This window comes from Mesoplodon bidens (genome assembly GCF_964165515.1).
Source record: "Mesoplodon bidens genome assembly, contig: HAP1_SCAFFOLD_520, whole genome shotgun sequence".
NCBI classification, from domain to species: domain Eukaryota; kingdom Metazoa; phylum Chordata; class Mammalia; order Artiodactyla; family Ziphiidae; genus Mesoplodon; species Mesoplodon bidens.
In genome coordinates this window covers 80,478-152,566 of record NW_027671514.1, presented here as the reverse complement: position 1 = coordinate 152,566, position 72,089 = coordinate 80,478, and positions in this window count along the sequence as shown.

Genomic DNA, 72,089 nt, shown 5'->3' with positions numbered 1-72,089 from the left:
AGGCCTCTGAGGCTCTGCCAATGCCCTTCCCCCTACCCAAATATCCTTTCCCTCCTCTCTCCGGACCTCAATCCTGCCCAGCTCTAAATGAACACACCAAGGCCTATTTCCCTAAGAATGCCTCTCTCAAAACCAAAATTACTTCCTCGAGAATGATCTGCCTCTTATTCATCCATCATTATCTTGGATTAAATACATCATGTAAGACGCCTTATCTGACCAACACAACTAGTTTAGAAATAAGAGTCATGTTTTAGACCATCTATGACATGACATGGCAACCATTCAGCTCACTAAAACCATTCCATAAACACTCTAATTGAATTTCCCAAAGAGTTGACCTAAAATAACCTAAATGCCAAGCATTCCAAGAACCGTCCTGAACCAAATTCACTTCTCATTCGAATGCCAATGTCATACACAGGGACGTTGTATTGTCTTGAAATGTACTTGCCTTTATCCAAAACTAGAATCTCTGATGAATCTATGGGACACACATGTAAAATATTCTGCAAAGTCAAAAAGCTTTATTTATCGTACTGTGCTTAATATTCAGCCAGACCTGCAGTTTTCTCTAAAACTTATACAATTACTGAGTATGCAAGAAGCATTAGAAGAGAGACTAAGTCTATTGAGAAGAAAACTGGAAGCGAAGGTCATCAGTCATTTTCTACTTTGAATCATCTCTTTCATAAAGAGGTAAATGCTCCTAAATTCCAGAATGAATGGAATTCAATACAGCAGAGTAAAATGCTTTCATTACATAAAATAAATATCTTGATGGACCTTCCACCATCTGTTTTAGTAACTTCAATTATAAAAAAACCCCTAAATTTAAGAAAAGTTATATCAACAGCTAAAATTGAGATTTCTTTTCCATCTATTACTTTGATTTTCCTGACCCATGTTTGAGAATTGTCAGCATTCTACATCAAGAATTCCAAATTATTTCTTGAAGAGAGTGAGATTCCTCCCAAGTCATTTAACATGCTTACTAATCAATAAAGATATGAAAAAACAAAGAAAAACCATATTTATGAAGCAAGCAAATTATATTAAAAGACTGACTTTGAGAAAAGGTTGCTGCTTGCCAAGAAAATTTTATTATTATAAAACATTTTCTGTCATTTGTATTTCTTCATTTTCCCTTCCAGATGATCTGTGTAGCCTTGTAAACACATCATAATCCAAAGCAGTTGAGCTTTATCAATAAAATGTAAATCAATGCAAGAGAGCCAACTGCATAAATAAAACAAAAGTGTACCGTGCTTCCCTGGTGGCGCAGTGGTTGAGAGCCTGCCTGCCGATGCAGGGGACACGGCTTCGTGCCCCGGTCCGGGAAGATCCCACATGCCGCGGAGCGGCTAGGCCCCTGAGCCATGGCCGCTGAGCCTGCGTGTCCGGAGCCTGTGCTCCACAACGGGAGAGGCCACAAGAGTGAGAGGCCCGTGTACCGAAAAAAAAAAAAAAGCATACCACCATCATCCCAAGCAGACTACAAAATAGCAAGCAGATTATAAAATAATAGTCTACAAGCCTGCTTTTTTAAATATATACCTAAATGCATTGAATATCTTATATAAAAAGCCAAGAGATAGAGATGAAACAAAATATTAAAAGTAAACATCTCCTTCCCCAAAACCCTAACTCCCTTCCAGTCACGAGGAGAACATCACACAAACCCAAGCTGAGGGACAGTCTATGAAATACGTGAACCAGGACTCTTCAAAATTGTCATTCAGAAAAGGAATGTCTGGGACTTTCCTGGTGGTGCAGTGGTTAAGAATCCGTCTGCCAATGCAGGGGACACGGGTTCCAGCCCTGGTCTGGGAAGATCCCACATGCCGCAGAGCAACTAAGCCCGTACCTCACAACTACTGAGCCTGCGCTCTAGAGCCCGCGAGCCACAACTGCTGAGGCCACACGCCGCAACTACTGAAGCCCACGCACTCTAGGGCCTGTGTGCCGCAACTACTGAGCCCAGCTGCTGCAATTACTGAAGCCCGCACACTTAGAGCCCGTGCTCCGCAACAAGAGAAACCACAACAATCAGCAGTCCACGCACCACAACAAAGAGTAGCCCCCACTTGCCACAACCAGAGAAAGCCCGCGCGCAGCAACAAAGACCCAACACAGCCAAATATAAACAATAATAAAAATAAATAAATAAAGGCATCATCACATAAAAACAAAAGAGGAAATAATTTTTTCAAAAAACAATAACTGGTGGGGCAGTGGTTAAGAGTCCGTCTGCCAGTGCAGGAGACACGGGTTTGAGCCCTGGTCCGGGAAGATCCCACATGCTGCAGAGCAACTAAGCCCGTGAGCCACAAGTACTCAGCCTGCGCGTCTGGAGCCTGTGTTCCGCAACAAGAGGGGCCCCGGCAGTGACAGGCCCACGCACCACGATGAGGAGTGGCCCCTGCTCGCCGCAACTAGAGAAGGCCCTCGCACAGAAACGAAGACCCAACACAGCCAAAAATAAATAAAAAATAAATAAAAATAAGTACATTTAAAAGGAAAACCTATACATTTCCCTTTCTGCAAATGTAGGTTTTCCGGCAAGAGTAGAGCCTCAGAAAGAATGTCTGCAAACAGGACAATCGCTAGTTCACTAAGTACAAGATGTAGGATACTTCTGAAGAATCCCATCACAGCTAGGTTATTGGTCCCGAACCTAAAGTAAATACTGGAAGAAAAATGAAATCAACAGTGTACCACAGAGGTGGTAGGCAGACTGGCCTGGACTAAGACATCTTCAGTAATAGATAATAAGGGTGCTGATTTGTAAGCATCATTCTCGTCCCACTGTGGACTTCCTTCTGCGACCGTATAAGGATACCACCAGATCATCTGGAAATCAAGTCATGAAATGTACTTTTATATTTTTAAAAATCAATTCTTGTCCTTAAATTAACTTTTCTTGTCAGTTTAGTCAGGGTCCTCTATTACTTCTAAAACATTAAATCTTATTTGATTAGAGACAGGCTTCAAAAAATAAAAATAAACTGTGATCAAATAGCAGGAACAAACAGTAGTAACTAAAATTGCTTCAATCTAAACTGAAGATGATTTCTGTATCTCTGTCTTTTACATTTGTCTCCATTGGGGAAAAAATTATGTACCTCATAATTAACTTGGCTGGAATGAATCAGACTGCATTTGTAAAATTTCATAAGACCAATGAGCTGTGCTAAACAGTACCACTATCCACCTGAGCAGAAATTACTATCCATAAGTTTCTTTACATAACTAACAAAACAAAAATTGAAACAAAAGAAGAACTACTAGAAAAATATTAGAGACTCATTTTTTAAGTCAGGAATTTGCCTTTAGTCAGTAATTTGCCTCATACATTATGATTTTCCCTGTGGAAACCCAATTATTATCCTGGAAACAAGACCACTTTAGAAAGCAAATGCATCGTGACAAAAGAAAGAAAAGGCAGGTTGATACATTATTAAAATAACTCACACGCCATACCCTGAGGAGTAAGGAAGCCATGGCAGAGCAGGCCCCCTTCTCCTCAATGGACAGCACAGCTGTGGGGAAGACACTGCAGCTAGCAGAAGCGTGTCACACTTCCTCAGGGAGGAAGCAAGTTACAGACCACTCTAGAGAGGGCGCCCATCAACTGATGGCCACGCTCATTACCCAACGTCCAGGCTACCCACAGGCTGACTGCAACCCAACTTTCCCACCATTCCCACAAAGGCCCCAGGAACCCTCAGGCCTCTGAGGCTCTGCCAATGCCCTTCCCCCTACCCAAATATCCTTTCCCTCCTCTCTCCGGACCTCAATCCTGCCCAGCTCTAAATGAACACACCAAGGCCTATTTCCCTAAGAATGCCTCTCTCAAAACCAAAATTACTTCCTCGAGAATGATCTGCCTCTTATTCATCCATCATTATCTTGGATTAAATACATCATGTAAGACGCCTTATCTGACCAACACAACTAGTTTAGAAATAAGAGTCATGTTTTAGACCATCTATGACATGACATGGCAACCATTCAGCTCACTAAAACCATTCCATAAACACTCTAATTGAATTTCCCAAAGAGTTGACCTAAAATAACCTAAATGCCAAGCATTCCAAGAACCGTCCTGAACCAAATTCACTTCTCATTCGAATGCCAATGTCATACACAGGGACGTTGTATTGTCTTGAAATGTACTTGCCTTTATCCAAAACTAGAATCTCTGATGAATCTATGGGACACACATGTAAAATATTCTGCAAAGTCAAAAAGCTTTATTTATCGTACTGTGCTTAATATTCAGCCAGACCTGCAGTTTTCTCTAAAACTTATACAATTACTGAGTATGCAAGAAGCATTAGAAGAGAGACTAAGTCTATTGAGAAGAAAACTGGAAGCGAAGGTCATCAGTCATTTTCTACTTTGAATCATCTCTTTCATAAAGAGGTAAATGCTCCTAAATTCCAGAATGAATGGAATTCAATACAGCAGAGTAAAATGCTTTCATTACATAAAATAAATATCTTGATGGACCTTCCACCATCTGTTTTAGTAACTTCAATTATAAAAAAACCCCTAAATTTAAGAAAAGTTATATCAACAGCTAAAATTGAGATTTCTTTTCCATCTATTACTTTGATTTTCCTGACCCATGTTTGAGAATTGTCAGCATTCTACATCAAGAATTCCAGATTATTTCTTGAAGAGAGTGAGATTCCTCCCAAGTCATTTAACATGCTTACTAATCAATAAAGATATGAAAAAACAAAGAAAAACCATATTTATGAAGCAAGCAAATTATATTAAAAGACTGACTTTGAGAAAAGGTTGCTGCTTGCCAAGAAAATTTTATTATTATAAAACATTTTCTGTCATTTGTATTTCTTCATTTTCCCTTCCAGATGATCTGTGTAGCCTTGTAAACACATCATAATCCAAAGCAGTTGAGCTTTATCAATAAAATGTAAATCAATGCAAGAGAGCCAACTGCATAAATAAAACAAAAGTGTACCGTGCTTCCCTGGTGGCGCAGTGGTTGAGAGCCTGCCTGCCGATGCAGGGGACACGGCTTCGTGCCCCGGTCCGGGAAGATCCCACATGCCGCGGAGCGGCTAGGCCCCTGAGCCATGGCCGCTGAGCCTGCGTGTCCGGAGCCTGTGCTCCACAACGGGAGAGGCCACAAGAGTGAGAGGACCGTGTACCGAAAAAAAAAAAAAGCATACCACCATCATCCCAAGCAGACTACAAAATAGCAAGCAGATTATAAAATAATAGTCTACAAGCCTGCTTTTTTAAATATATATCTAAATGCATTGAATATCTTATATAAAAAGCCAAGAGATAGAGATGAAACAAAATATTAAAAGTAAACATCTCCTTCCCCAAAACCCTAACTCCCTTCCAGTCACGAGGAGAACATCACACAAACCCAAGCTGAGGGACAGTCTATGAAATACGTGAACCAGGACTCTTCAAAATTGTCATTCAGAAAAGGAAAGTCTGGGACTTTCCTGGTGGTGCAGTGGTTAAGAATCCGTCTGCCAATGCAGGGGACACGGGTTCCAGCCCTGGTCTGGGAAGATCCCACATGCCGCAGAGCAACTAAGCCCGTACCTCACAACTACTGAGCCTGCGCTCTAGAGCCCGCGAGCCACAACTGCTGAGGCCACACGCCGCAACTACTGAAGCCCACGCACTCTAGGGCCTGTGTGCCGCAACTACTGAGCCCAGCTGCTGCAATTACTGAAGCCCGCACACTTAGAGCCCGTGCTCCGCAACAAGAGAAACCACAACAATCAGCAGTCCACGCACCACAACAAAGAGTAGCCCCCACTTGCCACAACCAGAGAAAGCCCGCGCGCAGCAACAAAGACCCAACACAGCCAAATATAAACAATAATAAAAATAAATAAATAAAGGCATCATCACATAAAAACAAAAGAGGAAATAATTTTTTCAAAAAACAATAACTGGTGGGGCAGTGGTTAAGAGTCCGTCTGCCAGTGCAGGAGACACGGGTTTGAGCCCTGGTCCGGGAAGATCCCACATGCTGCAGAGCAACTAAGCCCGTGAGCCACAACTACTCAGCCTGCGCGTCTGGAGCCTGTGCTCCGCAACAAGAGGGGCCCCGGCAGTGACAGGCCCACGCACCACGATGAGGAGTGGCCCCTGCTCGCCGCAACTAGAAAAGGCCCTCGCACAGAAACGAAGACCCAACACAGCCAAAAATAAATAAAAAATAAATAAAAATAAGTACATTTAAAAGGAAAACCTATACATTTCCCTTTCTGCAAATGTAGGTTTTCCCGGCAAGAGTAGAGCCTCAGAAAGAATGTCTGCAAACAGGACAATCGCTAGTTCACTAAGTACAAGATGTAGGATACTTCTGAAGAATCCCATCACAGCTAGGTTATTGGTCCCGAACCAAAAGTAAATACTGGAAGAAAAATGAAATCAACAGTGTACCACAGAGGTGGTAGGCAGACTGGCCTGGACTAAGACATCTTCAGTAATAGATAATAAGGGTGCTGATTTGTAAGCATCATTCTCGTCCCACTGTGGACTTCCTTCTGCGACCGTATAAGGATACCACCAGATCATCTGGAAATCAAGTCATGAAATGTACTTTTATATTTTTAAAAATCAATTCTTGTCCTTAAATTAACTTTTCTTGTCAGTTTAGTCAGGGTCCTCTATTACTTCTAAAACATTAAATCTTATTTGATTAGAGACAGGCTTCAAAAAATAAAAATAAACTGTGATCAAATAGCAGGAACAAACAGTAGTAACTAAAATTGCTTCAATCTAAACTGAAGATGATTTCTGTATCTCTGTCTTTTACATTTGTCTCCATTGGGGAAAAAATTATGTACCTCATAATTAACTTGGCTGGAATGAATCAGACTGCATTTGTAAAATTTCATAAGACCAATGAGCTGTGCTAAACAGTACCACTATCCACCTGAGCAGAAATTACTATCCATAAGTTTCTTTACATAACTAACAAAACAAAAATTGAAACAAAAGAAGAACTACTAGAAAAATATTAGAGATTCATTTTTTAAGTCAGGAATTTGCCTTTAGTCAGTAATTTGCCTCATACATTATGATTTTCCCTGTGGAAACCCAATTATTATCCTGAAAACAAGACCACTTTAGAAAGCAAATGCATCGTGACAAAAGAAAGAAAAGGCAGCTTGATACATTATTAAAATAACTCACACGCCATACCCTGAGGAGTAAGGAAGCCATGGCAGAGCAGGCCATGTTATTCTTTGTTGAATAATAAAAATGTATTGAATGCCAGCAACACAGAAGCCCAAAGTAATAGCACTACCTTTCTGTTATTACCAACAACTAAAATCTGCATAACACTTCAGGCTCACAATTCACAGAGCGTTTTCTACACCTTATCTCAGGTGATTCTGTGACGCTGCCATTATTACCTCCGTCTCACAGACAAACGAAGGCTCAGAAGACGTAAGTGATTTGCCCAGGAATACTGGCAATTAATGCTACTTCTGTTCACTCTAGACCCCCACCCAGAAAGCTCAGAACATACCCTACTGAACTGTTCAGTTCTCCTTAACTACAGATACACCGAGTTCAAGTTCACCAAAATGCTTTATCTGATTTGCTTCAATAGAATTGATGGAGAGGGAGAAAACAGATGAAACAACATTACTAACTATTAAAGTTGACAACGGGTACAGTGGGATTGATTATACCCTTTCCACTTCTATACATCTGAAATTTTCCATAATACAAAAATGTAATTAAAAAATAATCTCTTTGCTCCCAACATAAGCTCTGCCACTTCCAACTTCCTATTGAGCACACCTGGGTGTGAGGAAAACACCACAGCAGAGAAGTTTCTCAGTCTGAGGCACTGAATAGAGTGCTGCACTGGGAATCAGGAAGCTTCAGTCTTCACTCTGCTTTATCTAACTGTGAGACCTCACTGGTCCCTCAAGCACCTCTGGGCCCCGAACTTCCACATCTGTTCCTTCCAGGGTTACGATTCTGATTTCACCTTTCTACTAGTTCCTTCAACTCAACACACAAAACCAAAATCGTCTTTTCTCTATTCTAAACCCCTAAGACCTGATCTTCCTCCTGACTTCTGTATTCCTGCTGTCCCATTCTGCCAGCCATCCAACCACAAATACCTCAGCATCATCTCTGACTTAAGACACAGAACTGACTGTTCCTTCCCCTCCTACCTAATCAGTCACCACATCTCTCTGTTCAACCTCCAAAGTATCTCTTGACTCCACCACCTCCTTTCATTCCCAAGCACACCAACTCAGGCACTCATCATCCCTCACCTGGAGTAGTACCATGAACCCGACTGAAAACCCTGTCTCTAGTTTCTCCTCACTCACAATCCATCATATGCATTCTCCAAAACCCAGTCATGACCTCCCAAGAGCCTCACTGTCCACTATGTTCCTTCATGTAACCCAGGGTCCGGGTAATTTGGATACTCAGTTTCCGGACATCCACCTAATTTCCAACACCACCCCTGAGTCTTTGCTCAAGCTACCGTTCCCTCCAGAATGCCCTCTTCTTGCCCTTGCGCCTCAATTTCACAGTGGTGCAATTTAAATGCCACCTCCTCAGGTGAAGTGTTCTCTTACATCCCCAAGGGGGCAGTATCACTCCCTCCACTGAACCCCTAAGCACCTTGTCTGAACCCCTCTTACAGCACCCTTCAAATTCCTATTAGTCCTTTCTCGTTTTGGTGCCCCTACTCTACTAGATGATTCGCTCCCTGTCAGAGGAAATGATGCTTTATTCATCTTTGTATCCTTCAGAACAGAGCTTCTCAAAGACTGTGCCGTGGAACTGTGGTATGCCATGAATGAGCTAAAGAGGTTCTAGTCAGTCATCCCCTCAGCCCTCCACAAAGAGACTTCAGCAGCCGAAGTGCCACAACTCAAGCCTCAAGCAGCCTCAAGCAGCCTCCTCCTTCAGCCAAGTATACGCCACGATGACTTGAGAAGCACTAAGAGGACGCAACACGTGGTACACAATGGATGCGCACTAAACATGTGCTGAGCTGAACCTTGGAATAACTCACCCGTTCCCCTTCAACCACTATGTTCTCAAGAAAACTTACCATCCAGACTAGACTCTCTGAACATTCTCCCCGAACATGTTCTGATCATCTTTTCAATAATCACCTGTTTATTAGCTGGTTATACTTGCCTTACCACCCAAAGCCCACATCGATAGTTTACTGATTAAAACAGCAAAGGATATGAACAAACAATTCACCATTAAGAGACTCAAAGAGAAAAATTCAACATTATAGAACAAAGAAGTACAAATGCCTCTTTACACTATTAAATAAGCAAAAACTTTTAAGGGAAAAATGTATTTATATCCAGTTATGGTGAAACAGGTACATCTGTATATCTGTTCGTAGTACAAACTGGTATAACATTCTTGAAAAACAGTATGGCGATATATATCAAAAGCCATAAAAACATTCATACCATTTAACACAATAATGCATTCAAAAATTTAGCCTAGAGATATAATTAGCCAGAAAAAAAATACAATAATATCTACAATAACGTAGATTAAAGTATTAACTGAAAACCAGCCAGCAACATAAATATCTAACATCAAAAGATTTAAGTAAATTATTGACGGCATGACTTGATGACGTATTTTGCAGCCTCTCAAAGTGTAATCATGTCAATTAAAATTGTGACAACTATAACATGGAAATCTTTCATAATCTAATAAGTAGAAAAAATTCAAATTATATGCATTATAATTAAAAATGAGTACAATAATATATGTGTGTGCGCTGCTTAACTCATCTCCTCCAAATTAAAAAAAAATTGAAAAGGGATGACTTATTTTACATAGTAAGGAATTATAGCTAACATCCAGGAGTAATATTTAGGTTTCCTTCAAATTGATATTCAATACAGTCTTTTTAATCATCTGAGCAGTTTATACTGATCGTGGGCTCATTAATTGCTAACTTACATAGTTTTTTTTTAAATAAGAATGTTTATTTGAATACAATTATCTTATCCCTTAAAGAAGCTGGAAAGAAGATTAAATAACCCAGAAGACACAGTTGGAAACTGTAAAGAAGTATAAGAAAGAGAGTCACTGGCAGAAGAGAAGAGCAGATCTCTTGCAAAGCTGCATTCCACGTACCCTGCCTGGGTCAGACATAGTTCATCTTGAGCCGAAGATCCAGTAGAGACCCATCTGCCCAAAATGCCTTTCTCCAACTGAGAAAGAAATGCTAAGACGTATAAGAACGTTCGCTATTGTCTACAGCTAATTGAATCAGAAATCTTTAATACCATTTCTAGTCCTGAAATTCTATTATTCTACATAAAACACCTTTAAAAACAAGTATATATTATCATTTCACACCCATTAGGATGGCTACTATCAAAAAAAATAGAAAATAACTGTTTGAGAGGGTGTGGAGAAATTGGAACCCTTTTACATTTCTGGTGGACATAAAACGGTGCTACTGCTATGGAATACAATATGGGGATTCCTCAAAAAATTAAACACAGAATTACCATATGATCTAACAATTCTTCTGGGTATTTCCCGAAAGAACTGAAAGTAGGGACTTGAACAGATATGTATACACCCAAGTTCACAGCAACATTATTCACAACAGCCAAAAGGTGGAAGCAACCTGAGTGTCTATCAAAAACTGGATGGATTTTTAAAAATGTGGTATTTACATACAATGGCATAGTATTTAGCCTTAAAAAGGAAGAAAATGCTGCCACATGCTACAATATGGATGAACCTTGAAGACATGCTAAGTGAAATTAGCCAGTCACAAAATGACAAATATTGTATCAGTGCACTTATATGAGGTACCTATGGTATGAATGGACCCTATTCAAATTCTTAGAAACAGAAAGTAGAATGATGTTTGCCAGGTGCTTGAGGGAGAGGGGGATGGAGGGTTAGTGTTTAATGAGTACAGACTTCAATTTGGGAAGATGATGAAGTTCTGGAGATGGATGTTGGTGATGGTTGTACAACAATGTGAATGCACTTAATGACACTGAACATTGTATGCTAAAATGATTAAAATGGTAAATTTTATGTTATGTATATTTTAACAATAGTCAAAAAAAAAACCCACAGGTATGCAAGCCATAATACCCTCCTAACCCTCCTTAAAAGGAATGAGGCCCATGTCCTAATCCTGATGCAAACTTAAGGAATGCTCACTGCCCATTTCCCCATCTTCCCTGCCCAGGAAGGAGAACCACGAGCTGGCCGGGCAGAGCCAGAGCCAGAGGTGGGAAGTTGGTCCTGACGTTAGTCCCACTGAAGAAACTCAGAAGAGCCACAACAGAGGGTAAGGCCCAAGAAGACGGACAGAGGCAGGCTAGGGAAGAGAAGGCAAAGGCAGAAGGAAGGAAATCCCTGAGAACATGGGCAGCTGATGACACTGGGAAGGGACACCACATCTGTGAGGGAAAGGAGGATCAGACAACAGGGGAAATCAGAGAAGGGAACTGCCCCAAGGTAAGGAAAGAGAGTAGTAGGAGAAGAAAGAAGAATTGTAAGCAAGAAGGAGATTCATTCAAGAAGAGACTCTTCTCAAGTACCAGCAGGAAAATGACTTCGTGCCACTGAGGTGGCCATTTGTATCTAAAGAAACCGAGAAAGTTGGTGAAGCCTATAAAAAGGTAGGAAGAAAAATTCTTTTCTGTGTAAGAATACTAATATACCCCCATGCACAGAGAACTGTGTACTGCCATTGTTTTCCTTTGTTTTTGTCTTTTTTTCTCCCACAAGAAGAGAACACTTAGTTGTTTAGGAATAATTTCAATCAGGGCCTACCTTTTTTATTTGTACCAAACACTAGTACGCCATGAATGAGCTAAAGCATTTTAATGGCACAGGTGTAAGAGTATAGGCTTGAAGCCAGCTCTGCCTGAATCTGATTCCCGGCATTGTGACCTGAGGCAATCTGCTTAAAAATCTGCTTTAATTTCCAAATCTGCAAAATGGGAATAATAACAGTGCTACACTTCAAGGCATTACTGCAAGAATTAAATAGGGCAAAATATGAAAGCACTCAGAACAGTGTCTGGCCCACACTAATCACTATTAACGTATTAGCTTCCTATTATACTTCAGACCTAGAACATGAGTTCCAGGAGAGCTGAGATTTTGTCTGTTTTGTTCCCTGTTGAAGCCTCAGGTACCTCGCATAATTCTTTGTTGAATAATAAAAATGTGTTCAATGCCAGCAACACAGAAGCCCAAAGGAATAGCACTACCTTTCTGTTATTACCAACAACTAAAATCTGCATAACACTTCAGGCTCACAGTTCACAGAGCGTTTTCTACACCTTATCTCAGGTGATTCTGTGACACTGCCATTATTACCTCCGTCTCACAGACAAACGAAGGCTCAGAAGACGTAAATGATTTGCCCAGGAATCCTGGCAATTAATGCTACTTCTGTTCACTCTAGACCCCCACACAGAAAGCTCAGAACATACCCTACTGAACTGTTCAGTTCTCCTTAACTACAGATACCCAGAGTTCAAGTTCACCAAAACACTTTATCTGATTTGCTTCAATAGAATTCATGGAGAGGGAGGAAACAGATGAAACAACATTACTAACTATTAAAGTTGAACAACGGGTACAGTGGGATTGATTATACCTTTTCCAATCCCATACATCTGAAATTGTCCATAATAAAAAATGTAATTGAAAAATAAGCTCTTCACTCCCAACATAAGCTCTGCCACCTCCAACATCCTATTGAGCACACCTGGGTGCGAGGAAAACACCACAGCAGAGAAGTTTCTCAGTCTGAGGCACTGAAGAGAGTGCTGCACTGGGAATCAGGAAGCTTAAGTCTTCACTCTGCTTTATCTAACTGTGAGACCTCACTGGTCCCTCAAGCTCCTCTGGGCCCCGAACTTCCTCATCTGTTCCTTCCAGGGTTAAGATTCTGATTTCACCTTTCTACTAGTTCCTTCAACTCAACACACAAAACCAAAATCGTCTTTTCTCTATTCTAAACCCCTAAGACCTGATCTTCCTCCTGACTTCTGTATTCCTGCTGTCCCATTCTGCCAGCCATCCAACCACAAATACCTCAGCATCATCTCTGACTTAAGACACAGAACTGAATGTTCCTTCCCCTCCTACCTAATCAGTCACCACATCTCTCTGTTCAACCTCCAAAGTATCTCTTGACTCCACCACCTCCTTTCATTCCCAAGCACACCAACTCAGGCACTCATCATCCCTCACCTGGAGTAGTACCATGAACCCGACTGAAAACCCTGTCTCTAGTTTCTCCTCACTCACAATCCATCATATGCATTCTCCAAAACCCAGTCATGACCTCTCAACAGCCTCAGTGTCCACTATGTTCTTTCATGTAACCCAGGGTCCGGGTGATTTGGATACTCAGTTTCCGGACATCCACCTCATTTCCAACGCCACCCCTCAGCCTTTGCTCAAGCTACCCTTCCCTCCAGAATGCGCTCTTCTTGCCCTGGCACCTCAATTTCACAGTGGTGCAATTTAAATGCCACCTCCTCAGTTGAAGTGTTCCCTTACATCCCCAAGGGGGCAGTATCGCTCCCTCCACTGAACCCCTAAGCACCTTGTCTGAACCCCTCTTACAGCACCCTTCAAATTCCTATTAGTCCTTTCTTGTTTTGGTGCCCCTACTCTCTCTACTAGATGATTCGCTCCTTGTCAGAGGAAATGATGCTTTATTCATCTTTGTATCCTTCAGAACAGAGCTTCTCAAAGACTGTGACGTGGAACTGTGGTATGCCATGAATGAGCTAAAGAGGTTCTAGTCAGTCATCCCCTCAGCCCTCCACAAAGAGACTTCAGCAGCCAAAGTCCCACAACTCAAGCCTCTAGCAGCCTCAAGCAGCCTCCTCCTTCAGCCAAGTATACGCCACGATGACTTGAGAAGCACGAAGAGGATGCAATACGTGGTACACAATGGATGCACACTAAACATGTGCTGAGCTGAACCTTGGAATAACTCACCCGTTCCCCTTCAACCACTATGTTCTCAAGAAAACTTACCATCCAGACTAGACTCTCTGAACATTCTCCCCAAACATGTTCTGATCATCTTTTTAATAATCACCTGTTTATTAGCTGGTTATACTTGCCTTACCATCCAAAGCCCACATCGATAGTTTACTGATTAAACTAGCAAAGGATATGAACAAACAATTCACCATGAAGAGACTCAAAGAGAAAAATTCAACATTATAGAACAAAGAAGTACAAATGCCTCTTTACACTATTAAATAAGCAAAATCTTTTAAGGGAAAAATGTATTTATATCCAGTTATGGTGAAACAGGTACATCTGTATATCTGTTCGTAGTACAAACTGGTATAACATTCTTGAAAAACAGTATAGCGATATATATCAAAAGCCATAAAAACATTCATACCATTTAACACAATAATGCATTCAAAAATTTATCCTAGAGATATAATTAGCCAGAAAAAAATACAATAATATCTACAATAACGTAGATTAAAGTATTAACTGAAAACCAGCCAGCAACATAAATATCTAACATCAAAAGATTTAAGTAAATTATTGACGGCATGACTTGATGACGTATTTTGCAGCCTCTCAAAGTGTAATCATGTCAATTAAAATTGTGACAACTATAACATGGAAATGTTTCATAATCTAATAAGTAGAAAAAATTCATATTATATGCATTATAATTAAAAATGAGTACAAAAATATGTGTGTGTGTGTGTATATATAGATATATATAGATATACATCTAAATATATATATTTTTTAACAGAATGCCAAAAAGAAAATCAACTGTTTTAGGGGTAGTAACCCAAATATTTAACAATTTACTTAATAACAATGCTTAAATTATTATATAATTTAAGAGAGAAAGTTCTACCATACTGAGGAAACTTAGGGGTCCCAGGATGCAAACTCGATATAGTCTCAGGAAGAGGTCCACACCTCTCTTTTACTGCTCACTTTGGCCTTAACTGAGAATGCTCATGTACTTCTTATCACAATGACCTATGACAACCCAGACCCCAGCTTTCCAAGGACCAAGAAACCAGCTCAACTAGCCTTCTGATCATCCCCAAGAACCTGTGGGGGATGAATCCTGCAAACTTCCCTAACTCAAGAAACAAAGAACCCCTACAACAATGTTTTACTTTAGCAATCAATAAGTAGCCAAGCCTAAGTTTAATTATAAACCCTAAAAGTATATAGCATTGTCTCATTATAGTGTCTGGGACTAGCATTAAAAATATATCAAAAAATAATTTTAGCACTGATGTCCCACAAGGACAATATTAAAACTGTCTTCTAATTGTTTTCTCTGCACTACTACCATTTTCTTAGTTTAATACTGAATGGCCAAGATACTATAATGGACCAAGAAGATTAATTACTGTGAAACAATAAATACTCAAGACTAAAATGTCATTCTTAGGGCATTTCAGCAGTAAACAAATAATCTAAAGGACTAATACAACCATTAGGAAAAACGTTTAACCTTCTGTTTCCATTGATATGTTCCTGGTATCCAGATCCTCAAAAATACGGATATATAGTCATTCATGACAACACACACATAGTACATAACAGGAAAACAAACAATTTAATACTTAACCCGTTCATCAGAGCACTGGGTGAACAACACTCAAGAATGTTGACACAAAAACTGAAGGATCTCTGAAGATCCAATCATATGCAGATAGGTTAAATCCCTGTGCAGTTACTCATTCAAAACAGAAGTGGAAGATTAACCTACCCTCACTTCTCTTCAAACAAACTGACAAAGCATCAGGCAGTCTGTTTGGAGTAGCTTCACCATCATCCAGTCGGCTCCAGAAGTAACCAATTCAGCCAGGTCACCACTGCTGCACCAGGGCCCTACTTCCTCCACCTTGTCCCACCTCATCTTGCTGACCAGACACCCTCCTCTAGATTAAGTCCATTTTGTCTTTTCCTCAGGCATTACCAAGTCCTTGCTTTGTAAATAAGGCTCTCCCAGACTTTACTCACCTGCAGTTCACTGCACTGGGTATCACACAAAGAGCCCATCAGAGCTCTTTATAATTTCTGAAACAGAGAGAAGGAACCTTTTAATACATACTAGAAAACACCACTGCTGATGTATCAGTTCTGAAGCATTGTATCCAGTGGTCACAGCGTATGGTCCTTTGGTCCACAGTACTGCAGTAAAATGTAGCATAACCAGCCAGGACCAAGAGTCCTAAGATAAGGGTCCAGAGATAAGAGTTTGCTTTAATGTTGCTACTGATCAGCTGTGTGACCTTGGGAAAGTCACTTGACTTCTCCAGGCCTCAATTTCTTCATCTGAAAAATAAGACAGACTAGATAGAAGCTATAGTAAGTATACTGTGCATCTCATCATAAAATTCCACAGATGATAATTACCAACATTACTCCCAGCCCTAAGGTTACGGGAATTCAATTTCCAAATATTTATTTCCTTACAAGATCAACAAATCAAAACTTTACCAACCTGACAATGCAATTAACTGTTTGAGTGTTTCACGAACAATTCAATTACAGTTATCTTAAACTAATGGAAGTTTAAGATTATCAATATTAATTAACATCACAGGCAATAAGGGTGGAATACCTGCCTAACATCTAAGCGGGTTCAGTGGCCATGCCTTCCATGACTTCTCCCTCTGCTTTCACTACTCCCCTCGCACCTAGGCAAGAGAGGTCTTCCAAACACCAAGTAACACCAACTGCTTTCTACGGTCAGATTAGGGGGACATGGCTAACGATGGAGGAAGGAGAGCAGAGGCTTTTTATCTTTTTTCCTATATACACTTAGCACTGCTTGGATTTGTTTTCCATAGCATGCATCAGTTTTACATAAAAATAAATAATTTTTTAAACTATATTAGTTACACATATTGCCTACTGAAAGGAAGCTCGCCTCACAGGAATATTTTCACCACTAGGAGAATATCGACAGAAGAAAGCAAAAAGGCAAATTCAGATGTTCTGAGAACACCTAAAATATGGCACAGAAATAACAAAAATCACAAACATTCACACGTCACAATGGTTTACTCAAAAAAATGTGCCTGCATTCTTTGAAGAACCTAATGATGAATCAGGGTTTCTGGGGGTCAAAACAAGTTGAACACACAAATTCTGGCTTTACCAGACAACCTCCTGCCCTTGGAGAAACTGACCCCGTACAATTTACACCGGTAAACAAGTTGGTATGACTCTCTAGTAGTATGCTGAAAAACGTTCAATTTGCTTTAGACAATTGGTAGCTTTTAAAATAAAGATAGATGCGTATATAAATATATATGCACACACACATATATAGACATATAAATTAAAAATCTTCATGTTATGTCTACTATTTATTCTTGAAAGAGGAATATTAACCTTATTGAATTCAGGAAGGCTCAGAAGCATAATCCCAGCCACCGGTGAAGTGACGGACCACTACGTTTTACGCGGCTCCGAGCCAGGGCTACCGACGTCACCCTGACTCCAGCCAGCAATCTGAATGGACTACAAGCTGCTGCGGCCACACCCTCCACACATATCATACTTCTCTCCTAGAAAACAACTCAAACTATTATTTAGAAATCAAATTATATTGGCACGTATACTTATCTAAGTTGATGGAAATAAACAGCCACAACACTTCGTTTATAATTTTTAAGTAGCTCCTCCCCATCTCTTGTTTATCGACAAGTTGATAAACTTGGCCCCAAATCTACTATGCATTTAAAACTGTTAAGCATTTAAAACAACAGGCAAAGGACCTTACTTCTTGTGCTGGGCCTGTATTTAGAATCTTAAATAGAGTCTGACAGATAATTATAGACTAATTTGCATTTAATATCAATACCATGCCTACTTCTTAAACAGAGGACAAAAGTGCATGTGTAAGATCTGGTCTACTTAGTTGTAGGTCCCTCTGCACTATTCTTAGCCTTTCATGACTATGCTCTATATTTTTAAACTACACAAGGTCCTTTGCAAGTAGAAATGATTTCCCCTGTTATTTTGGCATCACTCCCTGCTCCAGTAAAACACTGGACTGTCCATAAATGTATACAGACTTTAAAACAATGTCGATTGAATACTTATGGTATTAGAAATGAAACTTCTTGCTAACAACTGCAAAAATCAAGCACACCAGCTGATAGAGAGGCACTTACTGACTCCCCAAAACTCCCGCCTTACCTAAAAATAGTGTCCCAGCTTCCCAGCCAAAAGGACAGACTAAAAAAGCTATGTCTTCATTCAACTCAAAGACACAGACCCTCGCTTCACCACAAACTTCAGTACTATGGCATTTCCCATTTTAGAATGCTTCGTGTGACAACCTGTTCAGTGGCCAACCACCAACGTCACTTTGAAGTCAATACTAACACTTCACATGGTCTACACGTGTGAAAATTGTGGAAAATGTCTTGACACAGCTCAGGCCAAACAACACTAGCCACACAAGATGACCTATTTTAAATATTCCCTTTTGCATTATAAACAAACATCTCCATAGGCCCTAAAGTAGATCATTGGTTCTTTCCACAAAGTAATATGTATTTAAAAAAAGATAAAAGGTACAGATTGGGAGGTCTAAGGCATGAATATGCCTCCATCTGTTAGCTGAAAATAAATAAATTTTAAAATCCGTATTTGCTCTGCTAAGAATAAAAATAAAAATATATGTAATACACACAAGCACTTCTGAGTTTCAAACACAAGCAAATGTGGTGTGTGCACTTACAAAAAGATCTTGGTTTATGTCCACCTTCCTCTCCCAAGTTTTTTTTTTAAGGCAAAAATGTCAATTGTATGCCTCAACCTGGAATAAAATAAAGCACAGCTTACTCTTCTTAAACAGATGTGTGATAGAGATGAAAACTTTGTGAGTGAATTTCAAAATTCAAAGGCTACTCAGATGTGTTAAAGGAAAAACAAAACCCTGCAGTAACCAATCTACAATAACAACTTACATTTTCTCAATAAACCATAGTAAAATATTTTACAGACACACACACTCAACTCGCACTATAGTATAGTACATCTACAATGACTAAAATAAAAAAATAAAAAGATATATTTTTAAAGTTGAGAAAATTACTTGTGAAGAACGTAAAATTAGCAACACTGTCCTTCTCACCAGTACAGAATACTGACTGTTCGTTGACCCTGTATTCATAATGTTCTATAAATCCAAAGCCTTATGAGTTAGATTAAATAAAGCAACACTCTGAATTCACACACTACATGTGACCAGAAGATAATGACAAGCCAGTCTTATCCCTAATAACCTAACCAAAATGCAACACTATCATTTTTATTTCCAAATAATTATGAAGAGAGCCAAGCACTGTTCCATTTTTCAGAAAATAAAAGCAGGATTTGCCTGAAATCATTCTTTCCAATGCAAAGGGTGTACTTTACACGAGTCCCACAAACTGTAGACACACAAAATCCGCATACACAATCACTAACACTCAATGCAGACTAAGTGATGGACACCAAAGCACAGATAAAATTAAGACATTCAATTAAAGTTACACAAGGAAATTTAAATAGGCAAACTATAATTACCCCTGGTGAAGATACTAATCAAGGATGGCTGCAAATAACATTTGGCTCTGGATAAGCTCCAGTAGCTGAAAAGTTTGGTATACTTGACACAGATGTCCTTTCCAAATCTAGCCCTGCCTCTACTCCCATTTGACTGAGTGAGTGATTTGGAAATAAAGATGGCCCCATCAAGTTACTTAGTTGCAGTCTCACCCTCATGACTTGATTAAAATAAAGAAGGAAAAAAGGTAAATCATTTTTAACTGCAGTCTCACCTTACACATCTCACCAGCACTGTAGTTCTTTAGTCATCAATGATTTCATCCAATTCCTGAGATAAACAGAAAAGTAAAATATGTCTAGACAACACCAGTAAAGAGACATGTAGAAAACATTCTATCAGCCTGAAGTGAAAGGGCATATAAATTTCAAATGGAAAAAGTTACCAAAATGGTACAGTACGCAGCTTTGTAAATGAGTCTGTTTGCTTTACTTTAAAACAAAAACATTTCCTCTCTGTGTGAGAAAAGAATAATTATAAAGTGTTCTTAAAATCCAAACATAAAAATGTCATATCTCACTGAGCTTACTTTCAACAAATCAAATGAAAAAGAAGGAGAAAAAAGAAGAGATGATGGAGAAGAAATCCATTCATACGAGTTTAAGAGAGAGCAAAATTAAGAACAAACTAGCCAGGACGACGCCTTCCTCCCGCCTCCCCCCGCCCAACTCTAGGAATACCACTGTCTCTGGAGTTACACATCTATAAACGATTTGCCTGAAAAGTGTAAGTGGTGAGGGTGAAGGAACAACAATTTTGAGTGCCAAACACAACCTGAGGGTCTCAATCCAAGAAGAATCCTAAGACCCTGATTTCCAACCCTGGCTGGACAATCCTCAGCAAAGGGGAGGGTGCAGAAGGCTCAAATAATTTGGGGGGAGAGCAATCAAAGTTCCTTAGATAAAGCTGCGGTCCCTTAGCTCAAGAAAAGGGAAGTCTTGAAGGAATCTCCAGGAAAGGATCCTCTGTTTTTGTTTTTGTTGATGTGCTTGTGGCCCAATGAGAATTTCCGAGGAGGGGGCGGAGAAAGGGGGTAAAGAAAGTGAAGCTCAGGCAACAGCCCTAGGCGGGGGAGGGAGGGGTGCACCCCTGACCCACATTTCCCCGCGCTCACACTCCGGCCCCCGCCCCACACCGCGTGGAAGTCCGAGCCCAGAGGGGGCAATCGAGCGGGGCATGGGAGGCCTGCACGCTCCCCACCCCCAGCCGCGACACGGAGGAGGGGAGCGTGCAAGGCGGCTCGACTCCCCCTCCCGGCGTGCCGTGGGCTGGACAAACCTCCCGCAGGCTCGTGGCCGGGGTCTGCGAGGCCCCCTCCACGGCCTGGGCCGAGGGCTCCGCGGCCCCCACCGGAGGGGAAGGGGGCCAGGTAGGCAAAGAAGCTGTAAGCAGCCCCAGCGTCCGGGCCTCGCCTCGTAGAGCCCCGCTTCCCAGGCCCCGCCGCGGGCCGTCTGGGCCCCAGGCCCGCCCCGGGGCCGACCCTCCCGGGACTTGGAGGACCGGAGGGGAGTCCGGTTCTCTCTCTGGAGGGCTCCGGCAGCTCGCGGAGCAATCCCAGCAGCAAAGAAGGGGGAATTCAGGACTTACCTCTCATTACTTTCTACGCCATCTTGGATCCAATATGGCAACGCCCCCACAAAGCATTATGGGTAAGAAAGAACCTTTAAAGTGACCGCTCCCCTCCCTCGGCCTCGGACTCCCGCCTCCCGCCGCCGGCACCGCCCCTCGGGCCGCACCTCCCACCTGGAAAGTTGCCCCGGGCGGCTTGGAGTCCCAGAGGCCCGCAGCCCTGTCCCCACCTCCCCCGTACTGTTTTCCTTTAAAACCGCCCCCCATGTTTAAAAACGTGGCTTTGGGTCTTTCCCGTCGCTCCTGCCCCGGCCTCCCTTCCCCCCACCCTTCACCTCCACGCCGGTTCCCTGTACCCCGCCGCCCTCCTGTCCTGGCAGACACCCCGCGTCTGCATTTAATCAGCCCGAGGTTTCTCTGCTGCTGGCAGCAAAGAGCCGCTCATTGATTGATTTATCCGTCTGTTATTGCTCTAGATCTTCGTTGCCCGGAGGCGGGCTTCGTTGCCCGGAGACGGGCTTCGTTGCCCAGAGAGGGGTCGCCATCGGGGCCCTGCAGCTCGGCAGCCCTGCAGACCAACCGGCCCTCTGACTGCAGCATCCGCATATGGAAAGATGCTTGTGTCCTGCCAAACCGTTCCGGGGCCGTCGGGCTCTGGAACCTGGGCGGACACTGTGTCCCCGAGCCTACCGGCATTGGAGGGCGTTAGGGAGGGGGAGGGGGAGTACTAAGCGAAAAGCAACTTTTACCCCTGTTGACTCTCCCTTCCGCTGTCTCCTCCCCTCGGCCAGTAAGGCGATCTGCGACCCTCTAGATGGGGACCCCATCCCTCCCCTAGAAATGTGGTTTGGGGCTCTGCCGAATCCACCCTTTTACAGTCCGGGCTGCTTGCGCACTGGGACTTCCCGAGGCAGGTAACTCGGGGGCACAGATAGCGAGCTCTGGCCGGCGAGCAGAAGCGCGCAAGGGCTCGAGGGAGGAGCCGGGGCCGGAAGGAGGGTGCGCACGCTGCAGTCCACCTGCCGCGTCCCAGCCGGTTGGCGAGCGCCGGCGCCCGGGCGAGCGGAGGACTGCGGGCACAACTCTGGCCCAAGGCTGGTTGGGGGCCGCTTAGGTAGCCTGGCTGTGATGGGGCGCGCTGGAAGTAGGGGCGCCTAGATGCCAGCCGGGGAACCAGGCGAGCGACCCCGCAGTCCACGCCTGCCGCCTGGGCCTCTGCTCCTGCCCGAGGGCTCGCTGCAGGGGAGCTGAGCGCTCTCGCGATACTCGCCGCCCGCTTTCGGTTGCGCGGGCGAGCAGAGCTCCGTCCCGTGCCCTCGCGCGGTGGTCCCCTTGCCTCGGGGCCCGTTGGTCAGTCCGCTGCACTCTCGCCTCCCATTGCCACTGGTCTCTGCTTTGCAGACTTTGGGGGCCTACTCTAGTTGCTTTTTTGTTTCGCCCAAGCAAATTTTGACCAAGAGGTGTCCAAGGGAAAATTCCTCCAGGACACCAAGACTCGCGAAATTGTATTCGGTATAAAATGCTGTTGAAAGGCTCTGAAATTAGAAGAATGCACAGGCATTAAAACCCTCCTTCGGTGCACGGGGAGGGCCTGGGGCCTTCGGGTCCACCCAAGGGTTTTACGATCCACCAGACCCTAGGAGAAGCCTCTCTCGAGGAACCTGGACGGTTGCTGACAGAAGCCCTGCCCCCGGGGAGCTAAAAACTCCACCAGGCAATTGTCCCGGCCAAGTGAGAAGAGTGGGGTGTAGACTCCTTAAGGGATTGGCCCGGGGTCAGCGGTGAGGGAGGGAGCGAAGTGGTGAGTCACTGCAGGCCGGCTGAGAACGCGGCGTGCCAGGAGGGCCCTCACCTGAGTCACCGCTTCTCTGAGCTCCGAGTGAGTTGGGAAACTGGAGCCCGGAGCCAGGTTCTTGGACAATCCAGGCCCCGCCGCCACGCGGGGCCGTGGGCTGGGGGTGGGGAGGCAGCGCTGCTCGCGACCCTCTGCCACTGCCCGCTGCAAAATGAGGCGCCCTGCCCGTCTGGAAAAGGCTCCAAAATCTCCCCTTTACGCGGTAGCCAGTTCCAGTTTCCAGTCCCTCTTCTGCACCTAGTCAACCCCTCCTATGCACTGACTTATTGGTTGCTTTCTGTTTACCCGGCACCTTAATATGTGTGGTCTGAGTTTCCTGTAATTCAGCATTCAGTAAGCTGAGGGCAAGGACTGTACCTCGCCCATGTTTCTTTAGGAGGTGCTTTTCTTGGCCTTGCATGGGCCTGGACCCAGAGAAGAGCTTGATATATATATGACTGCCTGACCCACCCGTTCGTCCAAGACAACGTGCATCCTGGCCCATCCTAGTGCAAGATGCCACCTGTGGCCTCAGCTAGAAAACCCTCCTAACTCCTTTCGCTGCCTCCACTCTGCCCCCTACTGTCTGCTCTCCATCTGACCAACCCAGTGAGGTCTGTGAAATGTTGTCACGTGAGTCCTCTGCTTAAACCCACGGGAGGTGTCCTCGTCACACTTAGAATAAAACCAAATTCCTAACCATAGCCTACAAGGTCCCATGTGAGGGGGCTCCTCACCATGATCAGGCCTTCAACATTCCCCTGCAGCACTGCAAGCCTCCCTCCAGCCAGATCCTTGACCCCCAGATCTGATGACCATCATCCTTTTAGCGCTCAGGTCTCAGCTCGGATGTCCCCTCCTGGAAGAGAATTTTCATGATCCCCTTCACCAAAGCAGGGCATTCTCTATTCTTTTACCCTGGATTAGGAATGTTCTTGTTTGTCTATTTGTTGATTGTTTATTATCTGCCCCAGCCCCCTTATGGACTATAAGCTCCAGAAGGGCACAGGCCTTGTCTAGCTTGTTCACTCAGGGCCTGGCACATATATAGGCATTCAGTAAAGATTTGTTGAATGAATGACCAAACCTTTATGAGAGCGAGGGGTGGTGGTGAAAGAGTGCAGAAGCATGGAATGAGCAGCTGACGGCCCTGCCCATCATCAGACCACTGGGATTGTACACAGCTAGATGCAGGCAGGTAGGAGTGGAGTTGGGGGGAAACAGACCCCTTGGTCACCATTAATGGTGCTCCATTCTGATTCTGATCGGATGAACCACAGCCCCAAATAATTCCCCACTCACTCCCGCTTCCTTCCCTCACTTTTTTTCTCCCCATCCCCAGCAATGGCCACATCTTATTCTGTCCAGACCTAAGGATCAGCCTTTGGGTCTCTCTTGTTCAACTACACTGCCTGCCCTTCTCTTTTGGTCTCAAGGCTTTGAGTAGCGCCTTTACCCTGAGAAAGGACTCTAAACCTGTAGCTCAAGCCCAGGGCTTTCTCCTGAGCTTCAGACCCTAGTCCAGCAGCTTTTTAGCGTCTCCACATGAAACTCGCATGGACGTCGCAAGCTCAACATGTCCAGAGGTGAGTTCTTGAGTTCCCCCGACAAACGTGCTCCACCATGGTCTTCCCTAGCTCCATCTCTTAATTGCTCAGGCCACAGCCACTCCTGTCTTTCTCTCAAACTCCATCTTCAATCCATCTACAAATCCTGCTTTGCCTTCAAATTGTATCTAGCAACCGACATCTCTTATCACCTGCATTGTTGCCACTCTGGTCCCATGCACTTTTATCTCCTTCCTTTGCCCCCATTCAGTGTATTCCCAACGTAGCCACCACACTGGTCTCGATAAAGTGCAGATCGAATCCTAGCTCTCCTCCGCTCACACCCATCTGATTTCTTCTCATCTCATTCAGAGGATAAATCTAGAGTCCCACACGATTTGCCTCTGACTTGTTTGACCTCATCTCCTGCCTCTCTCCGCTGGCTCTGTTTCAGCCATAATGGGCTCCTTTTTGAGTGTTCCCTCTTCCAGTCACACCGTCTCCCCTATATTCACATGGCTCATGCCTCTGCTTCCTTCAAGCTTTGCTCAGCCCCGTGAGTCCATCTCTCGCCAGTCTATTTAAATTTTCAATACTCCCCCCTCCCAGACACTCTATTTCTTTCCTGTATTTTTCCCATAGCATTTATCACCTCCTAAGGTAATAAATAATTTGTTATTCAGTTTCTTGTCTGTATCTTTCCACGTGAAGAATCAGTTTGCTGGTCACCAAAGACTTGTGTTTGTTACTGGGAACTACATTTCCCAGCCATGCCCTTGCCTTTGGGGCCATGTGACTAGTTCTTGCCAATAGACGTGAAGCAGAAGTGTGACTCTGAATGAGGAGGGCAGATCTGCATGACCAAAAATACATGCAAGGACTCTCAGCTGAGCAGACAACAGACCTTAATTATGTTAACCTGCTGAGAAGTTGTGATCTGTTTGTTACAGCATTTAGCACCTCAATCACTGTACCTTGGGTACAGTGGCCCACTAGAACAGAAGCTCAGTGAGGGCAAGGGCTTGTGTAGGTTTTGTTCATTTGTTTCTCCTCAGTGCCCAGGACAGAGCTTGGCATATAGTGGGTACCTAATAAATATTTGTTGAGTGAATGAATTAGTTTCCTTTTTCCACGACCAGTCATGAAAATAAGTGAATGGTTGGCAAGGAAAGGACAATGTGAAAGGAATTTTTTGTTTGTTTGCTTGTTAAACAAGTAGTAACTCTGGATTTCTACAGAAGCACTGGCTACAGGTCTTGGTCAAACTAAATGGAGCTTCCTTTAATTCTGTCCTCCCTGCTTCATCTTTCTCTTTTCTTCTTCCCACTTTTCTGCCTTCTCCATCTCTATCCCTCTAGGTCCTCCTTCTCTCTCCCCTTCTTCTTCCACTCCTTTTTCGTCCATGGATTTTCTTCTGTTTTTATTCCCACTTAATCTAAAAAAAAACTCACTGCCTGTTAATGTGAGCTACTGTGAGTACTCAGCCAGGATATCTACTCCAGGTTACTTAAAATAGAGATGTGGGAAATAACGTGGTTTAAAAAATAAAGAAATATTAAATCCATGGACTCCTACTCTCCTTCTACCTTTAAGGCCCACTTCATTTCTTTTTGAAATCCAGAAAAGAAGTGATGGTGGTCCAGATAATTCAGACTAACCCTCCCACTAAGGACTACTAAAACAAAATAGACAATGTATTCCTCAAAACATCTGCTTGGAAACATCTGGTGTGTTAATAAGAGTGAAAACTATCAGGGGTAGACAGAACAGGGAGGTGATTCTAAGGTTTGGGGTCCTTGTGCACTAAGGTCCTTTGCTTTTTTTTTTTTTTTTTTTTTTTTTTTTTTGCAGTACGCGGGCCTCTCACTGCTGTGGCCTCTCCCGTTGCGGAGCACAGGCTCCGGACGCGCAGGCTCAGCGACCATGGCTCACGGGCCCAGCTGCTCCGCGGCATGTGGGATCTTCCCGGACCGGGGCATGAACCCGCATCCCCTGCATCGGCAAGTGGACTCTCAACCGCTCTGCCACCAGGGAAGCCCTGGCAGGTGGATTCTTAACCATTGTGCCACCAGGGAAGTCCGTATAATTTTTTTAAATAGGTAAAAAACATGAATAACAAAAACAGCACTGTAGCATTAGAATTGACTTGAACAGTTAGAGGTGCTTAAATACAATTTTGTTACTTTCCTTTTATTTTTGTGACCTTAAGCTTAAAGTATGTTATTGAAATGCCATGTAGATGAAGATTTTTCAAATGTATGAAAACGTAATAGGATTTCCATAGCCAGTTTTTCCATATTTTAATTTTTCTTTTTATTTATTTTTAAACTTGTTTCCCATATTTTAATTTTGTATGAAGTTATTTTTAACTACAATTCCATTTTCTACAATAATCAAGGACATAACTCCATTGGTCCAAAGTAAATAGGTGAAGATTAGTATTTTTCACTTATAGGCAGGATATCTAATTTATTTTACTGTGACCTCAATTTTTAAAAAAATACCAAAAGAAGGGCAGATTGATTAGAGATCTTGCAATAACAACTCCCAATTATGGCTTCCCTGGTGGCGCAGTGGTTGAGAGTCCGCCTGCCGATGCAGGGGACACGGGTTCGTGCCCCAGTCCGGGAAGATCCCACATGCCGTGGAGTGGCTAGGCCCGTGAGCCATGGCCACTGAGCCTGCGTGTCCGGAGCCTGTGCTCCACAACAGGGGAGGCCACAACAGTGAGAGGCCCTCGTACCGGAAAAAAAACAAAAAACCATCTTGGGAATTTCCCGGTGCTCCAGTGGTTAGGACTCCATGCTCTCACTGCTGCAGGCCTGGGTTCAATCCCTGGTCAGGGAACTAAGATCCCACAAGCCACACGGTGCAGCCAAAAAATTAAAAATTATAAAAAATGAAGGTTAAAAAAATATCCATCTTGCTGGAATATTTTCAGAATTCAAATAATGACAACTATTGTGATTTGATTTCCATTTTAGAAAGTTAGCTCTTTAAATCAACTCACAGGGTAGAGTGAATCAGAAAGGGAGGAGATTAAGGAGACAAGTTAAGAGGTCGTAGTTTTAGTTAAGAATGAAAACTACCTCAAATACGATAGCAGCATTAAAAAATAAGGATGGTGCAGATTCAAAAGTTGTGGGCAGCGTGAGTTGAGGGAAGGGGAGAAGTTAGGGCAGAGGACACAGAGAAGCAGCCCCTGGGGGCAGCTACCACTTAAATGGGATCCTCTGCACGGGTTTTGTCTGCAGGTTGGTTTGTGCCCAGGCCCCAGTGTAACCAGACCGGTTGGTCACAAGTACCCCAGTATCTACTGCCTTGGAGCCTGTATTCATCTGCCCAGGCTGCCGTAACAAAATACCACAGGCTGGGTGGCTTAAACAACACACACTCACTTCTCACAGTTCTGGAGGCTGAGAACTCCAAGATCAAGGTGCCGGCAGACTGGGTTGCTGGTGAAGGCCCTCTTCCTGGCTTGCAATGACTGCCTTCTTACTGTGTCATCACATGACAGAAAGAGACTGGGAGTTCCCTGGTGGCCTAGTGGTTAGGATTCCCGGCTTTCACTACCGTGGCCCGGGTTCAGTCCCTGGTTGGGGAACTGAGATCCTGCAAGCCTCATGGTGTGGCCAAAAAGAAAAAAAAATGAGAGAGACTGATATCTCTATTTCTGTTCTTATAAAGCCACTAATCCCATCTGGAGGGGCCCACCCTTATGACCTTATCTAACCCTAATTATCTCTCAAAAGCCCCATCTCCAAATATAGTCACATTGGAAGTTGGGCTTCAAAGTATGAATGGGGGAGGGGGACATGTGTCCATAGCACAATGTAAAGTCCATGGAAGGAGTGGGCCTCTTTTCTGAGTGAGTGTGTGTCTGTGTGTATTAGATTGGATTTTTTGCCTTTTGTCTGCTATCTTCTTTCCTTCTTCCTTCCTTTATAATTATACTACACCTGATTTTGTTTTGGGCATTCAGTTTGGCAATATTTAGTAAATTTTCAACTGTGGCCCAGCTATTTCACTTCTCTGAGTGTCCATGTAAAGGAAAAACATACTCCTGTGTGTTTCCTCTGCTCTCAGTATTCTACTAAAATGCTGATTCACTTTTTAAAAATTAATTAATTAATTAATTATTTTTTTAAATTTTATTTTTGGCTGCATTGGGTCATCATTAGCTATGTGCCGGCTTTCTCTAGTTGTGGCAAGCATGGGCTACTCTTCATTGTGGTGCACAGACTTCTCCTTGCAGTGGCTTCTCTTGTTGTGGAGAATAGGCTCTAGGTGCACAGGCTTCAGTAATTGTGGCATGCGGGCTCCGTCGTTGTGGTGCACGGGCTTAGTTGCTCCATGGCATGTGGGATCTTCCCAGACCAGGGCTCAAACTCGTGTCCCCTACATTGGCAGGCAGTTTTTTATTTATTTTTTATTTATTTATTTATTTTTTGCGGTACGCAGGCCTCTCACTGTTGTGGCCTCTCCCGTCGTGGAGCACAGGCTCTGGACACGCAGGCTCAGCGGCCATGGCTCACGGGCACAGCCACTCGGTGGCATGTGGGATCTTCCCGTCCTGGGGCAGGAAACCGTGTCCCCTGCATTGGCAGGTGGACTCCCAACCACTGCGACACCAGCAAAGCCCTGGCAGGCGGTTTTTAACCACTGTGCCACCAGGGAAGTCCCTGATTCACTTCTTTTTCCCAATTCACTTTTAATTTATTTATTTATTTATTTATTTATTTTTGGCTGCATTGGGTCTTTGTTGCTGCATGCCGCTTTCTCTAGTTGTGGTGAGCAGGGGCTACTCTTCATTGCAGTGCGCAGGCTTCTCACTGTGGTGGCTTCTCTAGTTGCAGAGCACGGGCTCCAGACACGCGGGCTTCAGTAGTAGTGGCACACGGGCTTGCTAGTTGCGGCCTACGGGCTCTAGATCACAGGCTCAGTACTTGTGTCATACAGGCTTAGTTGCTCCACGGCAAGTGGGATCTTCCCAGACCAGGTTTCAAACTCATGTCCCCTGCATTGGCACGCAGATTCTTAACCACTGGGCCACCAGGGAAGTCCCTCCTGATTCACTTTTGACACTAGATGTGTGTGGGTTTTCCACACATCAGGCAGGAATTGTTAAATAAATTATAGTGTATCTATACTATAAACTGGTATTCAGCCAAAAATAAAGTAGAGCTGTATCCACTGAGGTGCAAATATATCTATGACCACATCGTTTACCAAAAAAAGCAAGTTCCTATATAAAATGTAGAGTCTGGTTTTATTTTACTTTTTTAATATTTCTTTATTTATTTGGTTGCACTGGGTCTTAGTTTCTGCCAGCAGGCTCCTTAGTTATGGCTCACTGGCTCCTTAGTTGTGGCATGTGAACTATTAATTGGGGCTGTAGAAAGAGAATCAGTAGGCCTTTGCATCTGCCCTGGGGTGCACCGAGGTTGCGAGCCCAGGTGACTGATGGGGGTGCCGGGCGTGGGCTGGGGGACAGGTGGTGTTTGTATTAGATCCATCAAGCTGGAACTAACCCTCCATCCAAGAGGAGAAGCCCAGCAGGTACTGGGGCCTCCGCTGGTTTTGTGTTCTCTCCCTTCAGAAGAAGAGCTGTTCGTCTGCGTACCACACAAAAAAAGGAGAGATGTGTGTAATCCTGGGGAAACCTGGGGTGTTCCCGTGTCACAGCTGCTGGGTGACCTGTGTCACCTGAGCTGCGGTCTTTGTGTGGCTCCAGCAGCTGCTGGGCCTCGGGCAGGATGTGCTGGCACCACCCCCCGGGAGACAGCCAGTCCGGGTCAGGGGTGCACAGGAGTGATGAGAGGAGAGACCAGCCCTCCCTCTGCATGTCGCCTCCTGCCGCCCTTCCCAGATCCCCTTTCCTCCTCCTCGCCCCGGGCCCCTGCCCTAACCCCTCCCCTCTAACATGTTTGACTGGTGCTTACTTTTTTCCCACCCAAGAATGTGGCATCACCCCAGAAAGTGAGAACCTGACCTTGTCATCGTCAGGAGCTGTTTACCAGTTGTCCTGCACAGGGACGCCTCTCTCCTCCACAATTTCCTCCCCAGAAGGTACATGATGGTGGATGGGAACAACTGCAGGTCCTTCCCCATCAGCTGAGTCTGTAGTGCTTCAAATATTTCCTCGCAGATGGACTGGGGAGCAGCAAATTAATACCTAAGCGGCAGACAAAATAGGACCCGGCTTGAGAGGAAGTGAGACTCACTCCCTTGCAAAGAGAGGGCGGTCTAGCGGCTGAGCTGGGGGAGAAGTAGGTATCTCACTCCCAGTCCTGCTGTCGTAAGGTTTTCTTTAACAATATGACAGGGAAAAGCAAATCCCTCATCCCTGAGGTTGAGTTTGGAGCTCTAAAACATAAAGGAGCCAAACCTCGGAAAACCTTCCATCTAAACCCTATTTGGTGAGGGCAAGGCCAGGCCGCTGGTGTCCTCACTGCCCGGGTGCAGCGAGAGAGCTCTGTTCCCAGTGCACTCACAGCAGCCGGGCCTGACCTCCGTGGCCTTCCTCCAACTCCTGTCTCCAAAGACCCTGCCAGCAGCAGTCTGGCCCAGTCGGTCATGTCCATGGTGTCCTCCCAGATCAACACCGACAACGCCTACTCCATGTCCAGCTCCTACATCGCCCCTGGCATGGAAGGGGACGGGGAGGCTCTCCCCTGCTCCCGGGCCACCAGCAGGACCCCCTCAGAAGAAGCAGAGGTAAGAGAGGAGCATGGGATCGCCCTCGCCACTCTGCTCTGCTGTGTACTCGAGTCCCAAGGAGCTCAGTCCAGGGCCTGCCAGGGAGATCGGCAAAGCCCCCCAGTGCTCGGGAGGGGAGCCCTGGAAAACAGGGTACCATATCCTTGAATCAAATACTCCCTCAGATGTGAGCTTCCGTGTGGCACCACTTCTGTCCTGATGACTTGGTTTGTGTTTGCTGCCAGGTGAGCTGGGTAAGAGAGCCGGTGGCAACTGCACCTTGACTTTTGTTGCTCCTTTGTAGGTGACGCCAGCGGCGTCTCCAGACTGCAACTTTGCGGGCCTCGCCACCGCCGCCAAAGAGCAGGATGCAGAGGTAGGAGCAAGGTGGACGCTGGTGCCCCTCCCCGGTCAGAGGGACTGCCAGCGCTGGCAGAGGATGCAAATAGGATGGGGGCTGTTCTGGAAGAAGCCTTCCAAGGTGGTGCACTTGGATCTGTTAGAGGCAGGGTGCAGGCAGAGGGACTGTCCGATTAGCAGAGGGCGCTGCTCTCAGCGTAATAGGCGTGGGGTGAGTTCCAGAGGGAAGTCTTCCAGGGCAGACCCTTGAGAGGGTGTTTGTCCTCCAATTCACTTAGTATTTACCTGGCACAGGCATCTCACATCTTCCTGGCACTGGGGGACACAAAGACCGAGTGACATGGCTTCTGCCTGCCCACGCCCCCAATCCACCCTTCCCACCCATCCCGGAGCTCCATCTGATGGAGGAATCAGAGTTATAACTCAGCGAGAGAAGTGCTCTGATGTAGGTGAGGCCGAAGTATATGGAATGCCCAGCTCCCAGTGGGGACTCTACAACTTTCTCTTGAGCCAGATGTTCTCAAAGGAGTATCTGGATGGGATTGGGGATCGTAAAGTGTTTCTGAAAGTTTTATGATCTCACGGTTTGCTTTTTCATTTGACAACTTTTATTTCCACCTGAGAGAAACAGTGTGAGCTAAACTATTACCAAGGCTATTCCTGACAGTCCCAGGGTCCCTCTGTAAGGTGCCTCAGACATGGTCCCTCTGGAACGTGCCTCAGACCTGGTCCCTATGGGCTGATCCTGCCTCGCCAAGCAAAATCTGCCTCTGCTTGGCCTCCCAGCCGTCTCACACGGACAGGAAATGTATGGCTGCCATGAGGGTGATTAGTTCTGTCTTCTGACAATCAGTAGACTCATTTCACTGCTTTATGGACTCACAGTGTCTTCCTTCTGTCCTAGGGAAATGATGTTCTAGAAGAAGAGGACGGACCACCCACACAAGACGATGGTAAAAGACCTGGTTTTTTGCTCCCTTTTATTATATTTCTTTCACGGGTATTCTCTAAAGGGTAGAGAAAGGGGCACTGGTGTGACTTGGTGGCACTGCTCAAGGGTGTGGCTTTGGGGAAAGGTTGTCTTCTTGATGGAATATCAAAGCAAGCAGGGTATCTGAGGACCTGAGCAGCCTTCCTGGCTCTTTCTGGGCCTCTGAGCCAAGGCTGCAGAAGATACATGGAGTTCTCCATCTACGTTGAGTAGATCCTGAAGCTTCTTGGGCAACTGCCATCACCTTCCTTCCTGCTTCAGCTTCTCAGCTGAGTCTCACAGAACTGCTCTAGCAGCCCCAAAGTTCATCTGCAGCAGGAGAACAGCTTCCTCCCCTTGGGGGAACCGACTGTTAGGCAGTAGGTTTTCCTGCTTTAGTGAAGAAAACGGCTGATGTTACAGTAGCAGAAGGATCACAGCCCTGGCGGCACAGCAAAGGTGAGGTGAAGAGACGTTAGCAGCTCAGCGTGCACTAGTGTTTGTAGGCTATTGGAACGAGTCTCTTTACCATCGTTCAGGCCTCAAGTAGATATTTTTTTTCAATTGGAAGAGTTGGTTTACAATGTTGTGTTAGTTTCTGCTGTACAGCAACGTGAATCAATTATACATATACATATATCCACTCTTTTTTAGATTCTTTTCCCATATAGGCCATTACAGGGTACTGAGTAGAGTCCCCTGTGCTCTACAGCAGGTCCTTATTAGTTATCTATTTTATATATAGTAGTGTGTATATGTCACTCCCAATCTCCAGTATATCCCTCCCCTCCCTTGCCCCCCGCCATAACCATAAGTTTGTTTTCTACACCTGTGACTCTATTTCTGTTTTGTAAATAAGGTCAATTATATCTTCAGTCGGAAGAATTTTGTTTCTAGTAAGCCGAGAAGCAAAGGAACGACCTACATATAGATCAAGGAAGTGGCGGGGGATGGTTAGGCGAGCTGGTAATCCCACCTGGGAGTGTAGGACCAGGCGACCCAGGAACCGGTGTCTCTTCTCTCTGCTCCTCTGAGGTGCCTCCACAGAAGGGCAACCTCCAGAGCAAACCTGGATCCCAGCCTGGATGCAGATGTTATGCTAGTCGCTTCTGCTTTGGCCATGGCAGTTGCTTGGGGGGCGGTGTGGTGTGCAGGGGGTGCGCATGTGTACTTGACCACTCTCTCATGGGCAAGTAGTGCCGGAGGTGGGGTGGTCGCCCAGGCTGTGCCTCTGCCGCACACACACGCCAACCAAGCAGGGGATGGGCGCTACCTCCCCTCGGTTGATGTCTTCAGGGCGCAAGGCTCCGAGTTCTCCATTGTGATTGTCGTCCGCAGTAGAATATTTGCTTCTAAAAGGCACAGGGCCATACGTGGTTTCCGCCTGACATTCCATATGTGGTTTCCACCTGACATGCTGTACACAGTAGATGTATGTTTCTTCCTCTCCCTTTCACCAAGGAAAAAACAACCGGGTGGGGGGCTTGAAAAAATAACATCTAAAACTGTCCCCTTCCCATCTTACACGACTGTAGGTTTCTGGTCAGCCCCTTAAAACAACCTCAGAATAGCAAATTAAGTCTCAAAGAAAATAAATCATAATTTTGCAAGCGATGCGATTCTTTGATTTGAGGCTCAAAATTACGGGACTAAAGAGCTTTAATTGCCATTTTATGTATTAGTCATTTCGCAGAGCCTTGTGGTCATAAACACACCCCACGTGCACCGACAGACACAGGCTGGAGCCCAAGGTCAGTTCCCCCGTGGCTCTCCTAGCTCTTCCAGCCTGGCTTAGCTCTGCTCTGGGCCCGGGTCTGCGTGTCCGAATCCCACAGACCTCCCCAGGGTCTGATTTTCCAGGAATGAAGGCTGGAAAGGGGCCAGTTAAGGAAACAGAGCAGAACAGAGCGAGAACACAAACATACCCACACAATTTCCTTTATTGTCCGCTCTACACACTTAATTGTTGTCTTTTTTTTAACATATGATTTGATGTTTTCTGTCTCCATCCTTAAGATTTTTATTTTAAGGACAGCAAAGCAGAGAAAAACACAGCCAGGTCCTCTCTAACTGCCTTAACTCCGTTACAGGCCAGAGGACATTCGCATTTCTAGGTATGGAGTGTGACAATAACAATGACTTTGACAACGCCAGCATGAAAGCACTGGACAATAAGCTGTGCTCTGCGGTCTGCTTAACCGGTGAGTGGCAGTCTGCTGAACGTGAACTTGGTGGGAGACGCTCCCCTGCTCGCACCCCTGCTCTCACCCTGGGACACCCATCTCCTGCCCTGCAGTTCCTGCAAGAAGACATGGGCTTTGCTAAGGTGCTGGGAGCCAGTTGCTGAAAGGAAGTGAGGCGGCCTCGGGAGAGTCCTTGGGCAAAGAGCGACTCTGCTCTAAGCAAATCTATTTGGGCATGGAGAAAGGAACAAAAATACCTACAAAGCCTTCCGATTTGGCCTGACCGTGCCCCCTCCATCATGATCTTGCAGATCCCATGGCTGTGGGCCTGGTCTTGTTTCCATCAACCGGCAGTTTAAGGCAGACACGGCCTCTGTGATAAGGTCTTGGAAAGAGAGCCTGAGCCCTTGAAAAGGGAACCTGTAGCCCCTCAGAGGAGAGTGGTTAGTTAGGATCAGAGAGGAATTTCAAAGCCAGCATTTTATAGACTAGCTCTGTGACCCAGTGAGCCCTGGGCTACCGCCAGTTGCCTTGTGCTCCCTAGATTTGGATCCCAAAGGAATGATCAGGTGTCCAGGGTGACTCTTCTCCCTGGAGCCCTAACTCTATAAATTCAATCAGGGCCATCAACATGCCCCTTATTCCTTCTCATGACACTAAACTGAATCCGGGATGAGTTCTCAGGAGGAGCCCACCTGTCAGTCACACTCTGGGCTCTGATGTCTCTCTGCTCCGTGCTCACCAAGGGCTTCACCAACCATGGCTCTAAAGCCACGTCTTGCCGGGTGGACAAGGTCGAAATTGCCCCTCCTGGGTTCACAGCAGAGACTGCCTTCATGTTGCATGGCTTGTTATCTCTTAAACATGCCCTGGACATGCTTAAGCTTCAGGACAGCCACGTCCTGTCATGGGTCCAGTGCTTTACTCTCTTGGTGACGTGGTTACAGGTGCTGGAGGGACACAAACTCCTGTGGTTGCCACTCTCCATCAGCTCGCAAAAGACCCAGGTCCTCACCCCTCTGGCCCCATGCAGGCTTGTGGTGGAGGAAGCCGTAATCCCCAGAGTCGCCTCCCACGGCCTTCCCAGGGGCTCTCCGGTCCCTTCCCACTTAGCGTTGACCCAGCCAGGCTTGGGCCAGAGTGGTTGAGGTCCAGGGTACACTTCACTTCCTGCCTTCCCACTCTTTACCTGGCTTCTGTCTGTCCAGTTGTTTCTCATGTCTTTTTGCCAAATGTACGTCTGTCTGTCCAGTTTGTTTATTTTGAAACTCAGTTATGTTATCTAGACTTAGTGTGAAAGTTCATGTTCACCCACACCCAACCCCAAGCTTGCTGGGCGCACACACATCCGACGGGCCTTCGCTGAGGCTTCCATTCCTAACTGGCAAGAGCCTGTATTTAATATGCTGAAATTTTCCAGGAAAAAAAAATATTTGTGAGACTAGATTAATCCCTGTTCCACAAAAGCGTGGATGCTTCTGTGGAAAACGTTACAGGCAGGATTTGTTTTGGTCACTAGTTGGGGAAGAGGACATCTCTGCCCTCACTCTGCCCTGACTCTGTGGCAGCTGTGCTGGCCAGCCGCTCACTGGGTTTCAAGAGAGGAATCTAGGCTCCTACCTCCCCGCAGTGGCTGCCCACCAACCCACGTGTTTGGCAGAGAGAGCTCCTGGGAATTGTTTCAGCCACCCATGCTGGTGGAAACTGACCCAAGGCCTTGTGCTTCCTCTTCTCCCTAACTCCTTCCGGCCAACCTGCTGGTGGATGTTTATTCCACTCTGGGATTGCAGCAGGGGAGCGAGACCTGGAAGGAAAACAATGCCTCGGCTTCTTTACGGTGATCTCGGGAGCCAGCCATTCTCAGATTAAACTGGCTTCACGGTTCAGGCCAGACATGAAACCAAATGACAGTGGCGGCTGCCGGGAGAGGGAGTTGAGGGTCGCATCGTAGCCTCACCCCGAGGTCTCAAGGGCTCTTACGGGAGAAGGAAATTCATCTGCTCTCTTGGTAAAATGTTTCTCGGTTTCTGCTGTTAGCGTCACACTGGTAGTAAAGAGCTGGGGAACTCTCCGGAAGCATCTGTCGGGTTAATGTCGGGTTAATGACAGGAGCATCCACTGTGGTAGGTCCCGTGGAATCAACAGGCCTCAGCACGCTCAGCTGTAAGTTCAAAGTTCCATCCTATGACTGAGGTGCCTCAGGCTGGCTTGGCCGTCAGAACAGCTTCTCAGGCACTTGCTCCCCCTCTCCACGCTGTTTCCCTCCCCACACAGATGCCACTCGCCTCATGGAGCGCCCACATGGATGGAGCCCGGGGAGCATCCCATGGTCCACCCTCCCCAGGCCCACAGGTGCTCTGCCAGGAGCCCCAGCTGGTGGCAAGGATGGCTCAGGTCCCCATCCTCGCTGCTCTCATCACCCTTGTGGGAGTGATGCTGAGAAAGCACCTGTGTCATTCCAGCACCTCTTCCCCTAAGAAGTCCCTTGGTCTTCTTTGGCCCCAAGACCAAGGAGGCGGGTGCGGGGGCGATGGTATGTTCTGAGATTGTTCTGCAAGGTTCTCAAAGGGAGGAAATCTGAGTTGACCATTGTAGGTGGTGAGCCGATTAGAATCGCGAGGCTGTGCTAGGTAGACGGGGCTCCAAGGAATCTGATGGAGTATCACACAGGCGGCAGGATAGTGGTCAGGGGACCAGTGACAATTCTGTGAAAAGGCTCTGGGGAGTGTGATGGGAAAAAGCAAAGATAATTTGAGTTTATTAGTGGAAATACAAATGTTTTTGTTTTGTTTTGTTTTGTGGTATGCGAGCCTCTTACTGTTGTGGCCTCTCCCATTGTGGAGCACAGGCTCCGGACGTGCAGGCTCAGCGGCCATGCCTCACAAGTCCAGCCACTCCGCGGCATGTGGGATCTTCCCAGACCAGGGCACAAACCCGTGTCCCCTGCATCGGCAGGCAGACTCTCAACCACTGCACCACCAGGGAAACCCGATACAGATGTTTTTAAATGACCGCATTGGACAGGAGTGGGCATAACAATGAAATCTAGAAGTACTTATGGAGGGAATTCCCTGAGAGTCCAGTGGTTAGGACTCAGCACTTTCACTGCAGTGGCCTGGTTCAATATCTGGTCGGAGAACTAAGATCCTCCAAACCACTGCGCAGCCAAAAACAAACAAAAGTACTTATGGAGCCCTGAAATAACTCAAGACTAACACGCCAGTAGGAAAGGTTATGCTTCGCAGATACTAAGGAAAAATCTGAATTAACTTTTTCTTTTCCTGGAGAAACTCTACAAGATGGTGGAACTGTTACAGACCTTAAATTTAATTAGTGGCTGGGTAGAGGCAGGAAACAGGTGTGTGGAATCCCCCTCGATGTGCTCCCCAAATCTGCCTCTAGAGGTCTCTTCACTCCCCCGTTACTGAGCCTGAGGATGGCATTAAGTGGGAATCACCATTCTCTACCTCCCGTGAAGGATTTTGAATCTCCAGGCTCCCTTTTCTGGCTGAGGGCTGGACAGAATGGTAGCACTCGCTCAGGAAGTCCTCCTGCGCCTTCCAGGCTTACCTTCTGCATCCAGGATGCACGGAGCAGCAGGGTTTCGCCGAGGGTCTGGCAGAAGCCTTTTTAGAGGAAAGAGCACCACCGACTGTACCAAGAAGCCGGGGAGAACAGAGACTTCAGGTCTGAGTCTTGTGGCTGTTTCACAAGGAGCCAGTTTTCAGCCCTGGCTCAGAATCTGGACCGGTTGTGTTTGTAGCAAGGACTCATGAATTCAGAGCCAGGCATCCTGGCAGCCAGTGGTGGTGGTGACAAGGCTGCAGCAGTGTTTTATTTTTTTTTTGTGGTACGCGGGCCTCTCACTGTTGTGGCCTCTCCCGTTGTGGAGCACAAGCTCGAGACGCATAGGCTCAGTGGCCGTGGCTCACGGGCCTAGCCGCTCCACGGCATGTGGGATCTTCCCAGGCCGGGGCACGAACCCATGTCTCCTGCATCGGCAGGCGGACTCTCAACCACTGCACCACCAGGGAAGCCCGTGCGGCAGTGTTTTGATTTGACTTTGTGTGTGTGTGTGTGTGTGTGTGTGTGTGTGTGTGTGTGTGTGTGTGTGTGACTCTTCTCTCCTGTTTACCATTTGCTTTTGGTCTTTCCTACCGAACAGCTGCAGCTCTGGATTCCTGCCCCATAAACACAGAGGAATAAGTATGAGATCTACCAAATTATATAAAATGAAGGAACAACTTATTTCATCTGTGGGTTCCTAACTTAAAAGGGCAATCTTGCCTGCTCTTCATCCTGTCACCCTTAGAGGGGAAGAGCCCTGTGGACCCATGTGCCGGACTCTGGTACCCCCAGGGAGTGGAGATCCCCCATTCCGTCTGGCTGTGAGAGATACCTAAACATTTCCTGTCCCACTCACTCCCCTTCCCCTGGGGTCCACCTCCACAAGACTATAATTAGAGCCTTAGGGCGGATTAGCACACCAGGACATTTATGGTTATACACAGTTTATACCCACTTAATCCTAGTATTTCTGCCATTAAAGGGTTTCGTGTCTTGGGCTGGCCTAACCTGAAGCTGACCCCAGACATTTGTGAGTGGCCTCCCTCAAACATGACGCAGTGAGCCTCACGCCCACCCTCCAGGGTCAGCCGGCTCCGTCCACGAACTGAGCCCTCTGAAGGGCATGGCTCTCGGCTCTGCCCTGGAGATCACCGTGTGCTGGAGGATCCAGCAATTTCCACACAGCATGAGAAATGGGGTGGTGGTACGGGCCAGTGGGGGAGCACTTCGGAGCACGCTGGACCCCATCTGGCTTCAGGGGGTGCCTTCTGCAGGCAGGTGCTGGAAGAGGCAGCTCAGCAGTCCTCGGCCAGAGGATGGAATGCTTTCCCCAACCTCAGGGGGTTAGGGCTTCATCCTCTCCCTTCAGAAGGGGCATCTCGCTGCACTGGGGGGAATGAATCAGATGGGGCCAGTCTGTAGGCTGGGAGGACGAATTCGGGGAGATGAGTGTAGCCTGAACAAGGCCTGGGGGGCGGCTGGTTGTCACGCACATTCTGTGAGTCAGGCGCCCTGCTCACCACTCTCCCATGTCGCCTCGTTTAGTCTCAGAGCATCCCTGAGAGGTAAGTCCTCGTCTCCAAACCAGGGCTCCAAGTACAGGGACCTGCTCAAGGTCACACAGTACGTTACAAGCTGGGGCTGTACCCCGGTTTTCTGACTACAGATTTAGACCTTACTAGATCTTGAACAAGCAGGAGGTCATGATGGATTGTATACAGAGCATGAAGGAGAGAGAAGCACCAGGAGTGGTTTTCCAGCATGGGCAGTGGGTGCTTCTCATGAACGAACTGCAGTACAAGGGGGGAAGATGATGAGTTTCATGGATGGGACCCGGGGGACCCCAAAGCTCTGGAGCTAATGTCTCCTTGGGTTGGTGGCACCGTCTGATAGCAAATCTCGGTGTGCTGTTCGGGTTCAGAAAGAGAGGAACAGCCGTCACTCTCTTCTCTGCCATGCCATTTGGTCCCTGGCACACTGCTGGGCAGCCAGTCCCTTCCTGCCTAACCCTGGCCCCCACAGCAAACACTAACTCTGAGCCCAAATTAACACACTCTTCCTCCCCTTCACCTCCTCCTGCTCTCGTGAAAGTCTCAGCCAGACTCAGTTTCTGTTCTTGGTCTGCTGTAACACTGAGGCAAACTTCAAGACCAAATAAAGATACAAAAGTGGAGCCTAGTGCAAGCTCAGAAAACAAGGACCATCCTGCATGTCCCTCCATCAGTGGGCCACAGTGGCCATGAGTGTCCCTAGCCCAGTGGGCGCCACTGCTCCCAAGTTTCACGTGCTGTGGTTTGTACCCTCTGGGAGTTCCAGATAATGCGCATCTTGCCAGTTTTCATGCCAACCTCCCAGACTGTCCTGCCAGAGACACCATCTGGACCAAACCAAAGATCTGGTAACCTTCCTTTCTTATTCTCAGGTGCCTGGCAGGGTGACGACAACATGGTCAGTCATGGGAACACGCAGCACTGACGCTTATCATCTGGAAGCCTGGAGGACCCCGATAACAGGCTCTGCATGTGGGGTCCTTTGGCCATCTGAGAGCCTCAGACCCTGTACCAGGGCTCTCCTCCCGTTCTCACATCCCATCCTGGCCTCATGGCACCACTGACCTCCTGGGCATCCTCAGCAAGACACACGGAGACTTTTTAGACCCACATGAAAGCTGGATGCTGAGGGCACCTGACCCTTCTCCCAGACTCATCTTCTTCTGCAACCGTGATCCTTCCCCTCTCAGAAGGGACTGGAAACCTCTGTTCTCCTTGTGGGCTAAAGCCACTCGAACTGCAGCTCATGAGACCCTTTTCAGAGAGTCTCTGGAATGTTTCCACTGTATCTTGATCTTCAGCTGGAGCTGTGGTCTACAAACTGGTTATTTCTTGTGCATCTTTTTTTTTCTCCTTAGAAGGTAGACCAAGAAGACTCAAGAGTTTGGGTGACTTCATTACAAACACCCATCTGGCATTTTCTAGTCTCTGGGACATCATAACCAATCTAAAACCTGCAGTTTGGGGTGGCGTTGGGGGATGACTCCTGTGAGAAGGGAAAGCCATATTGCACTGTAAGTGGGGTTTCCCTCAAAATGCATTAGGAGCTCCTCTCTCAAGGACAAGAAGCAGTGGCAACCACCAGAAGGTTGGTTGGGAAAACAGTTCTTGCTTCTGGTAGCAGAGGCTATGCCTCGTGTGTCTGCTTAGGAAGGAGGCCTTGAATCTGAGAATCCCTCAGTTAAATGGTGACCTACCGGGGACTTCTTTATGATCAGGTGCACTCAGGAAGGCCTGGGGCTCCATCCTAAGGTGACACTGCAAAGGCATTTTTGACCCCCTCTATGTACCAGGCACTTGTTAGGGACTGTCGTATATTATCACGTTTCATCACTACCGCCCTGTCAGGTGGCATTCTTATCCCTGCTGCCCCCGTCTCCACCCCGCTTTTCTGAAAGAGTTGAAGAAAGAAGCTGAGAGAGGGGTGGACCGGTGGTTCTCATTTGGTGCCCAGGAGCCCCAAAGGAGGTAGGGGGAAGGGCTGAGCTGGGGTCAGTGGTGGTCTGGGAGGCTCCCCACCCCACCGGTTTTCCTCCCCTGTCCTCCAGATCAGCTGAGCCTGATGGGGGGAGCCGGAGGTACTGCCTTCCATAGGCTCATCAGAGATTTAGAGATATTGTTCAAATCACATGTGCACCCCACCACACTCTGGTGTAGGGCATAGAAATAACAGCCTGAAACAGCAAGACCGTAAGCTGTTGGCTGTTCCTCCCTCAACACTAGTGTTATCAATGGATTCCTCATAGCTCTCTGATAGATGCATTGTCTGCTGGCTTTTGGAAGAGGTGGTTATTTAGTGGAGCATGAGATTGAGAAGCAAAGTGGGATCCAACATTTTGTGAGGCTGAGATATGACAGAGCCCTAGGCTATGCCCACCATGATGGCCTGAATTAGTAGTTGGAATTGTTGCCCTAGAAGAGCTTTTCAGGGTCCTTCCCAAGGCCTCAAAGAGAGCCCAGTGCAGGGGCATGTTTTGCACCTCCTGTGTGGCTGCTTTGCGCCACCAGGTGCCTGGTGACCCTCCCTGCCTGGTGGTTGTGGTTCACATCCTGCCCTGGGGGTGGCCTGTCCCGTGGGCAGATGGCGAGGGTCCCCAAAGACTGAGTTCCTGAACATTGCCCCTCATCCCTTTCCTGGCTGGCGATACATGGGGGAGGGAGGATAGGGAAGAGCTGGAAAGTGAGGAGACAGAAAGCTGGCTTCTTGCTTTGGGAAGGGACTGTACCACACCTGAGGGTGAAGTGGCTGAAGGGCTTCTCACCTCAAAAGTGGAGATCAAAGGAAATGCGAAACCTGCGCAGAGAGCTTGAGTCATGGGCTCAAAGCCACACAGGGCAAAAGAGAAAGGACACCTCAGTGCAACATGGGGTCCTGGATTGGGATGCTGAAATGGAGAGGAGCATTACTGGGGTGATCTGGAAGACGTGAAGGGGGTCTGCGGTTACATGGGATTACCAGGTCAGTGTTCATTTCCTGATTGTGATGGTGGTACTGGGATTATGGAGGCGTGTCCTTGTTCTAAGGAAACACACACTAAAGTATCTAGTGCTAATGGGGCAGCCTGTCTGCAACTTACTGTTAAGGGCACAAAATATATATTGACTGGAATTACACTGAATCTCTAGATAAATACGGAGTCACTGAACGTTTTTTGAAAAAGCCACCCAGCCAAGGGCCGGGGCAGGGATGAATAGGAGGGACAGGATCCACTCTCGCTTCCCGCCCCCTCCACCACCAACCCCCAAACGCTGCCTGCTGAAAGGGTGTGTGAAGCCCTGTGTTCTGGCCGCTTGGGAGCCCCCTCTTAGCTTTGGCTGCTCGTTGGCAGCATCCATGGACCCTTAAAAGTGCCAGTGTTTGGGTCCCAGCCCCAGAGACGCTAGTCCCAAGCATAGGGATTTTCAGGAGCTCCTGGGGATTCTTCCTGGCAGCCAGAAGCTTCTTCAGCCTTTCCTTACCTGGCAGGCAGTTCTGCCAGGCGCTGACTTTGCCCCTCTTCCCCCAGCATGGGCCCAGGCAGAGGGTGAGGAGGGGGGACAGTGACCGGCCCCACCTGTCAATCCAGGGTGTACCCCTTTTGGCGGGGGCTGGAGGCTGAGCCTGGGGACCAGTGGAGAGGCTGGAGCCCCCATGTTCCCCCAGTGCTGGGGAGCGTGGGCAGGAAGGCCGGAGGGTGGTGGGGAGAGGGAGGGAGTCGTTGCTTAGGGGGTGAAGGGAGTCTCAGAGGGAGGTTGGGGCAGCCTCCTCAGCAAGCGGTGGGAAGGGGATGGGCTGCCTCCTGAGCTCTGTAAGGCCCCAACCCGGCTGGCCCTGCAGTGTGTGCACCCTTCTGAAATAGTTGGAATAATTAGCAAGGGAAAGCAGCAAGTTGGCGGGGGAATGCCAGGTTGTCCTGGAGCCAGCCTTGAGTGCAAGGAAAGAAAGGGGCTTCAGAAGAAAGGGGCCCGTGGAGGCTGGGCAGGATAGTGTAGGACAGTGCCCATTTGTGTGTGTGTGTGTGTGTGTGTGTGTGTGTGTGTCTGTGCGCACGTGCACGTGAGTGCTGGGGGAAGGGGCTGTGCACCACAAGGGTGTGCTGGCGGGGCCAGGTGCGGGCTCGGGGGAGAGATGGGTTCCAGGCAAAGCTGGGGTGAGGGTGTTGAAAGGTGCCTGCTGAGTGTCACATATTTGCTGTGCCTCAGTTTCCCCATCAGAACTCTAGTACGTTGATTCCTCACAGGCTGTAGCTGTAGGGCCTAGGCACTCCGTCTTCCGTCTGCCCTGATGGCCTCCCTCAGCCGCAACCTGCATTGGAGGGAAGGCCCTGGGCGGGGTAAATGAACCCCAGGGTGGCAAGTGGGGCCCCAGGGGCTGGGGACCTCTGATGTCACTCCCTGTTCCTTCAGGAAGGGACCAAGGGAGGGAGGAGCTGGAGACAGGCCCAGGCGAGGACCGCAGGTGAGTCTGGGCAGGCCCTCAACTTGGGCGAGGTGGGGAACGTGAGCGGAGCCCTGGGCAAGAACGGCCTTTGTGAGTGAGTCCCCAGGGCCAGGGAGGGGGCTGTGCCTCCTTTGCTGCCTGCTCCTCGGGGCTGTGGGTACAGTCTCCCCATTGCACATATAGAGGTGCCGAGGCCCTGGCTGCAGTGGACCCCCGAGGGCCGCCTCTCAGCCCCTTTCTCTCTGGGGACCCAGAGATCATGAGGAGTGCATCAGGGCACACTCTGCAGGCCTTTGGTGCCCGCCATCTTGCTCCCAGCCATTCCCCCTTGGGCCGTGGCCTCCCCAAAACTGGCCCATGCTTTTCCCCAGAGAAAGTTGCAAGCAGGTCCATTTTGAGACTTTTTAAAACTTTATTTTTAAAAATGTTTTTATTGTAAATAACTTTCTATGAAAAAGGTTAAAATGCCCGATGGGTTAGGAGAGTGGATGTGGGATGCAGCCCAGGGCGTTTATGGTGGAGCAAGACACTCCCCTGCAGGAGTGCAAGCAAGGGCACGGGGCCATCCCCCCATTCCTGGTCCCAGTGGTTCTAGCAAGCACTGCGTCCCTCCCAGTTAAGCCTCAGCTATAGCTACACTCACTACATTAGTCTGTCTGTCCCCTTTCCCTCTGCAGCTTGGCTGCCCCAGCCCCTAACCCCCAGATCCCCATCTCCCCGCTGCTCTCAGCCTCAAGTTGGGCTCAAAGATTAGGGACACATGCCCTCTGCCCCACCTCTAGGGATGAAGCCAGAAGATCCCAGAGGCCTTAGAAAATCTCCTGGCTCCACCCAGCACCCCGGCCTCCTTTCTGTCTCCTCTCTCTTCCCCCCTCCGCCTTGCTCCTCCTCACAGACTGCCGGGAGAGGCCTCTTGGGTGTTAATTTGCAGTCACCTAATCAGCATTTGTTGTACCTGGGAACTTGCTCTGGATAGAGACCTGGGGAGGAGAGCAGGAGAGAGAGAAGCTTTGAAGCTAAGGTGTTCTGGGGCGGGCCCTGTACTGATGTTTCCAGCTTGGCCAGGGCCCCTCCAAGCTGCAGCTCTCATAGTGCAGGGCCCTTAGCGTGTCTCTGGGGCAGGGAAGAAGTGGATCAATGAAACACTGTGTGTATGGGGGATTGGGGAGCGGAGGAAGCAATTTTGGTCCTGTGCCCCAATTCTCAGCCTGCTGGACTAGAATCTGAGGATGGCCTGGGCTGGGGGCCGTGTGGCCTGGTGGGTTGAACTGGCCCAGCCCCTGCCTGGGTGGTAGGGTGTCCATGGGCCTGCACTGGCGGGGAGGGGGGCAGTCTGGGCCCAGACTTCAGTGCTGTCTGGAGGTGAGGCAGGGCCTGGCTTCTTACAAGAAGGCGGCCAGGCTGGCCCAGTCATGCAGGTCAGAGGCCAGTGTGGCATCCCCGGCCTCAAAGAGGGGCTCGGGGGGCAGGGAGCTACGGGTGCTCTCATCCCAGGGGTGCTCCAGGAAGGATGTGGCCAGGAAGGTCTCATCAAAGTCCAGGCTTTCGGTAGCCTGCTCCATTGGAGGCCCCAAGGTAACAGGGCAGTCGATGTGGTGGCCAAGGATGGTGAGGTCCACGTCCCCGTGTGAGGCAGGGCTCAGCGGCGGGATCAGCTCCGAGGTCTCCAGCGTGCCCAGCTCCCCGTCCAGCGTGCCAGCGTCCAAGATGGCCTCCCAGTCAAAGTTGCCCTTGAGGGGTTCCAGCTCAGCCTGCTCCTCCTGGGTCAGCAGCAGGGGGCTGGAGGGCCGCGGGACCTTGCCCTCCTGCTTGGGCAGCGGCTGTTGACGCTTACGCCCCAGCCTGCCCTCGCCTGCACCCCAGCCCGCCTCCCCAATGGCCTCCTCGAACTCCCGCAGCAGTTGCTGGGCCTCGGCGCTCACGGTCAGTGTCCCGGCCCATGGGGCGGCGCTGGGCTCTGGCGCGGCCTGGCGGGCAAAGGCCGGGTGGATGTGGACTGGGGGCAGCCGCCGCTTCTTCAAGGCCCCACTCAGCAGCCGCTCGGTGAACTGGGGGTCGATGTGCCAGAAGCCCCCATTGCCTGGCTCGTCCTTCTCCCGAGGCACCTTGATGAAGCCCTTCTTCAGGGACAGGTTGTGGCGGATGGAGTTCTGGACACAGGGAGATAGGAGAGAAGGAAGACAGCTGGGAGAGTGGGTGGGGTCAGTGATGGGGGGCTCCTAGCGCCACTGCCAGTCCCACCACCACCTTCTCTCCGATGGGGGCAGGGGAGACAGAAGCGCTGCTCTGAGCGGGAGGCTCTGGGACACCCGCCACGGGGCACCAGGAGCTGGGAGTGCTGTCGGGGGCTTTTGTTCCCATTTGCCAGGACATCTGCCTGCTCAGTCATCCGAGCCCTGAGCCGCAGGGGGGCTCTCAGTGCCAGCCTGTCCTGCCCTCCCTCCCTTACCCCGCTGCTGGCGGCCTCTGGTCAAAGGCCTTGGCTCCCCCAGGTCCTGGACGGCCATCTCCCTCTGCCTGGGCCTGGCTGTCCTTCTCTGTTTGTGAAATGAGTGAGTGGGTGTGAGGGTGTGTGTGTGTGGTGGGGGATGAAGTGTGGGAGGATCTGATGACTTTCCTTGTTTGTAGAGCCGCCTGCTGGCCTGGGCCCTCACCCACCATGTCCCCCTCCTCCCACCCCAGGCTCTGAGGCCTCAGTTGATTATTACCCAGCCAAGAGCATAGCGCTCATTCCTGGGGGCTCTCAGGCTTGGGGTAGGGTGGGGGGTGGTAGAGGGTCTCTGCTTTCTCACCAAGGTTACAAATGGTACCTGCCCCAAGGTCAGGGCCCAAGCAAACGTGGAATAGCTGTGATCACAGGAACTCTGATCCTGTTACCCGTGCCACAGGGAAGGATCTGTGCATCCTCAGGGTCTCTGTCCCCAAGTAGCCCCTGATCCTGATGGTCGAAGAGGCTGAGGGCAGTGTGTGCCCAGCCTGAATCACCATCCTGCCTTGTTCACGCCTGGGTGCACAGTCCAAACCACGCTGGGGCACAGGGGTCTGAGGCCTGGTGGGTGGGGCCGGCACGTGAGTAGTGCCCCCTGGCAAGACTGGGAGGTTTACATGGTGGTCTGGGCCCCTTGGCTGCTCTGTGCCAGGTTCCGGAGACTTGGAACATGAAGCCAGTGTGGGAGGAAAGAGCCCCTGTGGAAAGCACGTGGCTGAGATAATTGTCCCCGCAGGGAGGTTGATGAGAAGAGGGGGAGGAGTGTAGGCAGGAAACTAGGGAGGGCTTGGGGTGGGGGCTGGCACAGCAGCTTTTGGAAGGCCCCGTAGCCCTTCCACAGGGACACAGATGGCCACCACACCCTGCAGCACACCCCTCTCCCCTCTCAGAGCCCCTCCAGCCAACTGAAAGCAGGCGGGATGCAGAGCCGGGCAGCAACCATGCTCTGCCTCCAGTCAGGCCCTGACAAACTGACCTTGAGGAGGGTAGTGTGTAGGAATTCCAGGACTTGGGACACAAATGTGTCCCTCAGTCCATCAACCTACCCTGGGGGGCTGTGTCCACGCATAGTTCAGCCCTGGTCTTTGGGCTGAGCCTGCCGGATGAGGGACAAGTTCTTTCCACTTGAACCTCTATGTCGGCACCCCTGCAGCCCTCTGAACATCCTCCCTCCTCCGTCTCTGAAGTCAAAGGGGCAGCAGTCCAATCACTGGGATCCCTTGAAGTCCTTCCTGGACGGCCTTCCTCTCTCGGGGCCCTGGCCATACCGCGCCTATTTGGCCTGCGGATCTGGGATGTGAGTCCAGTCCGCGCGGGCATGGGCAGGGAGGGAGGGAGTGTCTCCCTACCTGCCAGGTGGGATCAGCGCGGCGGAAGTAACAGAAGTTGTCCGTGATCCACTTGTAGATGGCCGACAGGGTGATCTTGGTGGACTTGCTGGCCTGCATGGCCATGCAGATGAGCGTGGCATACGAGTAGGGCGGCTTCACGTGCGGGTTGGTGGCGTAGTCCACGTCGTCGGGAGGCGAGGCCTGCAGCCCCGAGGGGGCGCTCCGCGGCGTGCACAAGGACGTGGGCTTGCCGGGTGTGTGTGGCTGCCCCAGGCAGGCGGGGTCCGCCGCCAGGGGAGACCCCGGCTCGGCCGAGCCTGAAAGCTCGTGGTAGCCGTGACGGTCGGTGTCCCCTGAAGGCAGGGCGGGGACCTTGGCGTTGAGAATGGAGAAATCCTTAAGCCACTGAAGGCTGGTCAGGCTGTCATTCAGGGCGTTGGACTCCTCCAGGCCGCCTTCCGGTCCGGCCTCCTCCGCTGCCCCTGCTCCCGAGACGCATAGCCAGCTCTCCGCCATATCTGCGGGCACTCTCCGAGGGGGCTGTCAACATCCACGAGCCGAGCCGAGGGTGGCCGCCGAGCTCTCCGGCCCGCTGACTCCCGCGGCTTCAGTTACGCAGCCTCCCGGAAGCGGGCTTCCATCCCGCGATCCTGGAGTAGCCTCCTCCAAAGGGAATGTGGTGCCTGCGGGAACCAGAGCGGGAACTGAGCCCTCTTTCCACACCCCCGAAGGGAGAGTGTGTGCGAGGGGGGAGGCTCTTACTAAAATCCTTCCTGCAGCTGGGGAGGATCTTTTACTGCCGAGGTCTGGGAAACAGAAGGTGTGCCCGGGGGTCCGACCCACACGGGGTTCGCCTCGCTCTTTTCCTCTTGGATCTTTTAGAGGAGACTTAATTAGCCAAACGAGGGAATAGTGTAGGGGCATGCGAGGCCACCCCTTTCTCCCTCAAAGCGGGGAATTAACCCCCCTCTCTCCGTCCACAACCAATGGAAATGGGGCGAGAGAGTCCAGGAGGGCAGTACGACGGGTCGGGGGGCGGGGGAGGTCGTCTGATCTTTGAAAAGGGATATTAGGATGGGGATCAAGGGGAAGGAAGGAAACAATACAGAGAGTTATAAGGGGGCGGGAAGTGAGTGTCCCCCAAACGCCTCTGATGTCAGTCCCCGGGCCCACCACTTCCGTCGGGGACCGATGGGAGAGCGGGCTGCTACTGACGCCCTCCCTTCCCACGGCCTGCAGCCCTCCCCGTCCCTTACCTGGCTCAGAGCGCAGCCCGGGCCAAAGGAAGGTTCTCAAAGAAATTCCTCCCACCGCCCACCCTCACCGCGGCTCTCTGCTCCCAGCTCGAGGGCCCAGCCAGCAATCCTCGTCGCCACTCACGCCCGCCGGCGCCTCTCTGAAAGCCAGCGGCCAGGGACCGGCACTCAGTCGCCGCTCACAAGGCGTCTCCTGCTGCCGTGGCGACGCCCCGCCCATATAAACAGCTTCCGCTTCTGCCATTGGCCAGGGCATCTCCAAAGAGACCGCGGGCTCTTAACCGCTCTCTCACGCGGTAACTCTCTTCCAGCTCCCTCCTGCCGCCCTCTCCCGCGCGCGACCGAGTCCCCAACCCGCCATCGCGTCCAAGCTCCGCGCATTCCCGCCCGAGGGCCCCGCGCCGTGCTCGGAGAGGCGCGCGGCTCGGCGCTTCCCGCAGAGGCCCCGGGGCCCTCGGCGCGCAGTTCGCCGCGGGAACCATACTCCTCCCCACCCCCTTCCCATCTGGGCTGCTCAGAGGTGGCGACTGCTCCAGGGACGCAGCCCGTGGCGCGGGGGCCAGGGCTGGGTGCATCCTTGGGGCTTTCCTTTCCTCTCCTCTGGGCTGCGAGTGGCACTTCCTCACGTTTCTGCGGCCTGTCCCTGTCTCCCGACCGAGTGTCGTCTTGGTGCCCGCAAGCAGGTCTGACTCTCCGATGCCACCTGCCGCTCAGGTCCGCAGAAACCGCAGGCCCGGTCGCAGACACCCCAAGGCGGCTAGGGTAATCCAGTGTTTCCCGGTAAGCGCTCCCTCCCCGCCCCGTCCTCAGCAAGATTCACAGAAGCTGACATTCCAGAGGCTTCTTCGCAAGTGCTCTCCCTCCTTTCCAGATAGCCGAGGAAACAGAGCCGGTGGGTGAAACCCAGGAAAGCCGTGGACTTGCCAAATTCTTTGACTGGGGTCATTTGCCCCATTAATTTCACCAGCCTTTAAGTGACGGACTAACGGTGGACTGTGGTCCTTCCTCCTCCCCTCCCCCAGCCTCCCTCTAGTCACCAGCTTTCCTGCTCTTCAATGATTGAGGAGCAGCAGTTGGAAGTTCTCTGTTTGAAGGGGGTGGGTGGAGGTGAGGGCTCCTTATCAGGCCTCTGCGCAGGAGCTGTGCCCAGGGGATGGTACACCAGCTCCCACCCAGAAACATGTCTTTCCCTCTACCCCTTGCCCTCTCTCACTCCTCCATGTCCAGCTTGTCTTGAGTCAAAGATTTTTTTTCTTCCCAAGTATTTATTGTTTTTATTTTTATTTTTATATTATTTTTATTTTTTTATTAGTTTCTGCTTTATAACAAAGTGAATCAGTCATACATATACATCTGTTCCCACATCCCTTCCCTCATGCATCTCCCTCCCTCCCACCCTCCCCATCCCACCCCTCCAGGCGGTCACAAAGCACCGAGCTGATCTCCCTGTGCTCTGCGGCTGCTTCCCACTATCTATCTACCTTACGTTCCGTAGTGTATATATGTCCATGCCTCTCTTTCGCTTTGTCACAGCTTACCCTTCCCCCTCCCCATATCCTCAAGTCCATTCTCAAGTAGGTCTGTGACTTTATTCCTGTTTTACCCCTAGGTTCTTCATGACATTTTTTTTAATTCCATATATATGTGTTAGCATATGGTATTTGTCGTTCTCTTTCTGACTTACTTCACTCTGTATGACAGACTCTAGGTCTATCCACCTCATTACAAATAGCTCAGTTTCGTTTCTTTTTATGGCTGAGTAATATTCCATTGTATATATGTGCCACATCTTCTTTATCCATTCATCCGATGATGGACACTTAGGTTGTTTCCATCTCCGGGCTATTGTGAATAGAGCTGCAATGAACATTTTGGTACATGCCTCTTATTGAAGTATGGTTTTCTCAGGGTATATGCCTAGTAGTGGGATTGCTGGGTCATATGGTAGTTCTATTTTTAGTCTTTTAAGGAACCTCCATACTGTTCTCCATAGTGGCTGTACCAATTCACATTCCCACCAGCAGTGCAAGAGTGTTCCCTTTTCTCCACACCCTCTCCAGTATTTATTGTTTCTAGATTTCTTGATGATGGCCATTCTGACTGGTGTGAGATGATATCTCATTGTAGTTTTGATTTGCATTTCTCTAATGATTAATGATGTTGAGCATTCTTTCATGTGTTTGTTGGCAGTCTGTATATCTTCCTTGGAGAAATGCCTATTTATGTCTTCTGCCCATTTTTGGATTGGGTTGTTTGTTTTTTGGCTATTGAGCTGCATGAGCTGTTTTTAAATTTTGGAGATTAATCCTTTGTCAGTTGCTTCATTTGCAAATATTTTCTCCCATTCTGAGGGTTGTCTTTTGGTCTTGTTTATGGTGTCCTTTGCTGTGCAAAAGCTTTGAAGTTTCATTAGGTCCTATTTGTTTATCTTTGTTTTTATTTCCATTTCTCTAGGTGGTGGGTCCTAAAGGATCTTGCTGGGATTTATGTCCTAGAGTGTTCTGCCTATGTTTTCCTCTAAGACTTTGATAGTTTTTGGCCTTATATTTAGGTCTTTAATCCATTTTGAGCTTATTTTTGTGTATGGTGTTAGGGAATGATCTAATCTCATACTTTTACATGTCCCTGTCCAGTTTTCCCAGCACCACTTATTGAAGAGGCTGTCCTTTCTCCACTGTACATTCCTGCCTCCTTGATCAAAGATAAGTTGACCATATGTGCGTGGGTTTATCTCTGGGCTTTCTATCCTGTTCCATTGATCTATCTTTCTGCTTTTGTGCCCGTAAAACACTGTCTTGATTACTGTAGCTTTGTAGTGTAGTCTGAAGTCAGGGAGCCTGATTCCTCCAGCTCCGTTTTTCATTCTCAAGATTGCTTTGGGTATTCGGAGTCTTTTGTTTTTCCAAACAAAGTTTGAAATGTTTTCTTCCAGTTCTGTGAAAAATGCCAGTGGTAGTTTGATAGGGATTGCATTGAACCTGTAGATTGCTTTGGGTAGTAGAGTCATTTTCACAAAATCGATTCTTCCAATCCAGGAGCATGGTATATCTCTCCATCTATTTGTATCATCTTTCATTTCTTTCATCAGTGTCTTATAATTTTCTGCATACAGGTCTTTTGTCTCCTTAGGTAGGTTTATTCCTAGGTATTTTATTCTTTTTGTTGCAATGGTAAATGGGAGTGTTTTCTTGATTTCACTTTCAGATTCTTCATCATTAGTGTACAGGAATGCCAGAGATTTCTGTGCATTAATTTTGTATCCTGCTACTTTACCAAATTCATTGATTAGCTCTAGTAGTTTTCTGGTAGCATCTTTAGGATTCTCTATGTATAGTATCATGTCATCTGCAGTCAGTGACAGCTTTACATCTTCTTTCCCAATTTGGATTCCTTTTATTTCCTTTTCTTCTCTGATTGCTGTGGGTGGGTGGAGGTGAGGGCTCCATATCAAGCCTCTGCGCAGGAGCTGTGCCCGGGGGATGGTACACCAGCTCCCACCCAGAAACATGTCTTTCCCTCTACCCCTTGCCCTCTCTCACTCCTCCATGTCCAGCTTGTCTTGAGTCAAAGTTTTTTTTTCTTCCCAAGTATTTATTGTTTTTATTTTTATTTTTATTTTATTTTTATTTTTTTATTAGTTTCTGCTTTATAACCAAGTGAATCAGTCATACATATACATCTGTTCCCACATCCCTTCCCTCATGCATCTCCCTCTCTCCCACCCTCCCCATCCCACCCCTCCAGGCGGTCACAAAGCACCGAGCTGATCTCCCTGTTCTCTGCGGCTGCTTCCCACTATCTATCTACCTTACGTTTGGTAGTGTATATATGTCCATGCCTCTCTTTCGCTTTGTCACAGCTTACCCTTCCCCCTCCCCATATCCTCAAGTCCATTCTCAAGTAGGTCTGTGACTTTATTCCTGTTTTACCCCTAGGTTCTTCATGACATTTTTTTTTTAAATTCCATATATATGTGTTAGCATACGGTATTTGTCGTTCTCTTTCTGACTTACTTCACTCTGTATGACAGACTCTAGGTCTATCCACCTCATTACAAATAGCTCAGTTTCGTTTCTTTTTATGGCTGAGTAATATTCCATTGTATATATGTGCCACATCTTCTTTATCCATTCATCCGATGATGGACACTTAGGTTGTTTCCATCTCCGGGCTATTGTGAATAGAGCTGTAATGACCATTTTGGTACATGCCTCTTTTTGAAGTATGGTTTTCTCAGGGTATATGCCTAGTAGTGGGATTGCTGGGTCATATGGTAGTTCTATTTTTAGTCTTTTAAGGAACCTGCATACTGTTCTCCATAGTGGCTGTACCAATTCACATTCCCACCAGCAGTGCAAGAGTGTTCCCTTTTCTCCACACCCTCTCCAGCATTTATTGTTTCTAGATTTCTTGATGATGGCCATTCTGACTGGTGTGAGATGATATCTCATTGTAGTTTTGATTTGCATTTCTCTAATGATTAATGATGTTGAGCATTCTTTCATGTGTTTGTTGGCAGTCTGTATATCTTCTTTGGAGAAATGCCTATTTAAGTCTTCTGCCCATTTTTGGATTGGGTTGTTTGTTTTTTGGCTCTTGAGCTGCATGTGCTGTTTTTAAATTTTGGAGATTAATCCATTGTCAGTTGCTTCATTTGCAAATATTTTCTCCCATTCTGAGGGTTGTCTTTTGGTCTTGTTTATGGTGTCCTTTGCTGTGCAAAAGCTTTGAAGTTTCATTAGGTCCCATTTGTTTATCTTTGTTTTTATTTCCATTTCTCTAGGAGGTGGGTCCAAAAGGATCTTGCTGGGATTTATGTCCTAGAGTGTTCTGCCTATGTTTTCCTCTAAGACTTTGATAGTTTCTGGCCTTACATTTAGGTCTTTAATCCATTTTCAGCTTATTTTTGTGTATGGTGTTAGGGAATGATCTAATCTCATACTTTTACAGGTCCCTGTCCAGTTTTCCTAGCACCACTTATTGTAGAGGCTGTCTTTTCTCCACTGTACATTCCTGCCTCCTTGATCAAAGATAAGTTGACCATATGTGCGTGGGTTTATCTCTGGGCTTTCTATCCTGTTCCATTGATCTATCTTTCTGTTTTTGTGCCCGTAAAACACTGTCTTGATTACTGTAGCTTTCTAGTGTAGTCTGAAGTCAGGGAGCCTGATTCCTCCAGCTCCGTTTTTCATTCTCAAGATTGCTTTGGCTATTCGGAGTCTTTTGTTTTTCCAAACAAAGTTTGAAATGTTTTGTTCCAGTTCTGTGAAAAATGCCAATGGTAGTTTGATAGGGATTGCCTTGAACCTGTAGATTGCTTTGGGTAGTAGAGTCATTTTCACAATATCGATTCTTCCAATCCAGGAGCATGGTATATCTCTCCATCTATTTGTATCATCTTTCATTTCTTTCATCAGTGTCTTATAATTTTCTGCATACAGGTCTTTTGTCTCCTTAGGTAGGTTTATTCCTAGGTATTTTATTCTTTTTGTTGCAATGGTAAATGGGACTGTTTTCTTGATTTCACTTTCAGATTCTTCATCATTAGTGTACAGGAATGCCAGAGATTTCTGTGCATTAATTTTGTATCCTGCTACTTTACCAAATTCATTGATTAGCTCTAGTAGTTTTCTGGTAGCATCTTTAGGATTCTCTATGTATAGTATCATGTCATCTGCAATCAGTGACAGCTTTACATCTTCTTTCCCAATTTGGATTCCTTTTATTTCCTTTTCTTCTCTGATTGCTGTGGGTGGGTGGAGGTGAGGGCTCCATATCAAGCCTCTGCGCAGGAGCTGTGCCCGGGGGATGGTACACCAGCTCCCACCCAGAAACATGTCTTTCCCTCTACCCCTTGCCCTCTTTCACTCCTCCATGTCCAGCTTGTCTTGAGTCAAAGTTTTTTTTTCTTCCCAAGTATTTATTGTTTTTATTTTTATTTTTATTTTATTTTTATTTTTTTATTAGTTTCTGCTTTATAACCAAGTGCATCAGTCATACATATACATCTGTTCCCACATCCCTTCCCTCATGCATCTCCCTCCCTCCCACCCTCCCCATCCCACCCCTCCAGGCGGTCACAAAGCACCGAGCTGATCTCCCTGTGCTCTGCGGCTGCTTCCCACTATCTATCTACCTTATGTTCCGTAGTGTATATATGTCCATGCCTCTCTTTCGCTTTGTCACAGCTTACCCTTCCCCCTCCCCATATCCTCAAGTCCATTCTCAAGTAGGTCTGTGACTTTATTCCTGTTTTACCCCTAGGTTCTTAATGACATTTTTTTTTTAATTCCATATATATGTGTTAGCATACGGTATTTGTCGTTCTCTTTCTGACTTACTTCACTCTGTATGACAGACTCTAGGTCTATCCACCTCATTACAAATAGCTCAGTTTCGTTTCTTTTTATGGCTGAGTAATATTCCATTGTATATATGTGCCACATCTTCTTTATCCATTCATCCGATGATGGACACTCTAGGTTGTTTCCATCTCCGGGCTATTGTGAATAGAGCTGCAATGACCATTTTGGTACATGCCTCTTTTTGAAGTATGGTTTTCTCAGGGTATATGCCTAGTAGTGGGATTGCTGGGTCATATGGTAGTTCTATTTTTAGTCTTTTAAGGAACCTCCATACTGTTCTCCATAGTGGCTGTACCAATTCACATTCCCACCAGCAGTGCAAGAGTGTTCCCTTTTCTCCACACCCTCTCCAGCATTTATTGTTTCTAGATTTCTTGATGATGGCCATTCTGACTGGTGTGAGATGATATCTCATTGTAGTTTTGATTTGCATTTCTCTAATGATTAATGATGTTGAGCATTCTTTCATGTGTTTGTTGGCAGTCTGTATATCTTCTTTGGAGAAATGCCTATTTAAGTCTTCTGCCCATTTTTGGATTGGGTTGTTTGTTTTTTGGCTCTTGAGCTGCATGAGCTGTTTTTAAATTTTGGAGATTAATCCTTTGTCAGTTGCTTCATTTGCAAATATTTCCTCCCATTCTGAGGGTTGTCTTTTGGTCTTGTTTATGGTGTCCTTTGCTGTGCAAAAGCTTTGAAGTTTCATTAGGTCCCATTTGTTTATCTTTGTTTTTATTTCCATTTCCCTAGGAGGTGGGTCCAAAAGGATCTTGCTGGGATTTATGTCCTAGAGTGTTCTGCCTATGTTTTCCTCTAAGACTTTGATAGTTTCTGGCCTTACATTTAGGTCTTTAATCCATTTTGAGCTTATTTTTGTGTATGGTGTTAAGGAATGATCTAATCTCATACTTTTACAGGTCCCTGTCCAGTTTTCCTAGCACCACTTATTGAAGAGGCTGTCCTTTCTCCACTGTACATTCCTGCCTCCTTGATCAAAGATAAGTTGACCATATGTGCGTGGGTTTATCTCTGGGCTTTCTATCCTGTTCCATTGATCTATCTTTCTGTTTTTGTGCCCGTAAAACACTGTCTTGATTACTGTAGCTTTCTAGTGTAGTCTGAAGTCAGGGAGCCTGATTCCTCCAGCTCCGTTTTTCATTCTCAAGATTGCTTTGGCTATTCGGAGTCTTTTGTTTTTCCAAACAAAGTTTGAAATGTTTTCTTCCAGTTCTGTGAAAAATGCCAGTGGTAGTTTGATAGGGATTGCATTGAACCTGTAGATTGCTTTGGGTAGTAGAGTCATTTTCACAAAATCGATTCTTCCAATCCAGGAGCATGGTATATCTCTCCATCTATTTATATCATCTTTCATTTCTTTCATCAGTGTCTTATAATTTTCTGCATACAGGTCTTTTGTCTCCTTAGGTAGGTTTATTCCTAGGTATTTTATTCTTTTTGGTGCAATGGTAAATGGGAGTGTTTTCTTGATTTCACTTTCAGATTCTTCATCATTAGTGTACAGGAATGCCAGAGATTTCTGTGCATTAATTTTGTATCCTGCTACTTTACCAAATTCATTGATTAGCTCTAGTAGTTTTCTGGTAGCATCTTTAGGATTCTCTATGTATAGTATCATGTCATCTGCAAACAGTGACAGCTTTGCTTCTTCTTTTCCAATTTGGATTGCTTTTATTTCCTTTTCTTCTCTGATTGCTGTGGGTGGGTGGAGGTGAGGGCTCCATATCAAGCCTCTGCGCAGGAGCTGTGCCCGGGGAATGGTACACCAGCTCCCACCCAGAAACATGTCTTTCCCTCTACCCCTTGCCCTCTCTCACTCCTCCATGACCAGCTTGTCTTGAGTCAAAGTTTTTTTTTCTTCCCAAGTATTTATTGTTTTTATTTTTATTTTTATTTTATTTTTATTTTTTTATTAGTTTCTGCTTTATAACCAAGTGCATCAGTCATACATATACATCTGTTCTCACATCCCTTCCCTCATGCATCGCCCTCCCTCCCACCCTCCCTATCTCACCCCTCCAGGCGGTCACAATGCACCGAGCTGATCTCCCTGTTCTCTGCGGCTGCTTCCCACTATCTATCTACCTTACGTTTGGTAGTGTATATATGTCCATGCCTCTCTTTCGCTTTGTCACAGCTTACCCTTCCCCCTCCCCATATCCTCAAGTCCATTCTCAAGTAGGTCTGTGACTTTATTCCTGTTTTACCCCTAGGTTCTTCATGACATTTTTTTTAAATTCCATATATATATATTAGCATACAGTATTTGTCGTTCTCTTTCTGACTTACTTCACTCTGTATGACAGACTCTAGGTCTATCCACCTCATTACAAATAGCTCAGTTTCGTTTCTTTTTATGGCTGAGTAATATTTCATTGTATATATGTGCCACATCTTCTTTATCCATTCATCCGATGATGGACACTTAGGTTGTTTCCATCTCCGGGCTATTGTGAATAGAGCTGCAATGACCATTTTGGTACATGCCTCTTTTTGAAGTATGGTTTTCTCAGGGTATATGCCTAGTAGTGGGATTGCTGGGTCATATGGTAGTTCTATTTTTAGTCTTTTAAGGAACCTCCATACTGTTCTCCATAGTGGCTGTACCAATTCACATTCCCACCAGCAGTGCAAGAGTGTTCCCTTTTCTCCACACCCTCTCCAGCATTTATTGTTTCTAGATTTCTTGATGATGGCCATTCTGACTGGTGTGAGATGATATCTCATTGTAGTTTTGATTTGCATTTCTCTAATGATTAATGATGTTGAGCATTCTTTCATGTGTTTGTTGGCAGTCTGTATATCTTCCTTGGAGAAATGCCTATTTAAGTCTTCTGCCCATTTTTGGATTGGGTTGTTTGTTTTTTGGCTATTGAGCTGCATGAGCTGTTTTTAAATTTTGGAGATTAATCCTTTGTCAGTTGCTTCATTTGCAAATATTTTCTCCCATTCTGAGGGTTGTCTTTTGGTCTTGTTTATGGTGTCCTTTGCTGAGCAAAAGCTTTGAAGTTTCATTATTTCCCATTTGTTTATCTTTGTTTTTATTTCCATTTCTCTAGGAGGTGGGTCCAAAAGGATCTTGCTGGGATTTATGTCCTAGAGTGTTCTGCCTATGTTTTCCTCTAAGACTTTGACAGTTTCTGGCCTTACATTTAGGTCTTTAATCCATTTTGAGCTTATTTTTGTGTATGGTGTTAGGGAATGATCTAATCTCATACTTTTACAGGTCCCTGTCCAGTTTTCCCAGCACCACTTATTGAAGAGGCTGTCCTTTCTCCACTGTACATTCCTGCCTCCTTGATCAAAGATAAGTTGACCATATGTGCGTGGGTTTATCTCTGGGCTTTCTATCCTGTTCCATTGATCTATCTTTCTGTTTATGTGCCCGTAAATCACTGTCTTGATTACTGTAGCTTTCTAGTGTAGTCTGAATTCAGGGAGCCTGATTCCTCCAGCTCCGTTTTTCATTCTCAAGATTGCTTTGGCTATTCGGAGTCTTTTGTTTTTCCAAACAAAGTTTGAAATGTTTTGTTCCAGTTCTGTGAAAAATGCCAGTGGTAGTTTGATAGGGATTGTATTGAACCTGTAGATTGTTTTGGGTAGTAGAGTCATTTTCACAATATCGATTCTTCCAATCCAGGAGCATGGTATATCTCTCCATCTATTTGTATCATCTTTCATTTCTTTCATCAGTGTCTTATAATTTTCTGCATACAGGTCTTTTGTCTCCTTAGGTAGGTTTATTCCTAGGTATTTTATTCTTTTTGTTGCAATGGTAAATGGGAGTGTTTTCTTGATTTCACTTTCAGATTCTTCATCATTAGTGTACAGGAATGCCAGAGATTTCTGTGCATTATTTTTGTATCCTGCTACTATACCAAATTCATTGATTAGCTCTAGTAGTTTTCTGGTAGCATCTTTAGGATTCTCTATGTATAGTATCATGTCATCTGCAAACAGTGACAGCTTTACATCTTCTTTCCCAATTTGGATTCCTTTTATTTCCTTTCCTTCTCTGATTGCTGTTGGTAAAACTTCCAAAACTAAGTTGAATAAGTGTGGTGAGAGTGGGCCACCTTGTCTTGTGGCTGACCTTAGTGGAAATGGTCTCAGCTTTTCACCATTGAGGACAATGTTGCCTGTGGGTTTGTCATATATATCCTTTATTATCTTGTGGAAAGTTCCCTGTATGCCTACTTTCCGCAGGGTTTTTAACATAAATGTGTGTCGAATTTTGTCGGAAGCTTTCTCTGCATCTATTGAGATGATCATATGGTTTTTCTCCTTCAATTTGTTAATATGGTGTATCACATTGATTGATTTACGTATATTGAAGAATCCTTGCATTCCTGGAATAAACTCCACTTGATCATGGTGTTTGATCCTTTTAATGTGCTGTTGGATTCTGTTTGCTAGTATTTTGTTGAGGAATTTTGCATCTATGTTCATCAGTGACATTGGCCTGTAGTTTTCTTTCTTTGTGACATCCTTTCCTGGTTTTGGTATCAAGGTGATGGTGGCCTCGTAGAATGAGTTTGGGAGTGCTCCTCCCTCTGCTATATTTTGGAAGAGTTTGAGAAGGATAGGTGTTAACTCTTCCCTAAATGTCTGATAGAATTCGCCTGTGAAGCCATCTGGTCCTGGGCTTCTGTTTGTTGGAAGATTTTTAATCACAGTTTCCATTTCAGTGCTTGTGATTGGTCTATTCATATTTTCTATTCCTTCCTGATTCAGTCTTGGCAGGTTGTGCATTTCTAAGAATTTGTCCATTTCTTCCAGGTTGTCCATTTTATTGGCATAGAGTTTCTTGTAGTAATCTCTCATGATCTTCTATATTTCTGTAGTGTGAGTTGGCATTGGGTCAAAGAATTAAAAGCGTGCTGGAGAAAGTCGGACAGAAACTTTCACAAATAAGCCAACTGCACAATTAATAGCTCTCCTTCCCTTGTGAACAGTTTTATTCATTTTTAAGAATCATGCAGCAGTCCATAAATACTGCATCCTTGATGTCCCCACTGTCGTGTGCCCATGAGTGTACTCCAGGGAGTGAGGGGTACACAGCTGGCACAACAGTACACACATACTTACACACTCTAGGTGTGCAGATCCTAAAGCAAAGTGAGCAAGAAGCATGCCAAGGTCAGGTGAACAGGACACAAACTCTCCCCAGGTGAGATGGCTTAACGTGTGTGGATCCGTGCCCAGGAGATGCCCCAGCGTGGGCATGACCTCTGGTGGGATGGGACTGGGGAGGAGAAGGAAAAAGGGCTCTGTGAGAAGGCTGGGATCACCACACCACCCGGAAGTGAGCTCATAGGTGAGGTCCGACCTGAGTGTGGCAGGAAGGAGCCCCAGGCCTCTGGTTAGTCTGTGTCCTTGTGTGAGAAACCAGGCCCCGTCATATTCTCTGTGGGTCAACTGCTAACAACATGACCATCTCCAGATGATGACTGGGGTGGCGGTCCTGTTCCCCGATCAGGCTCTGTGCCCTTTTCCCTGATCCCAGCCCTTTTGGATGGGATATTTCTGCTCGCCAAAGAGCTAAATGAGGGCAAAGAGGTGAGGGGATGGGGGGGAGAGCAGGAACTGTCTGAGAAACAGGAGTGAAGGGCCACTTCTCACCCGGGTATGTCTTGGTTATGGAACCAAGGCCTTGAGGAATCTCTCTGAGCCTCTTCCTGGGAGAAGACAGACCCTCCAGAAAGGGTGAAGACAATGGCTTCCTCTTAGGGTTCCTGGCCACTGTGGCAACTGTTTACCTGCATCTCCTTCATCTCAGGTAACACCACACTCTGAATACTACCTGCCGGGAGAGGAGGTGGATCTGTATACCACCACCCCAGGCTAAGGGAGTGCCCCCTTCCCTAGTGCTTCTGGGACTCAGACTTCAAGGAGATCAGGAAGTGTGGTTATTGCTGGAATCATCAATATGAAAGGGGCTGTAAGAATGTTTCGGGGAAAGGAAGGACATTAAATGGGGCCTGAAACAGCAGAGCCCACTGCAGGATTTCAGAGCGGGTGGACACGGGAACTCAAGGCAGAAGCTGAGATTCAGGCTTGGCTCATGTAGTGTCTGTCAGGACCACAGGCCTCCCCCTGCCCACCCCCAAGGCAGGATGTGAACCACAACCACCAGGCAGTGAGTGTCACCAGGCACCTGGTGGCGCAAAGCAGCCACACAGGAGGTGCAAAACATGCCCCGGCACTGGGCTCTCTTTGAGGCCTTGGGAAGGACCCTGAAAAGCTCTTCTAGGGCAACAATTCCAACTACTAATTCAGGCCATCATGGTGGGCATAGCCTAGGGCTCTGTCATATCTCAGCCTCACAAAATGTTGGATCCCACTTTGCTTCTCAATCTCATGCTCCACTAAATAACCACCTCTTCCAAAAGCCAGCAGACAATGCATCTATCAGAGAGCTATGAGGAATCCATTGATAACACTAGTGTTGAGGGACGAAGAGCCAACAGCTTACGGTCTTGCTGTTTCAGGCTGTTATTTCTATGCCCTACACCAGAGTGAGGTGGGGTGCACATGTGATTTGAACAATATCTCTAAATCTCTGATGAGCCTATGGAAGGCAGTACCTCCGGCTCCCCCCATCAGGCTCAGCTGATCTGGAGGACAGGGGAGGAAAACCGGTGGGGTGGGGAGCCTCCCAGACCACCACTGACCCCAGCTCAGCCCTTCCCCCAACCTCCTTTGGGGTTCCTGGGCACCAAATGAGAACCACCGGTCCACCACTCTCTCAGCTTCTTTCTTCAACACTTTCAGAAAAGTGGGGTGGAGACGGGGGCAGCAGGGATAAGAATGCCACCTGACAGGGCGGTAGTGATGAAACGTGATAATATACGACAGTCCCTAACAAGTGCCTGGTACATAGAGGGGGTCAAAAATGCCTTTGCAGTGTCACCTTAGGATGGAGCCCCAGGCCTTCCTGAGTGCACCTGATCATAAAGAAGTCCCCGGTAGGTCATCATTTAACTGAGGGATTCTCAGATTCAAGGCCTCCTTCCTAAGCAGACACACGAGGCATAGCCTCTGCTACCAGAAGCAAGAACTGTTTTCCCAACCAACCTTCTGGTGGTTGCCACTGCTTCTTGTCCTTGAGAGAGGAGCTCCTAATGCATTTTGAGGGAAACCCCACTTACAGTGCAATATGGCTTTCCCTTCTCACAGGAGTCATCCCCCAACGCCACCCCAAACTGCAGGTCTCAGATTGGTTATGATGTCCCAGAGACTAGAAAATGCCAGATGGGTGTTTGTAATGAAGTCACCCAAACTCTTGAGTCTTCTTGGTCTACCTCCTAAGGAGAAAAAAAAGAAAAGATGCACAAGAAATAACCAGTCTGTAGGCCACAGCTCCACCTGAAGATCAAGATACAGTGGAAACATTCCAGAGAGTCTCTGCAAAGGGTCTCATGAGCTGCAGTTCGAGTGGCTTTAGCCCACAAGGAGAAAAGAGGTTTCCAGTCCCTTCTGAGAGGGGAAGGATCACGGTTGCGGAAGAAGATGAGTCTGGGAGAAGGGTCAGGTGCCCTCAGCATCCAGCTTTCACGTGGGTCTAAAACGTCTCCGTGTGTCTTGCTGAGGATGCCCAGGAGGTCAGTGGTGCCATGAGGCCAGGATGGGATGTGAGAACGGGAGGAGAGCCCTGGTACAGGGGCTAAGGCTCTCAGATGGCCAAAGGATCCCACACGCAGAGCCTGTTCTCGGGGTCCTCCAGGCTGCCAGAAGATGAGCGTCTGCACTGCGTGTTCCGACGACTCACCACGTTGTCGTCAGCCTGCCAGGCACCTGAGAAGAGGAAAGGAAGGTTACCGGACCTTTGGTTTGGTGTAGATGGTGTCTCTGGCAGGACAGTCCGGAGTTTGGCACGAAAACTGGCAAGATGCGCATTACCTGGAACTCCCACAGGGTGCAAACCACAGCACGTGAAACTTGGGAGCAGTGGCGTCCACTGGGCTAGGGACAGTCATGGCCACTGTGGCCCTCTGATGGAGGGACATGCAGGATGGTCCTTGTTTTGTGAGCTTGCCGTAGGCTCCACCTTTGTATCTTTATTTGGTCTTGAAGTTTGCCTAAGTGTTACAGCGGACCAGGAAAAGAAACTGAGTCTGGCTGAGACTTTCACGAGAGCAGGAGGAGGTGAAGGGGAGGGAGAAGAGCGTGTTAATTTGGGCTCAGAGTTAGTGTTTGCTGTGGGGGCCAGGGTGGGGCAGGAAGGGACTGGCTGCCCAGCAGGGTGCCAGGGACCAAATGGCATGGCAGAGAACAGAGTGACAGCTGTTCCTCTCCTTCTGCACCTGAACAGCCCACCAAGAGTTGCTATCAGCTGGTGCCACCAACCCCAGGAGACATTAGCTCCAGAGCTTTGGGGTCCCCCGGGTACCATCCACGAAACTCATCATCTTCCCCCCTTGTACTGCAGTTCCTGCACGAGAAGCACCCGCTGCCCATGCTGGAAACCCACTCTTGATGCTTCTCTCTCCTTCATGCTCTGTATCCAATCCACCATGACCTCCTGCTTGTTCAAGCTCTAGTAAGGTCTAAATCTGTAGTCAGAAAACCGGGATACAGCCCCAGCTTGTAACGTACTGACTGTGTGACCTTGGGCAGGTCACTGTACTTGGAGCCCAGGTTTTCCCATCCATCAGATGGGAGACAAGTACTTACTCCCCAGGGATGCTGTGAGACTAAGCGAGGTGACATGGAAGAGTGGTGAGCAGGGTGCCTGACTCACAGAATGTGCGCGAAAACCATCCGCCCCCCAGGCCTTGTTCAGGCTACACTCATCTCCCCCAAGTCGTCCTCCCATCCCACAGACTGACTCCATCTGATTCAGTCCCCCCAGTGCAGCGAGATGCCCCTTCTGAAGGGAGAGGATGAAGCCCTAACCCCCTGAGTTTGGGGAAAGCCTTCCATTCTCTGGCCGAGGACTGCTGAGCTGCCTCTTCCAGCACCTGCCCCCAGAAGGCCCCCCCTGAAGCCAGATGGGGTCCAGCATGCTCCGAAGTGTTCCCCCACTGGCCCGTACGACCACCCAATTTCTCATGCTGTGTGGAAATTGCTGGATCCTCCAGCACACGGTGATCTCTTCCAGGGCAGAGCCGAGAGCCATGCCCTTCAGAGGGCTCAGTTCGTGGACGGAGCCAGCTGACCCTGGAGGGTGGGCTTGAGGCTCACTGTGTCACATTTGAGGGAGGCCACTCACCAATGTCTGGGGTCAGCTTCAGGTTAGGCCAGCCCAAGACACAAAACCCTTTAATGGCAGAAGCACTGGGATTCAGCGGGTATAAATTGTGTATACCCATAAATGTCCTGGTGTGCTAATCCGCCCTAAGGCTCTAATAATAGTCTTGTGGAGGTGGACCCCAGGGAAGGGGAGTGAGTGGGAGAGGAAATGTTTAGGTATCTCTCACAGCCAGGCGGAATGCGGGGATCTGTACTCCCTGGGGGTACCGGAGTCCGTCACATGGGTCCACAGTGCTTTACCGCTCTAAGGGTGACAGGATGAAGAGCAGGCAAGATTGCCCTTTTAAGTTAGGAACCCCCAGATGAAATAAGTTGTTCCTTCATTTTATATAATTTGGTAGATCTCATACTTATTCCTCTGTGTTTAATGGGCAGGACTCCGGAACTGTGGCTGTTTGGTATGAAAGACCAAAAGCAAATGGTAAAAAGGAGAGAAGACACACACACACACACACACACACACACGCACACGCACACACACACACACACACAGAAAGTCAAATCAAAACACTGCCGCAGCCTCGCTGCCACCACCACTGGCTGCCAGGCTGCCTGGCTCTGAATTCTTGAGTCCTTGCTACAAACACCACCGGTCCAGATTCTGAGCCAGGGCTGAAAACTGGCTCCTTCTGAAACAGCCTCAAGACTCAGACCTGAAGTCTCTGATCTCCCCAGCTTCTTAGTACAGTCGTTGGTGCTCTTTCCTCTAAAAAGGCTTCTGCCAGACCCTCGGCGAAACCCTGCTGCTCCGTGCATCCTGGATGCAGAAGGTAAGCCTGGAAGGCGCAGGAGGACTTCCTGAGCGAGTGCTGCCATTCTGTCCAGCCCTCAGCCAGAAAAGGGAGCCTGGAGATTGAAAATCCTTCACGGGAGGTAGAGAAAGGTGGTTCCCACTTAATTCCATCCTCAGGCTCAGAAACGGGGGAGTGAGGAGACCTCTAGAGGCAGATTTGGGGAGCACATCTAGGGGGATTCCACACACCTCTTTCCTGCCTCTACCCAGCCACTAATTAAATTTAAGGTCTGTAACAGTTCCACCATCTTGTAGAGTTTCTCTCCAAGAAAAGAGAAAGTTAATTCCGATTTTTCCTTAGTATCTGCGAAGCATAACCCTTCCTAGTGGCGTCTTAGTCTTGGGTTATTTCAGGTCTCCATAAGTACTTTTCTTTGTTTTGTTTTTGGCTGTGCATTGGCTTGGAGGATCTTACTTCTCCGACCAGGGATTGAACCAGGTCACTGAAATGAAAGTGCTGAGTCCTAACCTCTGGACTGCTAGGGAATTTCCTCCATAAGTACTTTTAGATTTCATCGGTATGCCCACTCCTGTCCAATGCCATCATTTAAAAACATCTGTATTGGGCTTCCCTGGTGGCGCAGTGGTTGAGAGTCTGCCTGCCGATGCAGAGGACACGGGTTCATGCCCCGGTCCGGGAAAATCCCAGATGCCACGGAGCGTCTGGGCCCGTGAGCCATGGCCGCTGAGCCTGCGCGTCCGGAGCCTGTGCTCCGCAATGGGAGAGGCCACAACAGTGAGAGGCACGCGTACCTCAAAAAACAAAACAAAACAAAACAAAAACATTTGTATTTCCACTAATAAACTCAAATTATCTTTGCTTTTTCCCATCACACTCCCCAGAGCCTTTTCACAGAATTGTCACTGGTCCCCTGGCCACTATCCTGACGCCTGTGTGATACTCCATCAAGTTCCTTGGGGCCCCGTCTACCTAGCATGGCCTCACGCTTCTAATCGGCTCACCACCTACAATGGTCAACTCAGATTTCCTCCCTTTGAGAACCTTGCAGAACAATCTCAGAACATACCATCGACACCCCCCACCTTGGTCTCAGGGCCAAAGAAGACCCAGAGGCTTCTTAGCGGAAGAGGTGCTGGAATGACACAGGTGCTTTCTCAACATCACTCCCACAAGGCTGATGAGAGCAGCGAGGATGGGGACCTGAGCCATCCTTGCCGCGAGCTGGGGCTCCTGGCAGAGCACCTGTGGGCCTGGGGAGGGTGGACCATGGGATGCTCCCCGGGCACCCTCATTGTGGGTGCTCCGTGAGGGGAGTGGCATCCATGTGGGGAGGGAAACAGCGTGGAGAGGGAGACCAAGTGCCTGAGAAGCTGTCCTGACGGCCAAGCCAGCCTGAGGCACCTCAGTCATAGGATGGAACTTTGAACTTACAGCTGAGCGTGGTGAGGTCTGTTGATTCCACGGGACCTACCACAGTGGATGCTCCTGTCATTAACCTGACATTAACCCGACAGATGCTTCCAGAGAGTCCCCCAGCTCTTTACTACCTGTGTGACGCTAACAGCAGAACCCGAGAAACATTTTACCAAGAGAGCAGATGCACTTTCCTTCTCCCGTAAGAGCCCTTGAGACCTCGGGGTGAGGCTACGATGCGACCTTCAACTCCCTCTCCCGGCAGCCGCCACTGTCATTCGGTTTCATGTCTGGCCTGAACGGTGAAGCCAGTTTAATCTGAGAATGGCTGGCTCTCGAGATCACCATAAAGAAGCCCAGGCATTGTTTTCCTTCCAGGTCTCGCTCCCCTGCCGCAATCCCAGAGTGGAATAAACATCCACCAGCAGGTTGGCCCGAAGGAGTTAGGGAGAGGAGGAAGCACAAGGCCTGGGGTCAGTTTCCACCAGCATGGGTGGCTGAAACAATTCCCAGGAGCTCTCTCTGCCCAACACGGGGGTTGGTGGGGAGCCACTGCAGGGAGGCAGGAGCCTAGATTCCTCTCTTGAAACCCAGTGAGCGGCTGGCCGGCACAGCTGCCACAGACTCAGGGCGGAGTGAGGGCAGAGATGGCATCTTCCCCAACTAGTGACCAAAACAAATCCTGCCTGTAACCTTTGCCACAGAAGCATCCCCGCTTTTGTGGAACAGGGATTAATCTAGTCTCATAAATATGTTTTTTCCTGGAAAATTTCAGCATATTAAATACAGGCTCTTGCCAGTTAGGACCGGAAGCCTCAGCGAGGGCCCCTCGGATGTGCGTGCGCCCAGCAAGCTTGGGGTTGGGTGTGGGTGAACATGAACTTTCACATGAAGTCTGGATAACCTAAATGAGTTTCAAAATAAACAAACTGGACAGACAGACGTACATTTGGCAAAAAGACATGAGAAACAAATGGACAGGCAGAAGCCAGGTAAAGAGTAGGAAGGCAGGAAGTGAAGTGTACCCTGGACCTCAGCCACTCTGGCCCAGGCCTGGCTGGGACAACGCTAAGTGGGAAGGGACCGGAGAGCCCCTGGGAAGGCCGTGGGACGTGTCTCTGGGGATTATGGCTTCCTCCACCACAAGCCTTCATGGGGCCAGAGGGGTGAGGACCTGGGTCTTTTGCAATCTGATGGAGAGTGGCAACCACAGGAGTTTGTGTCCCTCCAGCACCTGTAACCACGTCGCCAAGAGAGTAAAGCACTGGACCCATGACGGGACGTGGCTGTCCTGAAGCTTAAGTATGTCCAGGGCATGTTTAAGAGATTACAAACCACGCAACATGAAGGCAGTCTCTGCTGTGAACCCAGAAGGGGCAATTTCGACCTAGTCCACCGGGCAAGATGTGGCTTTAGAGCCATGGTTGGTGAAGCCCTTGGTGAGCACGGAGCGGAGAGACATCAGTGCGCAGAGTGTGACTGACAGGTGGGCTCCTCCTGAGAACTCATCCCGGATTCACTTTAGTGTCATGAGAAGGAATAAGGGGCACGTTGATGGCCCTGATTGAATTTATAGAGTTAGGGCTCCAGGGAGAAGAGTCACCCTCGACCCCTGATCGTTCCTTTGGGATCCAAATCTAGGGAGCACAAGGCAACTGGTGGTCGCCCAGGGCTCACTGGGTCACAGAGCTAGTCTATAAAATGCAGGCTTTGAAATTCCTCTCTGATCCTAACTAACCACTCTCCTCTGAGGGGCTACAGGTTCCCTTTTCAAGGGCTCAGGCTCTCTTTCCAAGACCTTATCACAGAGGCCGTGTCTGCCTTAAACTGCCTGTTGATGGAAACAAGACCAGGCCCCCTGCCATGGGATCTGCAAGATCATGATGGAGGGGGCACGGTCAGGCCAAATCGGAAGGCTTTGGGGGTATTTTTGCGCCTTTCTCCATGCCCAAATAGATTCGTTTAGAGCAGAGTCGCTCTTTGCCCAAGGACTCTCCCGAGGCCGCCTCACTTCCTTTCAGCAACTGGCTCCCAGCACCTTAGCAAAGCCCATGCCTTCTTGCAGGAACTGCAGGGCAGGAGATGGGTGTCCTAGGGTGCGAGCAGGGGAGCATCTCCCACCAAGTTCATGTTCAGCACACTGCCACTCACCGGGTAAGCAGACCGCAGAGCACAGCTTATTGTCCAGTGCTTTCATGCTGGCGATGTCAAAGTCATTGTTATTGTCACACTCCATACCTAGAAATGCAAATGTCCTCTGGCCTGTAATGGAGTTAAGGCAGTTAGAGAGGACCTGGCTGTGTTTTTCTCTGCTTTGCTGTCCTTAAAATAAAAATCTTAAGGATGGAGACAAAAAACATCAAATCATATGTTAAAAAAAAGACAATAATTAAGTGGGGAGAGTGGACAATAAAGGAAACTGTGTGGGAACATTTGTGTTCTCGCTCTGTTCTGCACTGTTTCCTTAACTGGCCCCTTTCCAGCCTTTGTTCCTGGGAAATCAGGCGCTGGGGAGGTCTGTGAGATTCGGACACACCGACCTGGGCCCACAGCAGAGCTAAGCCAGGCTGGAAGAGCTAGGAGAGCCACGGGGGAAGTGACCCCAGGCTCCGGCCTGTGTCTGTCGGTGCACGTGGGGTGTGTTTATGACCACAAGGCTCTGCGAAATGACTAATACATAAAATGGCAATTAAAGCTCTTTGGTCCCGTAATTTTGCACCTCAAATCAAAGAATCGCATCGCTTGCAAAATTATGATTTATTTTCTTTGAGACTTAATTTGCTATTCTGAGGATGTTTTAAGGGGCTGACCAGAAACCTACAGTCGTGTAAGATGGGAAGGGGACAGTTTTAGGTGTTATTTTTTCAAGCCCCCCACCCGTTTTCTTTTTTTTCCTTGGTGAAAGGCAGAGGAAGAAACATACATCTACTGTGTACAGCATGTCAGGTGGAAACCACATATGGAATGTCAGGCGGAAACCACGTACTGCCCTCTGCCTTTTAGAAGCAAATATTCTACTGGGGACGACAATCACAATGGAGAACTCGGAGCCTTGCACCCTGAAGACATCAACCGAGGGCAGGTAGCGCCCAACACCGGCTTGGTTGGCGTGCGCGGGCGACAGAGGCACAGCCTGGGCGACCACCCCTCCTCCGGCACTACTTGGCCAGGAGAGAGTGGTCATGTGCACATGTGCACCCCCTGCACAACACACCACCCACCAAGCAACTGCCATGGCCAAAGCAGAAGCGACTAGCATGACATCTGCATCCAGGCTGGGATCCAGGTTTGCTCTAGAGGTTGCCCTTCTATGGAGGCACCTCAGAGGAGCAGACGGAAGAGACACCGGTTCCTGGGACGCCTGGTCCTACAATTCCAGGTGGGATTCCCAGCTCGCCTAACCTCCCCCCACACCCGCCACTTCCTTGCTCTATATGTAGGTCCTTCCTTCGCTTCTCGGCTTACTAGAAACAAAATTCTTCCGACTGAAGATATGATTGACCTTATTTTAAAAACAGAAATAGAGTCACAGGTGTAGAAAACAAACTTATGGTTATGGCGGGGGGCAAGGGAGGGGAGGGATAAATTGGGAGATTGGGATTGACATATACACACTACTATATATAAAATAGATAACTAATAAGGACCTGCTGTAGAGCACAGGGGACTCTACTCAGTACCCTGTAATGGCCTATATGGGAAAAGAATTTAAAAAAGACTGGATATATGTATATGTATAATTGATTCACGTGGCTGTACAGCAGAAACTAACACAACATTGTAAACCAACTCTTGGAATTAAAAAAAAATATCTACTTGAGGCCTGAACGATGGTAAAGAGACTCGTTCCAATAGCCTACAAACACTAGTGCACGCTGAGCTGCTAACGTCTCTTCACCTCACCTTTGCTGTGCCGCCAGGGCTGTGATCCTTCTGCTACTGTAACACCAGCCGTTTTCTTCACTAAAGCAGGAAAACCTACTGCCTAACAGTCAGTTCCCCCAAGGGGAGGAAGCTGTTCTCCTGCTGCAGATGAACTTTGGGGCTGCTAGAGCAGTTCTGTGAGACTCAGCTGAGAAGCTGAAGCAGGAAGGAAGGTGATGGCAGTTGCCCAAGAAGCTTCAGGATCTACTCAATGTAGATGGAGAACTCCATGTATCTTCTGCATCCTTGGTTCAGAGGCCCAGAAAGAGCCAGGAAGGCTGCTGAGGTCCTTAGATACCCTGCTTGGTTTGATATTCCATCAAGAAGACGACCTTTCCCCAAAGCCACACCCTTGAGCAGTGCCACCAAGTCAAACCAGTGCCCCTTTCTCTACCCTTCAGAGAATACCCGGGAAAGAAATATAATAAAAGGGAGCAAAAGACCAGGTCTTTTACCATCTTCTTGTGTGGGTGATCCGTCCTCTTCTTCTAGAACATCATTTCCCTAGGACAGAAGGAAGGCACTGTGAATCCATAAAGCAGTGAAATGAGTCTACTGATTGTCAGAAGACAGAACTAATCACCCTCATGGTATCCAGACATTTCCTGTCCGTGTGAGATGGCTGGGAGGCCCAGCAGAGGCAGATTTTGCTTGGCGAGGCAGGATCGGCTCGTAGGGACCAGGTCTGAGGCACGTTCCAGAGGGACCAGGTCTGAGGCACCTTACAGAGGGACCCTGGGACTGTCAGGAATAGCCTTGGTAATACTTCAGCTCACACTGTTTCTCTCAGGTGGAAATAAAAGTTGTCAAATGAAAAAGCAAACCGTGAGATCATAAAACTTTCAGGAACCCTTTAGGATCCCCAGTCCCATCCAGATACTCCTTTGAGAACATCTGGCTCAAGAGAAAGTTGTAGAGTCCCCACTGG